The 72089-nt window shown below is 39.2% G+C and overlaps 1 protein-coding gene across 2 annotated transcripts; it reads right to left on the reverse strand.

The window, feature by feature from the left end:
• Nucleotides 1-399: 399 nt before the first annotated feature.
• Nucleotides 400-35722, reverse strand: LOC149178741 (uncharacterized). Of its 2 annotated transcripts, none has more exons than XM_089420418.1 (6): nt 35372-35722; nt 35205-35244; nt 34809-34889; nt 3350-3542; nt 1069-1336; nt 400-911 (listed from the first exon to the last, which is right to left on the reverse strand). In XM_089420418.1, the coding sequence occupies exons 1-6, from the start codon at nt 35426-35428 to the stop codon at nt 696-698; spliced, it is 855 nt and encodes a 284-aa protein (XP_089276544.1). In that variant the 5' UTR covers nt 35429-35722; the 3' UTR covers nt 400-695. The 2 variants fall into 2 exon arrangements, with proteins under 2 accessions (XP_089276544.1, XP_089276545.1); XM_089420419.1 differs by having other exon boundaries at nt 711-911; nt 1046-1336.
• Nucleotides 35723-72089: the final 36367 nt, after the last annotated feature.

The raw sequence follows: 72089 nt of genomic DNA on the forward strand, positions 1-72089 counted from the left end.
CGAGTCAGCTTCCAGATTGGCAGAAAAAGCAGATATTAACAAAATCTACCCCACCCATATGGCATGAGTTCCAAAGGGATAAGGCCACGGGCAAGTCCTGAGCACTTTCGCAGAATAACTACCCCTTGGACCTAACCACTATGCCAAAGCAAGTTGGCTCTTTACAGTGCAACATTTGACAGCATCTTTTTTGAAGCACCTAACAAATAAATAAATAAATACTTTTACCAAGGGAGAAGATCAGGAGGTCAAATCCAAAACCACATTGGAAATCTTATAATCATTATCAATAAGTTCTGGAAAGTGAATAAGAATTATCTAATACACCAAATCTCGCAATCATAAGAGCTAAAACAGATTCTCTCCCTGTAACATCATCATTGAGACATACAAACAATCTATCACATCTTGAAACATGTCACCTTTCTATTAATACAAAACATAAGATGGAAAACGGAGATACTGAACCCTCTGCAATAACAAATTTGTCTGAAGGAGATATTGGAGGTATGATTCGACGAAAAATTATTGTGTTCACTACAAAAATGTGAGCAGCAATTTTACAAATGGCATATTTCACCATATATTGTAATAATTTGCTCTAAACAATAAGAGACTCTCCATCAGGAGCAAATCCAAAACCTCTATCTAGTCTACGAATCTGAATTATGGAAAGCATCAATAACAATGGCTAATCAGTCCTTCCCCAGTACAATAGTGAAGAAATATAGTTTCAATACGACAGCAAGCCCTAGCTGCAACAAAAATATTCCTGCCACTATAAGGAACCATCTTTCACTGGCAGTTTTGATGTGACTTCTGAGATTAATGGCAAGAAAAGTTGCTGACATCAACCCTGCAACACCAACTACTACCCATCTAAATATCTCCAATGGAATAACAGACAAACACTGCAAGCCAAGCCAACATATCCATCAGTAATCCAATATAAATTAACATATAAATATGCCTTCAGAAAGTAATAAATCAAGACAAGCTTGAAAAGTAGATTTACAGCACAATTGTCCAAGGATTCACAACTCGCCTGCAAGGACAAAAAGTACTTACTGATGCAGGGATAAACACAAAGAGAGAATAGCCATATAAGCACCAAAGGTTTACAAGTCCTGATGGTACTGAGAAATATTTGAGGACAAAGTAGAGCAGGAGAGGTATAACAGAAACATAGCCATAAAATAGCCCAGCCGACCATGTGACCTGATTAATGTCATAATCCCAATGTTTGTGATGTTTCTTGTGAGCTATATAACCTACTAAGTTCCCCAATGCTGCAGCAACAAGTATCAGAGTACTGCAAATCCAGAATGGGCCATATCTGTTCACATCAATAGATCATAGAGATGATATGTCAATGCCCATAGTAAACTTTACATATATTTGGTACAAAATAAATGCAACAAACAAGCCTTGTGACAGTTTCTGACATTTCTGTATAATATTGTAGAGAAAAACATAGTCGACAGCAAAATAAACGTGCAACAGATACTACAGTATGTCGCATCTGTAGAATTTTAAGATAGACGGAAAAAAATACTATACTCCAACATAGATTATAATTTGAAAATTTCTCGAGTGTTTTGAGTAAATATGCATTTGGAAAAATTTTCCTTTAGTGTTTGTGTGTTTGAATTAGTAAACTTATATAATTAATAATATGAAAATTCATTTAGAGTTCTGAATAAATGGGTATTTGAAAGTGTAGAAGAGCAGTATAAGTTGTCTAAAGTGTGTACCAAGCAGCATGTAAGTTGGACAAATAATAAAATGAGATCTTCTTAAGAATAACTTGTACACATAATCTTCAACCTCTTCATGCAAAGGAATTATGAAGTTAGATATGATAGCATAGTTTCCCATATTAGGTTGTTCCATTATAACTTCATTATGGGGGTTCTTGGGGTCTTCAACATGGAATCTTCTTTCAGGCTCTCTGTTAAGTCTAACAAATCCAGTACCTCTAGGAGAAGGAATCGTAGCATATGGCCAATTCATCTGAATACTCTCTCCTAGATCAGAAGCCCACTTTCTTGATAACAACATACCCCAAGCATCTGGTACATCAACTACAACAATGTCCATCACAATCATTATATCAGTGTATACTGGCAAATGCACTTGCAAATCCTTAATTAACCCATGAACCTCAATCTTCTTGGAATCCATGGCACATATGTTGTAATATGGTCTAGATATTTTCAAATTGAGCTGCTCCATGACCCTCTTAGTCATAACATAAGCTCATGCACCAGAGTCTAACATGCATTTATATAATCGAATACCATTAACAAGGTAATGAAGAACGACTGATGATCTTTATTATCCAGATCTGTACTTTGCAAATATACCAGAGCATCCTGATAGACAGTACTAGGGTTCTTTTCATGAGTGTCATGTCCCCAGTAAATAATTTTGCTAAGGAGAATTCACAATTTGCAATTTTGGCAATTAACAAATATTTTGGCATTTAAACTTAGGAGAAGAAGTAAACTTAAAATGTTAGTGGATTGTGGGGGCCACCAAAAAGGGAAAATCGAACCCCTTAGGAGAAATCGAATCACAAGGGAAGGAAGGGAAAATGGGGGTCGAATTAGTGGAGCCCGCAAGGAGGAGAAGAGCAACAATTATGAATAGAAGGGGAGAACTTCATTTGGGGACATTTTGATGGTGCAATTTTCAGAAATAGAGTTTGCTTGAGCTGTTTAGCCAAGTCAACCAGTTCTACTAGGCACAAAGGATTTCCAAGTGGAAAATGCCAACTCTTCTTCGGTGAACCTTCAGTGTCACCCTAGGAGAGCATTGAAAGAAGAATTGAGCATTTGTTGGACAGAATTTCGCAGGCTTCTCTCAGCAGTGCGAGTTCCAGGAGGGTGCAGAAGGAATTTTCGTGGAGCTAAGGGAAGAAGGGAAATAGTGGAGTTCATATTTGTCCAATTGATCTTCTAAACTTTTAGTGCTTTATAATTTACGATTCCGTTTTGATCCTCTCTCCAGTATCCTGCCAAGTCAGTTCCTATGCTGCAAGGTCCATATTTAAAAATGAGAAACGAATACCATTATTAAACAACTCAAAAATTCCAGAATCAACTGGAAAAAAAATAATTTCAGATTATCAGATACAGCAAGACCAGGTTAAATCATATGTCGTAAAGGCTATAATAGTAAATTCACCATGTTTCCGAAGAAAGAAATCCCGTAGATAAGACATAATATTTACACATAAAACTATCCTTAGTAACAGCAAGATTGCATTCCCGACAATGCAGAACAAATTTAATAGAAAGACAGCCTAAAAAAGCCCTATGTCAAACCAGCCAGTAAAAATTCTTACAAATCTGGGTTGTGAACAGTCCTCTCTGAAAAGGTGCCTTTATATGGAAGAAGAGAATCCCGAATCCTCTCCAAGACATCAGAGGTATCTACATTGAAGTAAGGCTGGTAAGGTGCAACACCAAAATATCTCTGCCAGCCACTAGACTGATTGTCATCTTGACCTCCACCAGAACCAGGCTTTGAAAAAGAATCTGCACCAGAGGAAAAAATATCTCAATATGCATGAAGTTCCTTATATAGTAAAGACATAAAGAAATTATACACCAAATCATCATATCTTTCCCTTGGAATGTTGAAAGAAACAAAGAGAAAAACCAAACGTGTTACCTTACTCAGGAAGGCGAGAAATCCAATCTGAGAAAGTTTGAATGTATGGAACCGTATAAAGTAATAGAATTACTTGTCCACCAAGAGATGGAAAACCTGCCATGAGTGAATGGGAAGGAGGATGAGAGGCACCTGCCTCCCTCTCACCCACAAACTATGGTGCAGGAAACACTTAGGGAACAGTCATATCCCATATGTTTCTGTACAGAAATGTGGAAACACGAGTTGTACAGACCAGAAACGTGTTTCACTCAGTACACATGCATCCCACATGTGGGAAATGTGTTTTGTACAACCTGAAATGCATTTCCAGGTCATATGACTGTTGGACACTGTCCATACAGTGCAGCTCCAAAACATTTTCGCTGATATTTTACTTGGTTTTTGAGTGGATTTGACCAAAAATGCTAACAAGTAGAAGCTAACATTTCTTTTATCTTTCCTTTTCTATCCCTTACCTAAATTTTAACATTACCATTAAATGTTTCAGGATGTTTGAGAGTGGTTCCAATATCAACATACTTCATATGGAGAAAGTAGAATTTCATATTGTATCTTCACATGGGTTGAACACCTTAAGAAAAAACACTCACACATATAGATCAAAGATCAATACACTGATGTTTATGTGGTTAAAACAAAGGGGGGTCCAGTTCACTGCCCTAACCAACATGGCCACTTGAAACAATATATTAATGCAAAAAGAGTCGGTATTGCACAGGGACGCCTCCCCCAAGGTGCGGGGCGCACTCCGCACGTTTCCCACACACCTTGCACAAGGGGACACCTGAAAAAATGTTTACCCCCATCCCCCTTTTGGGGAAACTCAGAGATACGCAGGGGAAAATGTTTCCCCAATGTGGGGGATGCGTCTCACAAAAAGGGGTGCTTGTAAGCCTAATATTCAACCCTAGCGCCCTATTAATGCTATGTAATTAATGGTAATGTTTAAAAGTGGCATTCTCCTTTATCTTTCATTTTCATTCTTTTATTTAAATTTTAACATTACCAGTGATTGACACGGGATGTTTGAGAGTGGTTTTGACCTCACTGGATTTCATATGGAGAAAGAAGAATTTTATATCCCACTCAAAATCCAACAGACTTTACAGTTTTCAGGTGTTCAAGATTGGGGGAATTGCAACATTTTCATTGGATTCTACCATGTATGAGAGTATGGAACTAGCATTTAATCAAGAGCACCAAGCACTCTATGTACCTTGATGTTGGTGGCATTGATTATTGAACTCCTCTATCATGACCCTAGTAAAATTGTACCTATCACTCAAACAAAATCTCAACTTGCCATGATAGGCTTTTTCTATCTTATTTTAACACTTAGAGGGTAATATTGATGATGAGGATTTCAATATATGCAATAACTTTGATGATATGTAGGTATTTGTTGTAGCATGAATTTTTTTGGATAATAGAGGCCATCGAGAGCCTCTTTGTTGATGTACTTTGTGTGAAATATGGATTGCACTCAGTGCTTATTTTGTTATATGCACCACCCTTGCTATATATATGAGAAACTTTGCATATTTGTGTATAATGTTTGGATTCATATGGACGGACATGAATATTTACATTTTTTTTTTCAAAATTTGAATATTTATGTACTTTTTGGTTGAATAGTTTTTTGGTCCCGTTTCTTTCCAGTTCCCAATTTTGGGGTCAATCGATTCAATCAATGGTTCAGTTTTGATAACATTGGTTCATTGTCCATTGTTCATTTTTAGTTTTAACTTTTCAGTCTTGACTCTAGATACTGATGACTTTAGAACAAGTCTTTCACTCCTCACTTTTTACCATTTTTCAATTTCAGTAATTTCAATTTACTATTCCAGTCTTCGAACTTTAATATCTACAATTTTGCTTAGTACTAATCAGATTGCAGGATAATAAATGATGAATTTAAATCAATGTACACAACATTTTACTATTTTTATTTCATTGAATCATTTATGATGTATGAATCAATGTATTTCGTTATTGAATTTGAATTTGAATCATGATTATTATACACACACACACACAAACCTGACATCCCCCTTGAGCATCTCCACATTTCCGTGTCCCACTATCCCCAAAACTTGGTGGAACATTGAAAAGAATAGATTACATCAACATCTCTCACAATTGATTGATTACAAATCACCCTCCATGTTATTAAAATAGAGATCATGGACCAATCAAGTTTTAAGCCATGGATTAAGTGTCTTTAATATTGAGAAAGTGTTTAAGCCGTCAAATCACTCATGCCAATAACATGATTGTCACCATTTGATTTAGAAAAGTACAAAAGCACACTTTATTCTAATATTACATTAGACCAGGTTGATATGAACCAAGCCCTAGTGTCTGAATATCATAACATTCCCCCTTAAGAACAACTTGGGATAGGGTTGAAGGATTTACAAAGTGACAAAAGGAGAAGGAAGGAGGTGACAAAATCTATCCCCTCTTAATGACAACTTCTTGAACACCTAACGTAGAACAAAGTTTTGGAAACTTCACAGCTATGAGGGGATTCATAAAAATGTTAGCAACTTGATCATTTGTTCAACAATAGAACAGTTCATTTTTTGAAGAAGAATCTTGATGAAGTGCATGTGTAGCTTGATGTGCTTGTTGCACTAATGTTGAACTGGATCCTTGGCACACTAAATGGCACTTTGATTGTTGCACCAAAGTTTGGTCGGATGCTGCTACTAGAATCCAAGCCACACGGTTTCTTGACTTGTAAGAACTATTTCTCAGTAATTCGCTTTTGTTGAAGAAAGATCAAGGGCACTTTACTTCTTACAAGCCCAAGTGATAGGTCAAGAATCAATGTTGAAAACATATCCTATGGTAGACTTTTGATCATCAAGGTCATTAGCCTAATAGAAATCTGTAAAACCAAGGAATGGCTCCTGAACTAAACTTTATGCCAAACTAAATTGTACCTCGAATGCACTGAAGCATCCATTTTGCTGCTTTCCAATGGTGGGTTTCATGGGGTTCTTCCATGTAGAAACAATGAAGCCTATTACCCCTCTTTCAGCAAGGGTAATATGAATAGATTTATTTTTGGAAGCACCATTGTAAGCCCAAGGAATGCAAGTTTAAAGCCCCTATAAAGTCCTATGGGATGATGATTATGTGAGAGTATGTTTTAGATCCCCAATGGTGGATGGTCATGCCCAATCCTCTTAGCTTCATCTGCATGGTGCTTGGGTTTAAAGCACTGCTAACATTCCCCTGGTGGGCCATAAATCCCTGTGTTGATGGGCATTCTTATGTCTTGAGGTGGAATATGGGCATTATAAAGGTGGAACGTATTAGGAATCATGATTTATGGGAACACTCAATGTCTTGCCTATCGTACTTTTTCCTTCATTTCCACTTAATTTCGACACACCTATTTGTTCCCCACATGGTTGTCTTATTGAGTCTATAGGCATTCCTTGGCCTTGGTGTCTTCATCTTGTCACAGTTCATCGTGGCAATCTCACATTTTCCAACATTTTATGTTTCCGAAAGCAATTTGTGGATCCCAATGCCCAAGTTTTAGGGTCTTTAGTCAACAAAGTCTATGCCACCTGGTATTTTTCATAATGATAATCCAAAAGGAAGTTATGCTCAGTTCAAGGAGGCCATTCTCCTTTTGTGGCATGTGTGGGCTTCTGAGAGGGTTTTGGAGGTCAAATGAGGCAAGTGAGCAGTCAAAACTCATCTACAATTTTGTTGCAAGAGAACCCATGTTCTGGAATCCTCATATCAACAAGGGTGTTGGAGATCTACACTTGGGATCACTTTTCTAGGGATCGACAAAATGTGTGGAGGCCAGGAGAGCCTTCCAAGAGAAGTCAAAGGGAATTTTGGCCAAGTTAAGGTTGGAAAGTCAAGCAAAGTCAATTTATTTAATGTAAAAGGAAAGTTACCAAGGAAAAAGGAAGAAAGCATCTTATTTCAAGCTAAGGGACCAAGTGGAACTTCTAAAGGGAAAAATTAGAGCCTTGTGGAGCAAGTTGTGGAAGGTTTGAAGGCGTGTCAATGGAACGTTGAACCTCTACTAGCCGTTGGAGGGTACTTCAACCTAAAATCACTCAAGAGTCAAGACAACTCATCAATGATCAAGATCAAGCCTTGAAACACACACCAAGCAAGCCTTTGGACCAAAAGAAAGGAGATGTCCACTTCTAGCAGTTGGGAGGATGTCAAGGTCAATTTAGAGGAATGTTGGGCCATTTGAGGGGGGGTCATTGAAGCTTCCAGGCATGCCTAATTACTTCAAATCAAATCAAGCAAGGATCTAAAGGAATGTTGTGGTTTTAGACCAAATGTAGCCCACTTAGTTGGGGCATCTCACCTCTTTAGAGAGTTTTAAGCAATATAAATGACAAAATTAATTTTTGACTTAGTCTCCATGTAATTTGTGGATGACAAGTCACCCATTTTGGGAACAAAAGGAGGATAAACGTTGAATGTCTGATCTATAATTATGGAGCTCTTACTTCTTAGCAAAGTATGTTGTGAAAATGTGAGATCATTAATGCCATAAAAAGAACATCTTTGGTGCAACATCTTATGTACAATGTGTAATTTATTTTTTCAATTCTCTCTTCTTGGCTCTTGTAAAGATTATTGTGCTTTCATAAGATATTTTGTAGGTTTTTCTCTAAATTACACAAAATTATTGGATTGATCCATTGATGGGCTACATAGTCACGTGGAGAAAAAGAGTTAAGACACTAGGCCTCACCTTCTTGTGGACTAGGGTTGTCAAAATCTAATTTTTGGACAAACCTTATCAAGGGTTACTCATTAAAGGATTAAATATCTCCTAACTTCATAGCCAGTCCATTGGCAAGAGGTTTTCCAAAGGGAATCACTCCTAGTTGAATTTGGGCACTAGTAAAAGTCTTAGACAATAATGGTGGTGACTAGTTGTAATTTTAGATAACAATGTTATGTTCTATGCTTGCAACAATTACTTCAATGCCTAGTTGTTAATTTTGGATAACAATGGTATGTTCTATGCTTGCAACAATTACTTCAATGTCCTTTTATTAGCCCAACGATAATCTCCACTTAATTTCCAATAACAATCACGTAAACCGTTGATTCACGTTGACAGTAACTGTAGATAGAACATAAACAATAAACGCGGAAGACAAGAGAACACAAGAATTTGGCTCAATCCAGGGAAAAAACCCCAAAACAAGGAAAACTGTCGATCAATTCTTCTTATTATAAATATCAAATGTTCAGCAGAGAGAGAATCCAATAATGTACAATGATGAAGTCAAAGTGAAAGTAGACTTGACAAATGATGATTCGAAACACTGTCCAAAACAACCCTGTCAAAATAGCAGTATTCCGCTTCCATTCAACAGTAGTCAAACAGCCCTAACCAAAAAGTCAACAGTGGTCAACACAACAGCAAACAGTCCACTTGGAGCTTGGTCAAACCCAATCAAATTCAACCTTCCTTGCTAGTCAAAGTCAACCCAAAATAGTCAACAAATCAACAATCAAACTTCGTCAACATAAAGTCAAAAAAGCATGCGATCAACGCAGGTCAAACAACCTAGAATTCCTCAGTTCATGTGCCAGCCAATGCAGCCTAGTCAAACAAAGTCAAACCATCCAAAATTGTAGTCAAATCTGGTAAAATCACCTTGGTCAACATTGGTCAAAGTTCAATTGAAATAGAAAAATCAACGGCAGTCAAAGTGCCTCTTGAAATCCGCACATGTTCGAGAAATAGGTTGCCTGCAACTTGTATGACCCAATCAGATGAGGAGAGAGAAGATTATGTTGTGTGATGAATGTGCCAAATGAGGTTTTTGAGGTCACTCTTCTTTATATGCTTGGAGGAAGGTCAATTTGTCCAACTTGACCCCAAGCCGACCTTGACAAATCAGTGTTTTAAGAAACGGCCGTTTCGAAACCGAAACGGCCGGGTTGATCCGAGTTAATGGCCCAAGTTATGACCCGGCCATGGAAACGGTTCAGTCGGCCGAGTCACCCATGACTCGGCCGAGTCATTGAATGACTCGGCCGAGTCATGGGTGACTCGGCCGACTCGGCCGTTTCCGATATGACTCGGCCGAGTCACATGAAACCGCCCAGCAACACGTCAAACAGCGGATTTGTAAAACTTTAATGGATTTTTAAATGGTTTTTTGGTTGGTTTGGACTCCAAATAGGTCTATGAATTTGCTAAATGATTTTTGGGGTCCATTTCCCCCCCCCCCAAACCCTATTTAACACACCCAAGTGCTCTCATTCACTCACAGCAATCTTATGCATTTGAGTGAGAGTCTTCTTTGAGAGTTAGTGAGCAGTTCTTGAGCTTGTTTTGGAGCAGCAGTGAGGAGTCTTGGAGGAGCATTGTAGCTGGAGTGAGGAGCTTCTTGGGCAGCCATTTGGAGCAGCATTGAGGAGCTGATTCTTGGAGCAAGCTTGAGGAGGCAGTTTGTGCCTGGAGGTATTTTTTTTCACCTCTATAAATCTGTTTTTGCTTAGTAAATTTTAGGTGCATATCTAGAAATCTTAGAGTGTTTTTTGTCAAATAAATGAACATTGAATCAAGGTTTTTTTTTTCATTTTCAGATTGTTTGCTTTCATTTCCTAGTCAAAAAATGGCACCTAGAGCAAGAGATCCTGCTTGGGCATATGTTGAAATGGTTGATAATCAAATGCAATGCAAATTTTGCCATAGGAAAATTAAGGAAGGTCCTGGGGGCATTAATAGGCTGAAACAACACTTGGCAGGGATTAGAGGCCAAATTACCCCATGTACCTCACCAGAAATTGGGGAGATTAAGAAGAATTTGTTGGCCAGCTTTGAGAAATTTAAAGAAGATAAGGCTAGGCAAAGAGACATACAGGCTGAAATTGGGAGGAAGAGGGAGATACAAAAAATGATCGCTGCCAACCCCCATTATGATTTTGAGGGTTCTTCCTCTATCCCTCAAACTGATCCATCCAACACTTTCCGATATGTTCCTCCATCTTTTGGTTCTATTCAAGATAAGGGAAAGGGTAGAATGTCAATGAAAAAGGGTGATGTGACTATCAAAAGTTATTTCACTCCCTCCTCTCCATCAGATGCACATGGTCCTGAAGTTAGTAAAACTCAAATGCAGCCCACTTTAGATGACCATTGGAAGAAAGAATTGAGGGAGACTGCTTGTGATTACATAGCCAGATGGTGGTATGATGCTGATATCCCCTTTAATGCTGCTCGTTCACCATATTATGAGCCTATGTTTGATGCCATACATGCTGCTGGAAAAGGCTTCAAAGGCCCTACTATGCATGAGCTAAGGGGGGTTCGTTTGTAGAAAGAAATTCAATCCATTAATGAGTATTTGCAAGAGTTCAAGGACTCATGGGCAAGAACAGGGTGTACCATCATGTCAGATGGATGGACTGATCAAAGAAACCGTACCATCATAAACTTTCTTGTCTTCTGCCCACAGGGAACCATGTTTTTAAAATCAGTTGATGCATCTAATAAGATAAAAGATGGCCACTTGTTGTTTCAGCTATTGGATCAGGTTGTTGAGGAGGTGGGGGTGGCTAATGTTGTTCACATCATCACAGATAATGCCTCTAACTATGTTCTTGTTGGTAAACTGTTAGAGGAAAAACACAAGACCATCTTTTGGACCCCATGCGCTACACATTTCATAGACCTCATGCTTGAGGATATTGGAAAATTAGATTGGGTCAAAAACAAAAAAGATCATGCCAAAAGCATAACAAAATTTATCTACAATCATACATTGGTTTTGAGCCTCATGAGGAAACACACTGGGGGCAAGGATATTATTAGGCCTGCCATAACTAGATTTGCTACACATTTTTTGACATTGCAATCTATGCTTTCCCAACATAGAAACTTGCAAAATATGTTTTCCAGTGATGAATGGAATCAAAGAAATTGGTCTAACAAACCAGAAGGCAAAGAATTGAAAAGGAAAGTCCATGAAGAAACTTTTTGGAGAAAGGCAGCAGAGATTGTGAAGCTTGCTGAGCCACTAGTTAAGGTGTTGCGGTTGGTGGATGGGGAAAGGTTGGTTATGGGCTTCATTTATGAGGCTATGGATCAAGCAAAGGAGCAAATAAAGACGGTATACAAGGATAGAGTGGCAAAGTATGGGCCCATTTGGGCAATCATTGATGAAAGATGGAACAATCAACTCCATCGCCCTATACATGCAGCTGGGTATTTTTTGAACCCACGATATCATTATAAAGCTAAGGAGTCAGGAGCTTTGAGGGGGGAGATCAGAGATGGACTGGTTGATTGCATTGAACGCATGATCCCATTGGAGTCTGATCAGCTGGAGATACACCGACAGGCCAATATCTTCAGCAATGCAGCAGGTACCTTTGGGAAGAACCTAGCAAAGATTGCAAGAGAAGCAGATGAGCCAGGTAAACAAAAATTTCAATTTTCAAATTCTTAATAGTTTTACTTTTTTTTAAAGTTTGTTAAATCGTTTATAATTTGAAAGTTAGATATAATTTGTAATTTTGTTGAGCTAACTCATTACACTCCTATGTTTTTTGCAGCACAATGGTGGGAGGCCTTTGGTGGCCATTGTCCTGAATTGCAAAGGTTTGAAATTCGTATTTTGAGTCAAACTTGCAGTGCATTTGGGTGTGAGCACAATTGGGCTGTCTTTGAGAGGATTCACACAAAGAAGAGAAACCGTTTGGATAAAAAACGGTTAAATGATCTAGTTTATGTCCAATACAACCTTTGGCTCAGACGAAACCATTTGCTGAACAAAAGACCTGATTCAGATCCCATTGTGTTGGAAGACATTGATCCAACATCAGATTGGGTAGTGGAGAGTTGTCCAGCAGAGTTTGATCCTGATGAGGATCTTGATATAGATTTAGATATGGAGACATTAGTTGAACTTGAACATGTTGTTCAACTTCAGCCTGTTCAGTTGAATGCAGATCCCAATCCACCAGCCTCAGTCTCACAGCCAGCAAGGACTCCAGTTGTAGGTGCTTCCTCTGCTCAGCCACGATAGAAGCACAGCCGCATATCTACTCTATCTCAGCTTGCATCTGCTGCAGTTGCACAGCGTGCTAGTGGTACCACTTCTACAGTTGCAGTTGGGGATGATGATGATGAGGAGGAGCCATGGGGCCCCTGTCTGACTCTGATGATGATGATCCAGAGATTGATCGACATGATCTTGGCTCCTCTGACAGTAGCTACTAGCCAGTAGTACTGTAGTACTAGTACTGGAGTCTGGTCACCGTCACAGTTTACTTTTGTTGTAGAGGCCATTTCTAGCCTCCTTGGTTATGTGTTTTTTGTTTTGAGTCTTCGATCATGTATGACAGTTGACTATGTATTGCCATTGGGTACCATTTTGATATAATGGATTGGTTCATGAGCCTACTTTGATCATATGTTGTCTTCCATCTATATTATAATGCTGTGTGTTTGGAAACATGAATGAAAATCTTTAAAATTATGTTTAAAATCTTTAAAATTATGTTTTTTTATAAAAAAAAAAAATATTTAATGTATTTTTTACAACGACCGAGTCATTGAAATCGAGCCGGCCGAGTCATTAATGTTTCGGAGTCGGAGTCGGAGTCGATCCTCGGTCGAGTCGGAGTCGGAGTCGAAGTCTTAAAACATTGGCTACACTAGACCATTATTTCAAATAGGGACATCAAGTTCCTTGGCACCTTTTGGTCCAAACATATGGTCTCTCATGCATACCAAGTTGACCCAATCGATTGTCTTTCATCTGCAACCAGATGGAGAAATAGAATGTTAAAATTGGCAACTAGGGCCAAATTCCACCTTGGGACAACTCATTTGATGGAGATGATGATTGCATTAAATTCCTTTTTTCGAGAGGACCAAAATTGATATAAAGATCATCTAATTTGGACAAGCAGAAGTGTGTTTTTGAATTTATGCCCACACGTGCAAATTGTTCAGGTCGGCCACATCATCATGTAGGCTCATGAAGCCCAATGGACATGTCACTTCACCCTTAACGACTTGTATAAATACAGGTGACCTCTCACATCATTTGGCATCATCACTCACACATTCTTCTCTCTCCTTCTCTCATTGGTTCGTACAACTATTGGGCATTCTCTCTCTCTCACACGTGTGGCACAAGGAGATCGAATTTTTGGACAGAATTGTAGGGTCAACAATTTCAAGAGTTGACCAAGTTTGACCAGGGACTCTTTGACCAACTTTGACTACGATTTTTGAAGGATTATTTATGTTTCTCTAGGCCGCATTTCTCGGCACAAAAATCGAGAAAATTTGGGCACTTTGACCAAGGTTGACTGCAACTTTGACCACAGAAAATTATAGCAGACTTTCTCTCTCCTTTGACCAAATTTGATTGGACTTTGAAGGATTGTTTTGGGCTGACTTTGACCAGCAAGGAAGGTTGAATTTGACTGGGTTTGACCAAGCTTCAAGTGGACTGTTTGACTATTGCATTGACCATCTTTGACTTTTTGGTTAGGGTTGAGTTTGACTGCAGATTTCACAAGGTTGTTTTGACTTTGATTTGGCAACTCAATTTTGACTTTTCTACTCTATCTCTTTAATGAACATTTGATATAATAAGAAGAAGAATTGATCAAAGGGTTTTCCCCACATTGGGGATTTTCCCTGGCATCTGCCAAATCTGGTGTCCTCTCGTCTTGGATTGTCTTCTGCATTTTTTTTATGTTCTATCTACAATTACTGTAAATGTGATTTAGGGTTAATGTGATTGCTATTGGAAACTAATTTGGAAATTGTCATTGGGTTGCTTAGAAGTACATTGAAGTAATTGTGCTAAGCATAGAACATACCATTGTTATCTATATTTAAGATGGTATTGGAGCCCAAGTGAAGACAAAGCCCAACAAGAGAGAGAAAAGCAATCACCAAGAAAGGTATATTGGACAAGTTTCAATGGTTTCCTCATCTTACTTCAAGACTGAGAACAAGCTCAATGACAAATCTAACTATCATGCATGGAAAATGACTTTGGACCTGACTTTGGAGGAGCATGAAGTATTGGACTATGTGCAGGGAAAAGTGGTGGAGCCTCCTTCAAATGCACCAGCTGCTGCTAAGACGAAGTATAGAAAAGGTGAGGTCAAAGAAAAGAAAATTTTGGTTGATTCTATTCAAAAGCATTTGGTTGCCTATATTTCTGATTTGGGAACTTCTAAGGAAATATATGATAAGCTGGTTGGGATGTTCAAAGTGAACAATGCAAATCAAATCCTCTTTCTCAAAAACAAGTTGAAGGACATCAAGATGGATAAAGGGGAGTCCATCCAATCCTACTTCATGAGGATCACACAAATCAAGAATGACCTTTTATCTATTGGAGAAGTTATTGCTCACAGGGAGCTCACTCTCATTACACTTGAGGGTCTTTCAAGAGCATGGAATGTGTTTAACACCACCATTCTAAACAATAACAAGATCCTTGTTTCAATGAATTATTGGTTGGTTGCACTCAAGAGGAGACAAGGATGGTGGAGAGAGACAAGCCTTCAAATGGAAATGAACCCACTGCTTACTCCGCTCATGCAAAGAAGAAAAATAATGTTGGTTCAAGGAGACAAGGTCAAGGATTCAAAGAAGGAAGAAAAGGAAGGTGTTTCAATTGTAAAAGGTTCGGCCACTATGCTAGAGAGTGTCCTCACAAGAAGAACTCTCAAAGGGATGACGACAACCGGAGTGGGATACCATCATGATCTTCTGCAACAACCAGAGTGGGATTCGCCCTTCAGAGAAGCCTGTGTTCCATGACCACAGCAAGCATATTGATATCAAATACAACTTTATCCGGGATATGGTACAGCGAGGAGCAATAAGGCTACAACGCATCAGGACTGATGAGCAGGTCACAGACATCCTCACGAAGCCCTTAGGGAAGGTCAAATTCTTAGTCTTCTGAGAGAGACTTGGAGTCGTGGAAAGACACTCCCATGAGGGTCCCGCTTGAGTTCCACATCGAGCTCTGGGAGCTCCTGGGGGCTTGGGGTACTTCTTGGATCTATGAGCGACCATAGGGTGAGTGGTTCACCTTCCCCTATTGGTGAGCTATGTACAGGGTAAGTGGTTCACCTTCCCCTATGATACCCCATGATGGTTGACATGTGTGTAGGGTGAGCGCTTCACCTTCCCCTACGATTGACACATGCATAGGATGAGTGGTTCACCTTCTCCTATGGCATATGAGCAAGATGAGCGGTTCACCTTCTCCTGCTGATGCGCCAACATACATCCTACCCATGTAGTCTAGGACTCATGGGAAGTACATCTCATCTGGCCAATGAGTTGCGAAAAGTGGTTAGGGACCATAGCACTACTGATGGACGCATCATGTACTGTCGTACTCCCTATGACTAGGATGCATGGTGTTCAACAACTTGATCTGGGATCAAGTCTGATTGAGGTTCTACCTCTAGACTGACTTTTGTCAGTGGAGAGTGGTAAGGTCTTGTGACTCACTCTCGATCGATTCTTCTTCATTATTCATATCAGTGTTTAGCAGAGCAGAGATGAGATGAGATACAAAGATGGTACATGACAACAGGATGGCATGATGATCGATGATGATGGATGGATTGGCAGGTGGAATTCTCCCTAGTTGAGAGGGAGTGTTAAAATTGGCAACTAGGGCCAAATTCCACCTTGGGACAACTCATTTGATGGAGATGATGATTGCATTAAATTCCTCTTTTCGAGAGGACCAAAATTGATATAAAGATCATCTAATTTGGACAAGCAGAAGTGTGTTTTTGAATTTATGCCCACACATGTGCAAATTGTTCAGGTCAGCCACATCATCATGTAGGCTCATGAAGCCCAATGGACGTGTCACTTCACCCTCAACGACTTGTATAAATACAAGTGACCTCTCACCTCATTTGGCATCATCACTCACACATTCTTCTCTCTCCTTCTCTCATTGGTTCGTACAGCTATTGGGCATTCTCTCTCTCACACACACATGTGTGGCACAAGGAGGTTGAATTTTTGGACAGAATTACAAGGCCGAAAATTTCAGGAGTTGACCAAGTTTGACTAGCATTGACCAAGGACTCTTTGACCAGCTTTGACTGCGATTTTTGGAGGATTATTTTTGTTTCTCTAGGCCGCATTTCTGGGCACAGAAATCAAGAAAATCTAGGCACTTTGACCAACGTTGACTTCAAGGTTGACTACAACTTTGACCGCAAAAAAATTACAGTAGACTTTCTCTCTCCTTTGACCAAATTTGACTGAACTTTGAAGCACTGTTTTGGGCTGACTTTGACAAACAAGGAAGGTCGAATTTGACTGGGTCTGACCGAGCTTCAAGTGGGCTATTTGACTGTTGTGTTGACCATCTTTGACTTTCTAGTTATGGTTGAGTTTGACTGCAGATTTGACAAGATTGTTTTGACTTTGATTTGGCAAGTCAATTTTGACTTTTGTACTCTCTCTCTTTCTTGAACATTTGATATAGTGATAAGAAGAGTTGATCAAAGGGTTTTCCCCACATTGGGGTTTTCCCCTGGCATCCGGTGTCCTCTCATCTTGGCTTGTCTTCTACATTTTTTTATTTATGTTCTAGCTACAGTTACTGTCAATGTGATTTATGGTTAATGTGATTGCTATTGGAAACTAATTTGGAAATTGTCATTGGGTTGCTTAAAAGTACATTGAAGTAATTGTGCTAAGCATAGAGCATACCATTGTTATCTAAGTTTAACATAGAAGCAACCAACAAGATGATTGTGCATATCTTGCCCATGTACAATTCCAAGCATCCACATAAATGGAACGAAAGCCTTCCATATATTCAGCACAGCTATAACAAAGCCCTCCACAACTCTATTGGCCACAGTCCTTTTCAAATGTGTTTGGGGTTCCAACCCTTGGCCCAATTTGATATAGCCATGCCTATTTCATCCTCACTGGCAGAGTCCTCCCATGCACAAGTCGTGGTAGACAGAGCAGCCAAATCTGTTGAACAAATCCAACACCTCCAACAACAGGTCCATGATATCCTGTAGAAAGCCAATGCAAATTACAAACAGTGACGTGACCAACATAGGGTTCCACATAAGTTTTAGTTTGGTGCTAAGGTGTGGTTACATTTACGGAAAGAGCACCTCACAAACCCCCATAAGAAACTCAAACCACTCCAATATGGGCCTTACACAATCATAAAGGTTGTGGGTGAAAATGTGTTTGAATTGAGCAATCTACCTTTCCTTGGCTTGCAACTAGTATCTAACGTGGATCTGCTTCGACCATATTTTCCACCTTTGTTAGACACCTAAGAGGCGGTTGCACAATTGGCCCCCATAGAACTCAATCCTAATTGCATTGAACATACTACAATGGATCGAATCCTGGACACCAAGACAAGGGATACATGCTAGCAACACATACAACTTTATTGGGTTGTCAAAGCAAGGCAACGTCTTCACCAGGAGCCAAATTCAGCAGAAGTTTCCCCATCTAATTAGAGAACTTGACGCAATGGAGACCATTGCTTCCTAAGGGGGGAGGAATGATCCAAGTGGATATCGGTGGCCACCCACCTCTTCCACTATCTCAACGATTCTTTATCTTCTTGATAGTTTTTCTATGATTTTTGGGTCCCAAACTTATGGGGTTGTTTTGAGGCCCTAAGCAATATTTTTTGGCAATTCAGGGAGGCAAGGGTTGCCATGGCAACCCCTAACCCCAATCAAAAGTTGTATTCCTCAGATAGTTCTTTCCAACGAGTTATCGTGAACCCAAAACAAATATTGTATGCAAAAGTTGTGCCCCCAAGAAGTTGATGTACCAACTAACCACCTCAGGGCCCACAAACCTTTTGGCATTTCATCTTCTAGGGTTAGGTTTTTGGACCCCTAGAGTTTTTTCTTTATGTTAAAAGGCCATTTTTTCAGCCTCTTGTAATAGCTTTTGCAAATGCATGTAGCCATTATCTCTCTCTATTCAGAGATGGCTACCACTATTCTAGCCAATTGTGTTCTACAGTAATCTATTATTTCATTTATGAATAGAACTTGAGTTTTCACCACAATATTGTAATCTCTATTATATTTCTCTGTGTGCTTCATTTACTTTCTCGCATTCATTGTACAAAATGGATCAATGGTATCAAAGCAATCTATTTCTTATTGTTTCTCAGTGCATGTCCCTGACGAGGCCAAGGTACAAAGAGTTGGGTCTCAAGATAGTTTCACATGGCAACGATCTCTCTCACAAACCCAAACTACCTTCCATGGCGAAAGAAAAGAGAGATGATGGAGCAGGACATCCAATCAAATTTTTGCTCGAGGAAGCATTCGCACAACAAAGGAATGAGATGATGGACAATTTCGACTAAATCCTTCGACGACTACCAATAGCAGTCGAGGCACCTTCAACAAGCGACAACTTTGGAGGTGCAACACCTTTCAAGATTCAATCTAACTTTCATATCCCCTTATTCGAAGGCCAAATAGATGCAAATGCTTTAAAGAAATGGTTAAATTTGTTAGAGGGCTATTGCTCTGTCCAAAAAAATTCTGACAATGAGAAGATCAGCTTTGCGCTATTAAAAGCACCCCATGTCAAAGATTGGTGTGGAGGTTACTAGGGGAGAGACAGTGAGGATGAATCTGTGATGTTCAATGCAAGACCAACTTGGGTCACTTTTGTTGATGCCTTTAAGGAGGAATTCTACCCAGTAGGGAATTATGATGACCAGTAGATGAGATGGACAACTCTGCGACAAGAAAGCAACCAAACGGTGCTAGAGTACATCAATAATTTCCATAAGTTGCACTCAAAGTTGGGTACCAAAGACTCCAAGCAACACCTGGTCTTGTAGTACCGCAGTGTCCTATATTGGTACATCCAAATGAAGATGGATTTCCTGGACTTCTCCTCACTAGGCATTGCTTATCAATATGTTGTCGAAATTGAGCAGAAATTGAAGCAGCATAATAAGCAGGAGTTCGGGCCTACAAATCCGTCGCAATAGAATTCTAAAAAAGGCGGCCCTAACTCACAGAATAATGGACAAAACAAAGAGAGCCAACCTCAAGACAACCAACCCCAGTTGCAAGCAAAAAAGCATAATGGGAAGTCAAAAAAGGACACTGGAAAGCAGTGTGAGTTCCACTAAAGCCCCTAGCAGAACTTTGATGAATGTCGCTAGAAATAACCATTGTTAGCGAAGATTAACTATAAAGAAGCAGACTTTGGCTCTAATTCTGATTTAGAATAGGATAAAGGAAACTAGACCATTGATGCATAGCCCAGTGCTACCATCATGACCACAAAGATCCAACCAAAAGAGCCAAAGAAGCTTGACGAGGGGAAGTGCCTCTTCCATTCACAGATGTGGGTAAAGGGGACCCCACTCCATTTCATCGTTAACAACAAGAGCCAAAAGAACCTAATATCCATCGAGGTCATTAAGAGATTGAAGTTGCCAATAGTGTCATACCCCCAACCATACACCATTGATTGGCTAAGCCATGGATGAGACATCCGTGTCAGCTAGCAGTGTCGCGTGTCCTGCAACATCAAACCCTTCAAAGATGAGGTATTGTGTGATCTTGACCCACTTGAATACTGTGATGTTCTTTTAGGACAATATTATATGTGGAAATGACATGTTGTTTATGAGTCTCTTACCTATAGTGTCATTGTTACTCTCATAGGTCAGCTCTACGGGATACCAAAAGTAGTTCCAACTACTACAATCTCATTTATCTTAGCAAAGCAGTGCCAAAAGGCAATCTCTTAGACTACAAGTTTGTTCTCTTCAAGGTTCGGTAAGAAGGTGAAAGGAAGGTCAGTGCAACCACCACAAGCTCCGCACAAGGCCTCTCTACACAACAAAAGCAAGTCGACAAGATTATAGAGACATACAGAGATATCTTCGCTCCACCTATGGGGGTGCCTCTACACTGTCAGGTCAAACACTCAATTGACTTGATACCTAGTGCTCCTTTACCTAATGGCCCAATATATAGATGCTCTCTCTTGGAAAATGAGGAAATAAAATGTTAGATTCATGAGTTCATCCAAAAGGGCCACATTCAACCAAGCTCCTCACCTTGCGGGAGTCCAATTGTGTTGGTGCAAAAGAAGGATGGGACATGTAGACTCTATATTTCTTATAGAGCCTAGAACAAAATCAGTCAAGAATAGATACCTGATCCCCAAGATTGACGAACCTTCTTGACCAGCTTAAGGGTGCCAAGTTCTTTAGTAAGATTGATCTAAAGTCAGGCTACCACTAGGTTCTAATTGAACAAACTAATATATGGAAGACCGCATTCAAATCTAAAGAAGGCCTTTTCGAGTGGTTGGCCATGCCCTTTGGCTTGACTAATGCTCCAACAATGTTCATGAGGATGGTGGATCATATGTTGCGGCGACTTACAAACTATTTTGTGGTTGCGTATTTGGATGACATCCTCATCCTCAGCAGAACCTGGACAGAACATTTGTAGCATATTCAGCAGGTCTTAAGCACCCTGCGGCAACACAAGTTGTATGCCAACCTGGAGAAATGCTCATTTGGGACAGAGAATTCAATACTTGGGATGCATTACGAATGAACATGCAGTGCATGTGGACCCAGCCAAGATCCAAGTCATTTGGGATTAGCCAACACCAACGACAAACGGAGTTTCGTAGCTTCTTGGGCCTTGTTAACTTCCATCGAAGGTTCATGTTGGGGTTCTCTTATATCACTTGGTCGTTAAGTCAAGTGACCAAGGGTGGAGCAAAGGCAAAGTTTTGTTGGTTTGAGTCACAACTGAAAGCATTCGAGGATCTGAAACAACGTCTTTGCTTTGCACCAGTCCTCACCCTGCCAGAATTGCAACAGCCATTGGAGATTGAGACAGATGCCTATGACTATTCTATTGGTGCAGTGCTCGCTCAGCGGGGAAATCTGGTGGCCTATCACAGTGAAACACTCTCTGATATTGTCCAGAGATACCCCACCTATGATAAGGAGATGTACTCCATCGTGCAGGCATACCGACAATGGAAGCATTATGTTCTAAGGAGATGATCATCCAAACTGATCATTGGCGTCTTCAAGGAAAGTTACAAAATGATCGCCATTAAAAATGGTTCACATACTTGCAACAATTCCATTTGAACATCAAATACAAGAAGGGTAACACCAAACATGTCACAGAGTGCCTCAGTCAACCCCCAGTTGTGATGCTAACCACAGTTCTTAACTCTTGTGGACACGAGACCTCTGGGTGGGCACGAGACCTCTGGGTGGCCACAATTATGCAACAATGACTCTGCCTTCGCTGCCACGTATTAGATGTTGATCACAAGCAAGCAAGTTCCAAACTTCCACCTCCAAAATGCACTCTTGTGTTACCTTGGCCACCTTTGTGTTCCTTCATGCCAAGCTAATCTGGAAGGCACATTACAGTGGAGTGACAGGGAACTTGGTGTGGAGAAGGTAGCAATACTTCAGAAGTATTTCTACTAGCCAAAGCTTCAACAAGATGTCCAATGGTGTATTAGATCATGCAATGTCTACGCCATTGCTAAACTAACCATTAAGAAACAGGGGTTTACACTCCTCTAACTACCCCAGACAAGCCCTGGGAGTCAATCTCCATGGATTACATGTCAAGTTTGTCATCCACCAAGAATGGTAATGATTGTGTGTTAATGGTTGTCAATCAATTCTCTAAGATGGCCATTTTGGCACCATGCAAGAAGAGTATCATAGTTGAAGCCATTGCAAAACTCTTCTTTGAGTGTGTTTAAGTTCATTTTGGGCTACTTCTAACCATTATTTCTGATATGGGACAACAAGTTCTTTGCACCTTGTGGTCCAATCTATGGTCTCTAATGGATACCAAGTTGACCAAATAGATTGTGTTTCATCCTCAATCAGGTGGACAAACAAAAGTGGTCAACAGGATAATTGTGCAAATCTTGTGCATGTACAACTGCAAGCATCCACGTCCATGGGATGAAAGTCTTCCACATGTTTAGCATAGCTATAACAAAGCCCTCCACAACTCTATTGACCACAGTCCTTTTTAGGTGTGCTTTGGGTTCCAACCCTTGGCCTAGTTGATGTAGCTATGCCCATTTCATCCTCACCGAGAGAGTTCTCCCATGCTCAAGTCGAGGCAAATGGGGAAGCCAAATTTGTTGAACAAATCCAACACCTCCAACAACAGGTCCATGATATCCTATAGATAGCTAGTGCCAAGTACACGCAGCGATGTGACCAATACAAGGTTCCACATAAGTTTAGGTTGGTGATAAGGTGTGGTTACATTTACAAAAAGAGTGCCTCATAGGCCCCCATAGAAAATTCAGACCACTCTGACATGGGCCTTACACAATCATAAAGGTTGTGGGTGAAAATGCATTTGAATTGAGCATTCCCCCTTTCCTTGGCTTACACCCAATATTTAATGTGGAACTGCTTCGACCATATTTTCCACTGTTGATGGACACCTCAGAGGTAACTAAGCAATTGGCCCCAACAAATCTCAATATTGATTGCATTGAACAGGCTACAGTGGATTAAATCATGGACATCAAGACAAAGGATAACTGCCAGCAACACATACAACTTTATCGGGTTGTCAAAGCAGGGTAGCTTCTTCACTAAGGCAAGTGGCTCACCATGAGCCAAATTCAACAAAAGTTTCCCCATCAGATGAGAGAACTTGAAGCAATGGAAAACATTGCTCCTTGAGGGGGGGAGGACTAATCCAGGTGTATATTCATGGCCACCCACCTCTTCCACTGTTTCAATGGTTCTCTATCTTCTTGGTCATTTTTCTATTATTTTTGGGTCCCAAACTTCCGGGACCATTTAGAGGCCCACAACACGATGTTTTTTGGCAATTAAGGAGGCCAAGGGTTGCCATGGAATTCCTTGGACCTAGTCAAAATTTATAGTCCTCGAATAGTTCTTTTCAACAAGCTATCATGCACCCCAAATGAATATTGTATGCAAAAGTTGCAACCCACAAGAAGTTGATGTACCAAATAACCACCTCAAAGCTCACAAACCTTTTGGTGTTTCATCTTTCAGGGTTAGGATTTTGGACCTTTAGGGTTCTTTATTGATGTTAAAAGGCCATTATTTTGGCTTCTTGTAATAGCTTTGGCGAATGTGCATAGCCACCATCTCTCTCATTCAAAAGATAACTACCACCATGTTAGCCAGTTTGTGTTTTACAGTATTTTGCTATTTCATTAATGAATAGAAGTTGGCTTTTCACCATATTATTGCAATCTATGCTATATTCTTTGTGTGTGTTCCATTTACTTTCCTGCATTCCATTTCATTCCTTGTACAACTTCGATCAACTAGGTTGCAGCCAAGGTTGGTTGGAGAACTACCTCCACGAAGAGTTTATGGACTGATGTTGCATGCAGAAAATATATTTACCCTAGCTCCCTGGAGGAATGGATCAAGACTCCTGATAAAAAGAGGCCTAGAATGTTTAACATTTGGAAAGTTGTCCTCTCGGCTTTCCCGAATATGGAAGAAGGTCTAGCCTGAAAGGTAGATAATAGGGCTAAGGTTCAGCTTGGTAAGGATCTGTCGGTTAGATGTGATGACAATTTTCAGCTCCCCAAGGACATGATTCGTTTTCTTCATCAACAGGGAAAGTACACTCTTAGTCATGTTGCAGATCCAGCTAGATCGTCTATCTAGGCTCAAGGTTGGTGCTCAACATAGCAATTGAATTTACCTCAAAATTTCTAGGGGTATTGGCAAGCCTATACTCTTGCTCTCAATGTGGCTCACGTTCGTATAAACAAGGACGAGGAGGATACTCTTTGTTGGGTTCACTATCCTTGGGGATTCTATTCTCCAAAATTTGGTTATGCTTTTATTATCAGTGCGAGACATCCTGATGCGTTGGCTTGGTGGTGGAAACCTTTATGGAAATTAAAGAGCCCTCCCAAAACCCACCTCTTCATGTGGTGTCTATTGGAAAACAAGGCTCCAACTTGGGATAACCTTCTCAAGCGAGGCCTGTAGGGCCTCGGCTGGTGTGCGCTTTGCAAGAATGAGCAGGAAACTGAATCCCATATTTTCATTAATTGTCCTTTTATGCAGGTTGTCTAGAATTTGACTAAAGCCCATTTGGGAGGTAGCTCTAATTGGGATGGGGTTTCTATACAAGAAGCATGGCAAGCATGGTGGAACCAGATTATCCCTAAGCATTTTAGGAACCTTACCCCCAATGATTTGTTGGGGAATATGGACAGCTCGAAATAGAGCAATTTTCAAAGATCAGTCTTCAGTGCTTTAGCGTGTGATGGCCAAAATTTGTGTTGATTTTGGGCTCATTCTGGTGGAAGAAGATGTTCAGGTCCAGCGAGTCATTACTGAAGAAGTGATTGATCAATATTATCCATGGGTATACTTTGATGGGGCTACTTTTGAGAGTAGTTCTTGTGGTGGAGGGGCAATACTCTATCCGAATGAAAACCATTATTTTATGCTTCAAAGTGGTTCAAGGACGGGTACAAACAATTTTGAGAACTTCTTAGCCTCAAACTTCTTCTGATGTTTGCCATTGAAAAGGATATTCTATCATTGCAGATTTTCGGTGATTCTATGATCATTATCAATTGGTTTAATGATTTGTCACCATATTTACAGGGAACGCAACAGTGAAGCAGAATCTCTCTCTAACACAGGTTCTTCACAGGCTCTAGGAGTTTGGAAAATTAGTGAACAGTTAGATGGCACCTCCACGAGTTTCTATCACAAACCTTTCAATGAAGGGCTACAAGTGGATGATCCAAAGACTGCTCAAGAATCATAGATTTTCTCCAGTTATTATAGTTTTGTCGGGTTTTTTGACATCTATGTGATATGTAAAAATTGAAGTATGTATTGCCTTGTATTTTGGTATATAGCCCCAATGATGCTAGTAACAATAACTTAATTTTTTGTTTCTATTAATGAAATTATAGCTTTTTTCTTCGAAAAAAACTTCGATCAACCTGGTTGTTAAAGTAGGGAAACTTCTTCACTAGGCAACTGGCAAATAGAGATTGTATGCAAAAGTTGCCCCCCAAGAAGTTGATGTAGCAACCAATCACCTTAGAGCCCACAAACCTTTTGGTATTTCATATTCTAGCGTTAGTTTTGGACCTCAAGGGTTCTTTATTTATGTTAGAAGGACATCTTTTTCGCCTCATGTAATAACTCGTTGCAAATACATGTAGCCACCATCTCTCTCTTCAAAGATAGCTACACCACTCTAGTCAATTTGTGCTCTACAGTATTATGTTAGTTTATTTATTAATAGAAGTTGGGTTTTCACTATATTACTATACTCTACTAAATTTTATGTGTGTGTGTTTCATTTCCTTTCCTACCTTTAATTTCATTCCTTGTACAACCTAGATCATGTTTGTACAAAACAAAATGCATTTCTAACTTAATATAATGCTATGGATGTAATGAAGTTATCCTTAGCCCAAAAATGCTCATAAATCACAGAAATCGATTTTTTTTGCCACATGCAATGACACAGGATCCAGATCTAGATCAAAAAGGGAACAAATCTTCAAGAGATCTCCAATACCATGTTAGAAAACTAGGGTATCTTCACACAAGTTGAAAATCTTAAGAAAAATACCCACACACAAATCAAAGATCAATACACTAATGTTTAGATGGTTAAAACCCTCAAAGAGAGAAACAGTCCATGATCCTAACCAATGCGACCACATGAGGCAATATATTAATGCAAAAAGACTAGATTACATTAACATCTCTCCCCCTCAACCGCTAACAAATGACCCTCCATACTCTTTAAATAGAGATCATGGACCAATCATACGTTAAGCCACAGATCAAGTGTTGTTGATACCAAGGGATTTGTTTGAACTATTCTATCACTCGTGTGGGACATGATTCTGACCACCAAATTATAAAAGTACAAAAGCACACTAAAAACACACTATAATCTCATATTACATTAGACCAAGTTGACCTTAACTAACTCCTAGTGTCTAAAATCCGAACACCATTCAAAATTGAGCATACACAATATTTCTCAAGATTTCAAGATTGGCAAGATTGCAGCACTTGCATTGGATTCTATCATGTATAAGGGTACAAGATTGGCATTTAATTAGTGGCACCAAGCCCTTTATGTATCCCAATGTTGATGGCACTAGTTGTTAAACACCTCTATTATGGCCTTGGAAAAATTGTACCATTTGCTCAAGCCAAAATCATTGATTAAGGATGTTAAGCATTTTCTATTGTAGAAAATCCTGTAGATTCACAAGCTCATGCAATGTACTAAAACACAGGATAAGAATCTACTTCTACTTTCAACCAGCGGAAGCCAATAGATCAATGAAAACAATAAGAACAAGAAGAAGATAAATCAATGGCACATAACACAAGATGTATCTGGGGAAAGCCACTACTCAAAACCCCGCTATCTGTATTCATTAAATCAGAAATATGAGTGAATATACAAAGCTTGTTCTCACTAGAACAATTCCACACAAGTATGCTCAACTCTCTCAGCTCACAAGCTAGCTCTTGGCCAACACTTAGCCAATTCTGTAGCTCTCCAAGCCCCTAATCTCTTGCATAATTCCTAGGATGAATAGCCCATATTTAAAGGGAATTCATGCTTCCAAAATTGCGCAATCCAAACATAGGATCAATCTCTGATGCATGCATGATATTTACACTCTAGTAAATAATACAATTAATCGTACATTGTCCCTGCATTGTAGTCTCAACTGAGTCTTTCTCAGAATCAACATGCATGAGTTTCTAATGAGGGAATCTTCAGTTAACTAAAGTGACACTTGTGGATGCACTAGTGCACCAACTAGCTGTTAACGCTTAACTCAGTAAACTGAGTGATCTAATTTCCAACTCAATTTAAACTCATACTGGACCCCTAAAACTTAGGGAGAACATATACATGACTATAGAACAACTTCCAACTCGAAATTCCTAAGCTAATTAATTTAATTAAACTTAATTAACTATTTACAAGTTGCTATGAGAATAGAATTCAATTTTAATTCTCAGTTTAATTCAAGGACAATTTACATCTTAATAATGCCTTTGTCAAAATGTCAACATTTTGCTCCTCCGTGGGAATGTACTCTAACAAAATAATCCGCCTCAATACACAATCTCTAAGATGATGATATCAGATATCAATATGCTTGGACCGATCATGAAAAACTAGATTTTTAGAGAGTTTGATACAACTCTGATTATCGCAATAAATCACAGTTGGATCCATCTACTAACCAAACAAACCAACCAGGATCTTCCTCATCCAGATGGCCTCACATGCTACATGACTCGCATCCATGTACTCTGCCTCTGTCGAATTGAGTGCAACCGATCCCTATTTCCTGTTGTACCAAGAAACTGTCATTGACCCAATAATGAAGATCCCTGACTCCCTACCCAATCTGCATCGGTGAAGCCTTGAAGCTTCACTCCCTCTGTCCGTTTGTACCATAATCCATACTGAGAAGTGCCCCTGAGGTATCTCAACACATGCTTTGTTGCCTTCCAATACAGCTTGGTAGGCCTAACCATTGCTTGACTAAGTTGGTTAACTGCATAGCACATATCCGATCGTGTTTTCACCAAGTACATGAGTGAACCCACAAGCTGCCTATAAACAATAGCTTCCACTACTTCCCCTGAAGTAGCATCCTCCTTCCTCCAGTTACCTGCTAGAGGAGTCTCCATGGGTTTGTTGCTCTCCATGCAGAATCTCTTAAGTATCTCGTTGGCATACTTGCCCTGAGATACAAACAACTCCCCATCTCCCTGCCATACCTCCATGCCAAGAAAGTAATGCATGAGCCCCATGTCCTTCATCTCAAACTCTCTTGCAAGGTCCTCCTTGCAAGACTTGATCAACTGATCATCACCTGTCAGTATGAGATCATCAACATAAAATACAATGATCAACAGTTTACCTTCCACCACTATGTGGTACAGGTTTGCATCTGCTTCACTCTTCATGAAGCCCAACCCGGTGAAGTAGCTATCTATCCTGGTGTACCAAGCACGGGGTGCTTGCTTCAGCCCATACAACGCTCTCTTGAGCCGGCACACATGCGACTCACAATCAAAGGTCTCAAAACCTTCAGGTTGCTCTATGTACACCTCTTCCTCAATCATGCCATTAAGGAAGGTTGTCTTCACATCCATCTGATGTATCTTCCAACCCATCTGTGTTGATAGTGCCAATATAGATCTGATTGACGAGTACCTTGCAACAGGAGCAAAGGTCTCATCATAGTCAATCCCCTCTACCTGTGAAAAGCCACGAGCCACAAATCTAGCCTTATGCTTCTCCACACTACCATCTGCAGCTTGCTTTACCTTGTAAATCCAATGGGAGCTCACCACTGACTTGTCCTCCAGTCTCGGGACCACATCCCAAACATTGTTACGAACTATGGAGTCATACTCCTCCACCATGGCATCAACCCAAATCGACTGTTGCATTGCTTCCTTAAAGGAATATGGCTTTGTCACAACACATTCGCCCATAAGAGCCATGTATCCAATGTACCTCTTAGGTGACCTCCTCTGCCTGTGCTGAGAAGTGGGTGCTCCCACATTCTCCCGTGCATCATCCAACAATTTGTCAGCCTCTCTGGTGTGCTTTCTTCCCTCTCTAGAAGACTCTACCTGAGTGGATGTCTCCACTCCCAGATCCTCTGCATGTGGCTGCTCCACATCAATCTTCACCCGAATCCCTATCTTCTTTACTTGACCCGTGGTTATGTATCGAAGGAACATCTTTCCTTTCGAGAAGATCACATCATAGCCTCTATCCTCAAGCATGGCAACGGATACCAAGTTCTTCTTCAGCCCGGGCACATACATAACATTCTTCAAGGTGAGTGGAACCCCATGCTCCCTCTGAAAAGTAATCGTGCCCAATCCAGTAACATTATACTTCTCGTCGTCACCCATCTCGATATGCATCTGGAGATCTTTCTCCTCCAGGTCACTGAATAACTCTTTGTCGCCAATCATGTGGAATGAAACTCCACTGTCTAAGTACCATACACTTCCCATCATTGATGACACCATGCATGCAATGAGGGAAAAGTCCAATTCGAATTGAGAGGCCAAAGCCTCACTCGTCGCTCCTCCTGAGGACTTCTTCTTGGACTTCTTGAGTGGACAATTTGTAGCAAAATGGCCCAGCTCATGACAATGAAAGCACTTAACTTTCGTCATGTCTTTCTTCTTACCTCCATGATAAGAATCCGATTTAGAATGGGAAGCTTTCCCTTTCCCCTTCTTCACCTTAATTGCTAAGGCACAGTTCTCTTCATCATCAGTCTTTGATGAAGAGCCATCCCTGGTGTTCCTCCTAATCTCCTCCTGCATCAAATCCAACCACAGTCGTTCCCAATCCGACAGCTTCTCCCGACCATTGACAGAGTCCTGATAACTATGCCAACTCTTTGGGAGTCCTAGAAGAGCAAGACTCACCATATCATCCTCAGCAATCGTGATTCCAACACTTCCAATTTCATCACGACACTGAGTGAACTTGGTCAAGTATTTTGGAATCGTCTCGCCTTTCTCCATTTTGATTTTTCGAAGTTTGTCCTTCAGTGCCAATTTCCTTTGGTCACTGTTGTTCTGATACAAGTCCATTAATGTTTTTCGCATAACATACGGAGTTTCCTTGCCATGGAGACTCGAGACAATGTGGTCTCGAACTCCCTCAAGGATTATCCGCCTCACCTTCGCCACACACTTCTTCCATTCGGCCAGATTATGTGCATCTGATGCTGCTGGCTTAGGAATTTCTTGGTCAACGAATTCCTTCAAGCCATTATCCTCTAGCACAACCTCCATTTTGTCCCTCCAAGCTATAAAATTTGCGTTGCCTTCCAAGGTACTCGAGCCGCAAACTATAGAACATCATCTGCCGATCCTGAAGTATGTATTGCAAATTCGAATTTCACCTGTAACCCAAAACTCAAAACTTCGAATTCTCCTCTAGTACATTGTTCTCAACATTGATACCATGTAGAAAATCCTATAGATTCACAAGCTCATGCAATGTACTAAAGCACAGGACAAGAATCTACTTCTACTTTCAACCAGCGGAAGCCAATAGATCGATGAAAACAATAAGAACAAGAAGAAGATAAATCATAAATCAATGGCACATAACATAAGATGTATCTCGGGAAAATCACTGCTCAGAACCCCGCTATTTGTATTGCATTAAATCAAAAATATGAGTGAAAATACAGAGTTTGTTCTCACTAGAACAATTCAGCACAAGTATGCTCAACTCTCTCAGCGCACAAGCTAGCTCTTGGCCAACACTTAGCCAATTCTGCAGCTCTCCAAGCCCCTAATCTCTTGTGTAATTCCTAAGATGAATAGCTCATATTTAAAGGGAATTCATACTTCCAAAACTGCGCAATCCAAACATAGGATCAATCTCTGATGCATGCATGATATTTACACTCCAGTAAATAATACAACTAATAGTACACTGTCCCTACACTCTAGTCTAAACTGGGTCTTTCTCAGAATCGACATGCACAGAAAGAACTCCAACTCGAAATTCCTAAGCTAATTAAGTTAATTAAACTTAATTAACTATTTACAAGTTGCTATGAGAACAGAATTCGATTTTAATTCTCAGTTTAATTCAAGGACAAATTAAATTGAAATTTCGTGTTGTCATTTCTCAACATCTACCATGTTTAAAAGTTTGGATTACGAAGTTTCATCAAAATTGGATGGTATTGACTAATGTCCCTGGAGGATCAAGGTAGAGTCAAAGGCTAGATGAGGAGGCAAAGGGTGATACTAATGATCCCAAATAAGTGATGGTGGTGCATTGCTTATCATTTATGTTTGTCATTTAAATGTTCTTGCTCATGTATTTATAATGCTTTCTGTCAAAATTCCAATCTAATGAGCTATTTATAACAATGTGGAAAAAGTCGAAGTCGGGATTAATTCGGCAAGGGTCCAAAAGTTGAAAAACTCGTCAAAGTCGGGAGTTTTTTGAAAAAGTCGGCAAAAAGTCGGCAAAATTAAAAAAACACAAAATTATTCATTTTTATTTTATTTTTTTTAACATCTAGAGTATCCACAACATCAAATAAATGCATTTCCACATAAACATGTAAAGAAAGCTAATATATAATATGTATATGAAGTCTAATGCTACATCACATATCAAAATAGTGAATCAACTCCAAAGTTTTGGGTCCTGTCTGAATCTCAGCTCTCAAGAGTCAAAATATCAACAAAAAATATAATAAATGTATATCATGAGTCATCTAAAACTCATCAAGTAATCAATCACTGAGATCCTCTTCCCCTTTTAATTTTTGTTTCCGATAATTGTATTAAGAAATAAGTCATGCATTTATTCAGTAGATTGTAATCTACTTGGGTAATAAGGTGTCAGGTGGTAGGTCCAATGAAAATTAACAGCGAGTATCACAGTAGATGTGAAAATTAACGCTTGGTGACTCCAAGCTGCTTATTTTCTGAGAAAACAGTAGATGTCAGATTACTAACTTAGCCTTGGCATCTATTATTCAAAAACTCTTGGAGGTAAAATCCACTTCTGATACATAACCTTTGCCCACATTTACAGGGAGTTCACCACTAAAGAAGATTCCCTTTCAAAACGTGCTCTCATTGCAGGAAGGATCTTTGTTGTCACAAGATTTCATAGGTACTTTGTCCCTGTCTGAAAAATGGGTTCTTTTTTGAGGCACTGGTTTTGTTTTTTTTGGACAGGTTGTTGCTATTTGATCTTCATGACCTTCTCTTTGTTGTTTCTTCTGGAAGCATTCAACAACTGTAACAATGTTTTTGATGGTGTGGGGTTCTTTCTACGGAAGACTGTTGTATGCCTGTCCTTTTGGTACTTTTGTAATCTTTTGAAGGGGCAGTGGTTGTTAGAGTCTGGATCACTGAAAGCCTGGAGGCTTAGCCAATGTATACTTTGTTTTCTAACTAGAAATATGAAGTATAAAGATTTGCTTTCCCTTGGAAAACAAAAACACATCTTAACCTCAAAACTAACAGATTACAAATGAGACTGCTATGCTCACAAGAAGTATGACAAACAATACAATGCAATAACTTGAAAATGCATGGATGGAAGCTTCAATTTACAGTTTTTTCACCTTTGCAGCCTCTTTATCCGCGGCCTGGGAAGGGAGGCAGACTTTTTGGGTCGACTTCTAACTAGAAATATGAAGTATAAAGATTTTCTTTTCCTTGGAAAACAAAAACATATCTTAACCTCAAAACTAACAGATTACAAATGAGACTGCTATGCTCGCAAGAAGTATGACAAACAATAAAATGCAATAACTTGAAAATGCATGGATGGAAGCTTCAATTTACAGTGTTTTCACCTTTGCGGCCTCTTTATCCGCGGTCTGGGAAGGGAGGCAGACTTTTTGGGTCGATTCCCAATTAAATCGGGAGTATAAGGAAAAAATCGGGATTTTTTCCTTTGTGAAAAAGTCGCCAAAAAGTCGGGGGATTAAATCGTTTAGTTCAAAAAATCGCATTTTTAGGATTAAATCGGGATTTTTTCTAGACTTTTTCCACACTGATTTATAAATTAGAACATTATTTTACCCCACACACACATATATATACATTGTAACATTGTATTTCCCTGCCTCCTAATTTCTGACAGGTCACGTTTCCAGTGCATTTCGGTTTTGGAAACTCATACCCATTTCCCTGTATCATGCAACTTGGCCCACACAGTTCTTGCCTAAAACCCTAGTGGGTTTTCATCACCAAGAAGGGAATAGCATGGTGGAGACAAGAAAGATCAAGGAAGACATCATATTCAGGGTGAGGGGTAAGCCCAAGCATCTCAAGTGCATCTAATGGAGAGCTCCTTGAAAAAAAGTGAGTATGGGACAGTAATATGCATGGACAATAATTAGGTTGAGGCAAGAGTGAATCACCTGCATCGGCAAATGTTGTGGTGTGGTACAGCAGCTGCCTTTACTTGCAGGCCATTCCCAGTGGGCTCCCAGCACCACGGGAGGAATAAAGGCTGACAATAGACCTATGGACGATATCTTGCGGTTTGATGATGTCAGGATTGCATTGCCCATTTTCCAGCATAGCATTGAATGTGAGCACAAATATGCCAGGTTAACAATGACGGAAAATTAGTTTTTGGTTGGAAATGCAAAAACTACATGTAGCACAGCTCATAGCTATAAGAGAATTCTTTTACCCAGCACATCTTCCTGGCAGCTTGGATGGGGCAATTTTCTTGTTGCAGGTTTAGTGAGTAGCCACCTATGAAGCAAGCTTTAATATAGGCTTTCCATCTCTTAGCCTTACATTTCCAACTTCGGTAGTGGGGGTCATGCTGTTCCTTTAGACGACACCCTGTGGTTTTGTAAAGAGACCGTTTTATCCAGTCTGTCAGTGATCGTTTTTGAATCCTTGTTTCTTCCCAGCTTGCCATGTACGGGGAAGTTTCGCAGTTTTCTGAATTATTAGTTCCAGACTTTTTGTTTGCAGTGCTTTAGTTTTATGTTTTGGCTTTGTTTCGCAGTTTTCTGAATTATTAGTTCCAGACTTTTTGTTTCGCAGTTTTCTGAATTATTAGTTCCAGACCTTTTGTTTGCAGTGCTTTAGTTTTATGTTTTGACTTTGAATCCATTACGCTATTCAGACGCAACTTGTGCTCCCATTTTATACTCTTGTTATTTGTATTATGCCCCTATATCTGTACCTGTAGCTTATTATTTTATTAGTAGATATAAGAGGTATATTTCAAACAAAATAAAAAGTATATATTAGAATTATCATAAAAATATTGTAGTTACAAATGAATGCTATATACACCATCGGTAAAATCTCATTTAAAAAGTCAACAGCTTTATATTAATCCATACATTTTTTGTGAAAATCGGTTAGACCGTATAAAATGTCAGCCATTATTTAATGAATCTATGTCGATTGGCAAATTTATGAAACTTCTATAAAAGCAAGAGGAAGGAAAAGCAGAGAAAACTAGGGCACACATACCATCAGCGTCAATTGGGGGCTGAAAAGTTCCAGTAATCTTGCCTTGTGTCTGACTGGGAGGGAAAGTTTGCAAATTGTTCTCTGCACAAAAAGTACAACCATGTATAAATCACAAAATCCGGATTGCCAAGATCTGCATACCCACATCCGTAATGCAACACTATTATTCCCCATTTAAACAGAATTTGGGTGCCCTAAAATCCCGCAAAAACTACCAAATCCCATATTCCTAAGCAATACCCAACTCCCATAATTCATCACACTAAGACGAATCCCATAAAATTTGCATATACAGCATAAAATCTGCAGAAAGCCATGATAAAAATAAAAGCAAATTGTATGTTTGTAAACGCTGCCCAAAAGATAAAATTCAGTAGATTTGGGGCTAAAATTTACCTGGAAACTTCAATTCAACGCGATCCGGACTTGAGGCGGCCTACAAAAGATCAAATCACAGGATCCTTTCAGCATACAGGCATAGGATGAAACAATGATTATACCCGACATTTCAAAACCAATTGTAGGGAAATTAAGGATGAAAAATGATGCAAGCGAGTTCTTACAGGAACAGATCCGGAGACATTCTGATTGTCAAGAGTTGTATAACCGCTGCTCATCATCTTTGCGAAACTACTGGATCATTCGACCTTAATCTTTCCAATCAGATCTGTAATTTGGTTTCCTGATGTTCTGAAAAATAGAATGGTGGAGCCTTGCCAATCATATGTAGGAAGCAAGACCTTGATTTATATCTATCCAACTAAGCTTCGAAGTTAAGTAAGCCAATATGTTTCATGTTCGCAATTTCTCACCACGGCCGGTTTGCCGGGTCGCGCGGGGCTGCTTACAGAGCTGATTTGATGTGGTGGATTATATCGTTTCTCGCAGTCTGATGGGAGCTGGGGGTATGAAAGTAACTATTACACATTCATTTCAATTATGAAAGAAACATTTGAACCTGTAAAGATAATGACAGCTGGACTAGCGGTGAAAACGGGTTTGGTTTTTCCTAGAGTGGAATAGCCTATATTATATGCTGCCCATTGCAAGTTAAAGATTGCATTTACAGTTTGAACTTAGTTGCAAGTTAAAAATTAGAAACATATTGAACTAGTTTGCAAGAGCAAAGCATTAAATTATTAAATGTTATGTTATATATATTTTTTTATTTGTTTCTTTTAATGTATGTTCGTTTTATTTATTTTTTATTTAGGTAGTTGGAAAAAATGGTATTAATTTTTTTTATTTACCCATTAATAATATATTTAGTTTAATCTAAAATAACAAAAAAATTAATTTAATTATATATTAATATATAGATATATATTATATAGATTGAAGTAGACCAAATTTGAGATTAAATTAATTATGATATTTATCTTTACTTCTTTATAATAATATTAATAATAATTTAAATAAATATATAATTTTTTTATATGGAAAAAAGTATTTATCAATTTTTCATAAATATTATTATAATGAAAAATAATATTATTTTTAAATATAATTATAACTTAAATATCAATAAAATGTAAGTAAAATATAGTGAATAATAGTGGATTAGAAAAATTAAAAATTATTAGAATAATTTGTTTTCTAATTTATTTCAAATTGTTTAATCAAATGTTAAAATTATAATCTATTAGATTTTGGATAGAGGGTGATGGGTGTGTTGTTAAGGTACTTTTACTTGTTTTATTCGATATTATTTTTGGACATAATCATAATGTAGTCACAACAATGCTAAAAAAAAATATTACAATTATAAATAAATTTAATTTAATTAACAGGAAATCACAAACCTAATTTTAAATGGAAAATTGATCTTATAATATGAGTTTTAAGCAATTAAATTTCATTCAACGAGTGATGTTTAGTTTAGATTGCATCTTCATTCATTAGAATCTAATGTAAAAGATTGTTTGATTTAGATAAGAAAATACTTCCAAATGTAAAGTTAGTTTTATGTTGAGAATTTTAACAAATTAATTTTTAGTTTTATGTTGAGAATTTTAACAACTTAATTTTAAGTAAATGGGTTGACTATTTTTTGGGATATTAGTAAGTTAGACATGTTATTTTACGTTATAAGGAAAGTATTAATTTGTGGAAGTTTTAACAAAATAATTCTTTTTTATTTGTTTCATAAAGGACATGGATAGGTGAGGTCCACAGGGTACAGAATAGATGGTGATAAGGTGTTATGTTAAGGCACTATGTGGTGAAAGTTCATTGGTTCGAAACTCCATGGGCAAAAATCCAACCATGCCAAGGATTGGTGTGGCCCAAGCCGAGTGTGATCCCTGGGTGATTTTAACGGCTTAGATATCCCTGGGTCGCAGTTACTTACGCCATAGGTTAAGCATGTCAATCATCTCAAGACTTACATTACCTAACAAACAAAAATAAATAAAAAGGACATGGGTAGGTGGGTTTTTTTCAATGTACCTAAATCATTAAGCGACATTGATGTGCTTTCATAACACATGTACTAGTGCATTTATAATATAAATGGACTACAAATAACAATTCAAAAATATATTTCTCGTGTTCAATTTTGTAAAATAGAATATTGAAGAAAAAATGTCACATGTTGCATATAAAACATATCGCTACCAAGAAAACATCATTTGGCAGAGGTTTCTTGTTATGATGACAAATCCCTCTTGCGGACAAGAGTGATCTCCCTAGACTTCTAAGAACCCTAGTAACAAACACACAGTAACTGCTACCTTTCTCTAAGTTCTAATCGTTTGAAAGAAATAGAATGAAAGAGGCCTCTTACCGATTTAGCGAACTGATTGATGAAGTCCCTCAAAGCTTTCGATCACTCACTCTTTGATGCTCCAAATGTCCTCTCATCACTCCCAACAGCTTCTCCGCAATGTTCTGAAAGAGATCTATAAAGACAGAGACAAACAAGAGATCAAAGCATAGAGCATATAATCAAAGAGATAAATGAATCAATTAACTAATTATACATGTGAACTGATCAATTATGCAACGAAAACTCATATAGCTTATCAAGGAATCCTACAAATCAAATCAAGAGAGATGTAACTGAGAAAGAACAATTGTTTATATTCATAAAACTGGAGAAAAGCCTTACAACCATGTAGCCTTAATGTAGCAGCCCTTTCTGCAATCTCCAACCCTCTCCCTTGCAAGACAAGCCTTCCAACCTAATCTCAACAACATAAACCTACTTCCAATAGTCCTCCCTCGATGAGAAGTTATGGATCCATTCTCTAAGGGATGAGATCCATTATTAGTGGGATAGAGGTTCCACAAAAGAAGGGGAGTTACTCCATGATGGGAGGGAACAACATTGAATGTGCACTCATTCGAAGCTTGTTGGTTAGGATAGATGCTACCAACAATGCTTATAGACTTTACTTTTTATTTTTACGTACTCCAAGTCATGTTTGCAAGTCATAGTGGAAGACAGTGCGTACTTATGCGCGGATAATAATGGTTTTCCCTGTGTGCATATGCGCATGAATCAACTAGGTAATTACGAACATAGCCAAAATCAAGGCTTTGTACCATAGGATCTAGAAATTCCACCTTCTCTGGGATAATTTTGTTTCAAACTCTATAGGGTAATGCTCTCGAACACATGTGCGGACAGCAAAAGATCCAAACCGATGGTCATTTTCCTAATGCGACAAAATGACATGTAACAGATTGCCCCCTAAAGCGCAAAGTCAGAGTATATATTTTGATGACAGAAGTGCTTTATCATGTGAAGGTTTGGGTTAGAGATTGCAGTTGGAGACCTGAAACAATCAAACAAATGTTACAATGCAATATATAATATCGTCACTAAGGTAGGCATTCCCATACTCGGAACATAAATGTCTCAGAGCACAGTACGGAAATACATCTGAAGATCCATGTCAAACGATGACATAGTATGGACGCAGCCATCAATGGATCTATGTTTACAATCATGAATATTTAATAACTCCACATAGCCTTGATGGATGAAACTAGATCCAGGGTCTTGATCTCCATCTCTCGATCTGTAGTACAAATCTAGCCATGCGAGTGAATGTCTCAAAGTCAAACATGGTCGAAACCACTTAATTACCAGTCAATGATGAGAACTGTTAACAAGCGCAAGAGAAACCGCTAATAATGACAATGGCTCTCAAGGTACTTCCAGTACAATCTATGAAGTGTGAATAGATGATTTGATGTCAAACACTCTTCGATCGAAGGCCAATGATGAGAACCTGTAGTCGAAGGCAAGAAACCTACCATTAAGGCATGCAGGCCCCAAGGTACTGAAAGTTTCTAAATCAACTTCCTAGATAATGAGTTGAAGTCGATAGGAAGTGATCCGTCGCAGGAGGGCTTACGACATGAAACTCGTGTCAAGTTTGAAGAACGGAAGTTTAGAGTAATCTGGGACTGACTTAAGGATGGTCGATGCAACTTAAGGCGAAGACTAGCAAAGTAATTTTGACTGAGGTTGAACTTCTCTTGAACATATCAAAGACACGACACGATGACTTTGCAACATTTGACTCAAAAAGTAAAACCCAACCCAACTGAAGACTTTCAATGAGGTATGGTCAACTGAGTAACAAATGGATTTCCTAGCCCTGACATGAAAGTGACAGTGTCTTGTTCAAGAGTGACACACTGCCTTTTACAAATGCAAAACAAAGATTCTTTCTCACTTTTCCCCCCACCATTATTCGCATGTACCTCTTTATTTTTTACAAGCTTGAGGAGGATGACATATGCTTGTCCTATAAGCTCATCCTTCGAACGAGTCCTCCAAAGTATTTTTAACAAACCCTAAGAAGGAGTGGTTTGGTCTCGTCATGCTTAACAAGTCCTATACTGTTTAATTTTTACAAGTCTAGTAAAGGGGTAACTTGATGTCATTTTCATGTTTAAAGAGTTTTAAAAGACACAAAAAGAAAACTCATTCAGTTCTTTTAACATAAAATTTTAACGAGCCCGGAGAAAGTAAAGCTCGGTGTTTTTCAGTTTTAGGGAGTCAAAAGAAAAACGTAAGTAAACTCCAAAATGTTCTTTTTCGTAAATTTAGTCCCTCGAGCCTGAAAAGGATAAAATAATGCAAGAGAGAACTCTATTGACCATGATTATTCAATGTATACCTTTTTCGTAAATAATTTGGTTCAATCCTTAAAAGGGGTAAACTTATACTGAAAGTATGGTTGTTCATTTACTTTTACGAATTCGAACAATCAAGTACTCGACGATCTTTTCATTTTTAAGGAGTCTGAAAATGGGCGTAAAGAGAACTCCATGGTTTCAATTTTTCACAAGTTTTAATGAGTTTGAAAAAGTGATAAACAGTACTCAGTACCAAAATTATTTGTTTCCGTAATTATCCCATAACCTACACACTTAAACTCGAAATAATTATAAAATGAAAACATTTATAATTGGACTTTAAAAAGCTAATAGGTTCAAAATAATATTTAATTAGCCCTAAAAACCTATAAAAAGTCCAAAAAAATAAAAAGTTTTCACCATTTGCATTTTTACCCTTTTGAGAGAGATAGAAGCCATTTTTTACCAGAAACTTCTGAAGTTGATTCCGGGCAAACCGTTGGATGAAATCGCGAGCCGCTTTCACCAAGTAAATGGTATATCTAAGCTCTTCATTTTCATGTCAATTTTTTAACTTTTCACCGCAGATTTTGGATTTTTGGGGAGGGTTTTAAAAAATTCTCCCTTGATTTGCGTAGGTACCCTTCATTGGGCCTGTGCACACCGACATAATTTTTAACACTATGTGAGCAGTTTTAAGGAAAGAAGCTGCTCACATGCATACTGTCTATTAAAGCTGGTTGTGCGCAGCACTGAGGGAAAAGAAAAAACAAATGAAAACGCCCCAACTTTGTTAAATATCTCCTTATTTGTTTCTAATGATCTTTAATGTTTAATTGCAAGCTTTTGATCCATAAACATGGAATGGAGAGAGCGTGAGCACAAAGACCAAGATATCCTTGCTCTCAATAATCCAACAACCATACAAACCCTGAAAAGTTGTGGATTATACAAGTTTTTCACCATTTCGGGCATGAGGGCCCAGTTAGACTTGCTTGAATGGATGGTAGGCAAGTGGAATGTTCAAGAAGAATGTTTCATAGTTGGAGACCACAGACTTGTCATTGATGCTGATGACATTTACTTCCTGAGTGGACTTCCACGCCATGGCGAGGAAATCATCTTGTATGGCTATAGGCGCGGTGGTGAGACCAATGCTACCTATTTGATACAATGTTGCACTGATGGGGCTGCTCTAAAAGATGGCCGAATTGATATTAAGCCCGTATCTCAGATTCCCTTGAAATCCATTGGGTTTACTGTTGCATTGTTGTGTGGTAGTGCAGCTTTACATTTGCTCATTAAGGCTCAGATGCAGACTTTTGTGGATTGCTTTAATGGTACCATATTTAACTGGTGTGAGGTTGTAGTTGCCAACTTGAAGGGGCAACTAAAAAGGGTCAGAATGAGTAGACTCAAAATCTTTGGGTATGGTGTCTTCGTTAATTCGTTTTCTCTGGAGCGGATTCCTCTTTTAGCTCCACAGGTATCTATAGAGAGAGGAGGGTCTTGTGACCCTCGCATGCTAAAATCGAGTACACTTATGGCACGCCATGGAGGTGGCAAAGGACCAACTATCAAGTTTACTATTGACTTCTTCGAGTGGCTAGAAAGCCAAATCACCATGATTGAGGACTTTCTATATGCAGGGATGGACTACACAAGAGATCCAGACATGCCATTGCCTCCTGGGATGTAGTGGGGTGCTATAGGTAAAACTTCACATTTTGGTTGATTTTAATATTTTCATTTTTTTGTTATTTTTGGCATCCAACTAATTATCCGAAATGATCATGCACATGTAGCCAATGAGACAAACTAGATTACGCAGATATGACCGACATGATGAGTAGCCAGTTATCCCCCTAGTATGGAACCCCGATGCGGTAGAGACACTGAAAAAGATAGAGCACAACCTTAATTGGTTGACTCTGGACATTCCAGATGTTGCTATAGATGATCTGCCTCTCCGCTACCAGAGGCATACTGTAGGAGTTCCCAATCCTATTAGCCATTTCCTAGGACGAGTATCACGTGCTATTGTATGCTACCATGATCACCATCATGCGTAGTGACTAGCCTGATGGCTACATTTTTTTATTTTTTATGATGAATCGACATGTTTGAAAAATAAAGGCCACGGGGCCTCATGTCATTGGATGACATTTTTTTTAAAGCTACACTTATTTACATAATTTTATCTAAAGAAAAACCTACTACTTCTATTTATGATTGTCTTGTATAATATGTGAATGAATATTTCATTGATTTCTTTGCAAATGTTTTACAAGTGTCAAATTAACACATAATTAGCTAATGCATCTGTTAATGTGTTTAAATTTCCCAGAATATGTCGATACTCAATTGAATCAAATTCTCGTTCCAAGAGACGAACTCGCAAAATCATCCTTAACATGGAAGCACTTCTAACTGAATAAACACCATTCAAATGTAATACCACGAGTTGTGAATCTAACCTAACGATCAATCGACGAATGCAAAATGTAATGGCATCAAATAATAGCTCAATCACTATGTTATATTCTGCAATATTGTTTGTTATTCAACCGAGGCATATCCCATGAATAGAAACTAACTCGTCTATGGGTGAATAGATGACCCAGGTTGCGGAAGACAAGTTCTGAGTACTATGACTAGTGCCATCAACAAAGCCAATATAAGTTTGGGGGGATGTTGACATCTGAAAATCAGGTGTAACACAAGATAAGCCGAAGAAGTAGCAAAAAATCGCAAAACCACTAAAAGTTGTCATATGAAAAATTATGGTACAATAATATACAAATGTTTCACCAAACAATTTAAGCATAGTATTTCTTTAGGTAAAGACCATTTATGGGCTTTCCCAAAGGAATTATGTCATAATCTACTAGTTGATAGGCCCCTTTTACGAGTTCATGTTTTACAATATAAGGCCCATGCCACATAGGCTCGAATTTTCCAGCACCTAACTTATTGTGCTCTTGATCATAGACTAAGACTAAATCACCTTTTGCATACGAACAAGGTTTGACATTTTGATCATATTGTGCTTTAACTCGTTTCTTTTGGGCCTCGCTAGCTAATGCAGCATCATGACGAGTCTCATCGAGACGTGTTAAGTACAGAAAGTGTTCCTCTTCAGCAGAAGTAGCTAGTAATAATTCAATTTCCAGTTTCAAAGACGATATCTCGCATTCAATCGGTAGAACTGCTTCCATGTCGTAGACAAGCTGGAAAGGAGTAAAATTAGTTGAAATTTTTGTTGTATTGTGGTATGCCCACGAGGTTGGATGTAGCATTAGATGCCATTGTCGTTTATGAGTCCTAATAATCCGTTTAATCAGGGTTGATCTAGGTGGATATTTGTGGTCACCCGCCTATTCCACCTAGACCTCTAGTTGGTTTTATCTGTTTCCTTATTTATTTCAGAGTTTACTATTTTTAGCAGTTTTTCGGGTCCTGAACTTCCAGAGCAATTTTGACCCCCTAAATGGCGTTTTTTTGAGGTTTTCCATAGGTTTTAGCTTGCCGCAAATCATGTAGTAATAAGAGAGACCTTTCCAATAAGGTATTGTACGTGTCAAACAAAGATCATATGACCAAGTTATGACCCCGGGAAGTTGGCTGCCTAACTAACCCCAACGGGGCCCAAAAACTCTTGGTGTTACATGCCTTGGGGTTAGGGTTTTGGTTGTTTAGGGTTTTCTCTTATTGTTCAATAATAAATAGGCCCTTGAGTCTCAATGTAACACAGTTCAGAGACATGTAGCCATCACATCTCTTCTCAGAGATAAGCTAATATCGCCTGAGCTAGTTTATTTCCATTATTTTTGTAAGCATATTTCATTATTTTTATATTAATGAAATTAAGTGTTATTTCTGTTGCATCTTTGTATTTATGGTTATTTCTATAACTTCTTGTGTTACTATTTAAGTTCAGATCAATGGTATCTAAGCGGTCTGCTCTTTCTCTGTTTTTCTTTGCATGTCCCCAACGAGGTCATGGTATAAAGAGTTAGGGCTCGAACTGGTTGAACCTTTGCAAGACCAGTCTCACAAACCCCAATGGCCTCCCATGGCAGAAGAAAAGAAAGACGAGGGGGCAGGAGGTCCTCTCAAATACTGCTCGAGGAAGCCCTCAAGCGATAAAGGAACGCGACAATGGATAAATTTGTCCATATCCTTTGACGGCTACCCATAGGCGACACATAATCATCCAGCAGCCACACTAGAAGCGCCACACCTTTTAAGGTACAAGTTAACTTTGATATTCCCATATTTGAGGGTCATATAGATGTAAACACCATAGAGATATGGTTGAATTTGTTGGAAGAATATTTTTCAGTTCATGACTTTTCCAATCAGGAAAATATTACTTCTGCACTTCTTAAAACCGCCCCACACATCAAGGACTGGTGGGAAACTTACTGTGAACAAAAGGACTAGAGGGAATCCTCACTGTTTTTAGCCACACCCACTTGGGATTCCTTCCGAGATGCCATCAAGGAACAATATTACCCTATCGAGAGCTATGAAGATAAATACATAAAGTGGACCACACTACAACAAGGAAGCGACCAAGATGTGCTGGAGTTCAAAAATATTTTCCATACCCTTAGCACAAATTTGGGTATCAAGGATTCTGAGCTGCGTTTGGTACTCAAGTAACGTGACGGTCTACACAAGTACATCCAGGACGAGATGGAGTTCCTGGACATCTCCTCGCTCGACACGGAATATCGATATGCTGTCAAGATTGAGCAGAAGTTTAAACAGAAGAAGTGAGACTTTGGATATATGAATCTGAAGCAAGGAAAAGGCGCCCCCAAACCACAGAGCAAAGGCCAAAGCTAAGGCAGGGTGACCCAGGACAACCCATCGAAGCTGCAAGCAAATAACAACACCATGAAGATAAAGAAGGACACGGGAAAATGGTGTGAGTTCCATAAGAGCCCCACTCACAACACAAGTGAGTGTCGGGCCAAGCAGTCACTAGTGGCCGAACTGAAGGCTTCCAATTCAGATGCATGTTCTAACTCTGAGTCAGAACCCGACAAGGGGAATGACAAAGGGAAGCAGATCATTGACGTGGATCCCAGTGCCACTGTAGCCACCACCAAGATCCAGAAGAATGAGCCTGAAGATCCAGAGGAGGGGGAACGCCTCTTCCACTCATAGATGTGGGTGAAGGATTCTCCGCTGCAGTTCATTGTCAACAACGAGAGCCAAAATAACCTCATTTCAGCAGAGGTCGTGAAGAAGTTGGGCCTACCGACAAAAACACATCCGCAGTCGAACAACATCGAGTGGCTTCACCAAGGATGAGATCTTTGCGTCAGCCAACAATGTTGCCTTCCCTACATCATCAAGCTCTTCACGGATGAGGTACTATGTGATGTTGCTCCTCTTGAAGTTTGTGATGTATTATTAGGACAACCATACCTGTGGAAGCGACATGTTGTATATGAGTCTAGACCTCGCTATATTATTATTACTTTGGGAAATAAGTTGTACAGGATACCGAAGGTAGCCCCGCCTACTGCCATCTCTTTGATCACTGCAAAGCAATGCAGTAAGATCATTTCCCAAACTAGGAAATTTGTTTTCCTTGTGATTCGCCCTTTGGGAAAGAAGAAGGTTGTGGCCACGGCTTCCAGACAAGTCTCCTCCACACAGCAACAGCAGATGTACAAGGTCATGGAGGAGTACAGGGACTTTTTCACCTCACTTATGGGGGTACCTCTGCACTATCAAGTTAAGCACTCCATTGATCTGACCTTGGGCGCGCAACTACCCAATGGACCGATCTATCAATGCTCTATTTTGGATAACGATGAGATCAAGAGGCAGATTCAAGAGTTGTTGCAGAAATGGCACATTAGGCCAAGCTCATCACCCTGCGGGAGCCCTATTGTATTGGTATAGAAGAAGGACAGGACCTAGAGACTCTGTGTTGACTATCGGGCACTGAACAAGATCACTGTCCGGAATAGGTACCCAATCCACAGATTGATGACCTTCTAAACCATATCAAGGGGGCCAAATATTTCAGCAAGATTGACTTGAAGTTCAGGTATCACCAAGTTCTTATCGAACCCTCCGATGTGTGGAAGACTACCTTCAAATCTAAGGAGGGCCTTTCGAATGGTTGGTCATGCCTTTCGGGTTGACAAATTCCCCCACAACCTTCATGATATTGATGGACAACATCTTGCAACCCTTCACTAATACATTCATGGTGGTGTATTTAGATGACATCTTGATCTTTAGCCAGAGTTGGGAAGAGAACCTCCACCATATTCGACAGGTCCTTCAAACCCTGTGAGAACACAAGTTGTGTGCCAATCTGGAGAAATGCACTTTTGGCATGACCCAGGTTCAATATCTGGGGTACATCATTGATGAGTAGGGTGTGCATGTGGACCCAACCAAGATACAAGTCATTCAGGATTGGCCAGCCCCAACCACTCTAACAGAGCTCCACAGCTTTATGGGTCATGCAATTTCTACTGCAGGTTTGTGTTGGGGTTCTCTCATATCACTTAACCTTTAAGTAAAGTCACCAAGGGCACAACGAAAGCAAAGTTTTTTTGGTCTGAAACCCAACATAAGGTGTTTTCTAAGTTGAAGCATCGCCTATATTCTGCACCAGTGCTCACATTACCAAACCTACAACAATCATTTGAGATTAAGACAAATGCCTCTGACTATGTTATTGGTGCAGTTCTTACTCAACAGGGGTATCCAGTGGCTTATCATAGTGAGACACTTTCAGACACAGTCTAAAAGTATCCCACTTACAACAAATAAATGTATTCCATTGTGCAGGCCTGGCGTCAATGAAAGCATTACATTATGGGGAAGGAAATGATCATCCACACTGACCATTGATCCTTACAATTCATACAGATACAAGGGAAGCTACAGAATGATCGCCATCAGAAATGGTCCACCTACATTCAATAATTCCATTTGAACATTAAGTACAAGAAGGGAAACACCAATAATGTCGCAGACTGCCTCAACCGACCACTAGTCATGGCGTTGATCACTGTGCTCGACTCCTATGGGCAGGAGACTTCCAGGTGGCTGCATCTTTACCAAAGCGATCCAAAATTTAGCAACACATAACAGAAACTCCTGGAAGGGAAGAAAGTTTCAAATGTTCACCTTCATGATGCATTGTTATGCCACCTAGGACACATATGTGTTCTTGCAAGTGAGCATGCCAAGATGATTTGGGATGTGCACTATAGTCGAGTTATTGGACATTTCAGAGTAGAGAAAATAGTGGCAGTATTGCAAAAGTATTTTTATTGGCTGAAACTTCGTCGAGATGTTGGGAAGTAGATTAGATCCTTCACCACTTGTGCCATTGCCCAACCATCAAGAAGCAAGGTCTATATACTCCTCTACCTAATTCTAGTTGACCTTAGGAATCTATCTCCATGGATTACATGTCAGGCCTTCCTTCTACTAAGCATGACAACGACTGTGTTTTCGAGGTCGTTGACAGATTCTCTAAGATGGGCATCATGGTGGCATGCAAGAAGAGTATCACAGCAGAGGCCACTGTTAAGCTCTTCTTTAAGCGAGTTTGGGTACACTTTGGGATCCCACAGTCCATTGTCTCAGATCGAGACAACAGATTCCTGAGTGCATTTTGGTCAAGTCTCTAGTGATGCTGGATACAAAACTTACTAAGTCCACGACTTTCCATCCCCAAACTAATGGCCAAATAGAGGTTGTCAACAGGATGATCATACACATTCTGCACATGTACAACTTGAAGCATCCATGCACATGGGATGAAAGTCTCCCCTATTTCCAGCACAACTACAACAAATCTCTCCACGACTCAGCATGCCATAACTCCTTTCAGGTAAGGCTGGGATTTCATCTATTATGTCCCATTGATGTGACATTACCATTTGCAGCCACTCAGGCAGGGCTCACGTCCAATCCGAAGTCGTTAGGGTTAACAACCTCATTAAGCGCATCCAACACATCGGTCGACAGGTCTATGATATATTGGATAGAGTCAATGTTAAGTACAAGCAGCGCCATGATCAACATCTTATGTCGCACAAGTTCTAGGTGGGTGACAAAGTTTGGCTACATTTGTAGAAGGAGCGCCTCGCTAGACCCCACCGCGAACTTTGACCACTCCTATATGGGCCATACACCATCACCAAGACTATTAGTGACAATGCCTTTGAGCTCAACATCCCACCGTTCCTTGTTCTGCACCTAGTGTTCAATGTAGACCGCCTTCGGCCATACTTTCCACCATTGTTGGACACATCCGACATTGCAGAACAACTCACACCAATATAGCTCAACCTGAACTACATGGAACAAGCCACAACTGATCAAATCATGGACACACAGATCAAGAACACTCGCCAATAGAGGATCCATCTATATCGAGTTGTCAAAGCAGGTCAACTCCTTCACCAGGGACTAGGTTCAACAGAAATTTCCTCACCTCATGGAGGCTCTGCACGCAATGGGGACCATTGCTTCCTAAGGGTGGAGAAATGATCTAGGTGGATATTTTTTTCCACCTACCTATTCCACTTAGACCTCTATTCAGTTTCATTTGTTTCCTTGTTTATTTTAGCGTTTACTATTTTTAGCAATTTTTCGGGTCCTGAACTTCTGGAGCAGTTTTGACCCCCTAAATGATGTTTTTTGAGGTCCGTTGCATGCCTAGTTGTGCCCGCGCTTACCAAAAATCTTGCAGTACTCAAAGAGACCTTTCCAACAAGGTATCATACACGCCAAACAAAGGTAATATGACCAAGTTACGACCCAGGGAAGTTAGCTGCCCAACTAACCCTAATGGGGCCCACAAAATCTTGGTATTACATCTCCTGAGGTTAGGGTTTTGGTTGTTTAGGGTTTTCTCTTGTTGTTCAATAATAAATAGGCCCTTGAGCCTCATTGTAACATAGTTTAGAGGCATGTAGCCGTCACATTTCTTCTCAGATATAAGCTACCATCATCCGAGTTAGTTTATTTCCATTATGTTTATAAGCATATTTCAGTATTTTGATATTAATGAAATGAAGTGTTATTTTTGTTGCACCTCTATATTTGTGGTTATTTCTTTAACTTGTTGTGTTCCTGTTTAAGTTCGGATCAATGGTGGTTAAAACCTTGTTAACAACTTCCACTTGGCCATTTGTCTGTGGGTAATATGGGGTAGAACTGTCATGATGCAGGGCTAGCTTGGTGGTAAGATCGATCATCATATGGTTTCGGAATGGCTACCATGTTTCGTAAAGATAGCTTGTGGTACTCTGAACCGAGAAATTACATGATTGAACACGAAAATAGATGTTGTTTCGCTGTCATCCTTGTATGTAGGCATCGCCTTGTCCCATTTTGTAAAATAATCTATCACAAGGATAATATACCCATGCCCTCCAGTTGAGTGAGGGTTACATGTAGGAAAGTCAATGCCCCATTTAGTGAAAGGACTGACAACAATGATTGGGTGAAGGGGAGTTTGATGTGCATGCATTTTTTTATCATAAACTTGACAATTATCGCATTTTCGGACAACAGTTATATAGTCTTTAAACATAGAAAGCCATAAATGCATGCAGGATATTTTGAGCAGTGGCAAACCCTGACATATGACCTCCACAAGCTCCAAAATGGCAGTCAATTAATGTCTTTTCAGCTTCTACATGATTTAAACATCATCGGAAAATAGAATTGGCACCATGATGATAAAGCGTGTCACCAACAATATTGTATTGGTGGGATTGAAACTAGATTCGGCGATAAATGATGAAATCTTCGTACCAGGGACCTAAAGTATTGATTAGAAAGAGAGATTCATCATGAATAGAATCCTCTGCCACGTGTTCAGTTTCAGTATGGGGAAAGTCACACAATAAATTAGCAAAAACTAATGATTTCTTAGATTTGGATTTAATGAATTCCAAATCGAATTCCTGTAGGATGACTATCCATTTGGAATACTTGCCCCCCAACAATTGTCTAGTAAGAATGTAAATTATGGGATGCAATAAGAAATTACAGTAGTTTTGCGCAATAAAATGTAGTGATGGAATCATTGGACAACTTGAACAGTTGCCATGGCCAATTTTTCCACATGCATATTTTGTTTAGTTTTCATCAAATTACAACTTAAGTAATATATCACATGTCGTTCGTTCGACTCGTCTTCCTGAAATAGGACCATATCAATGGTAGCATCGGATGCTACTAAGTATAAAAAGTAATCTCGGTGATAATCGGGAGGATGCAACAACAATGTATGGGTCGACGCATATTTAAGTGCATCCAAAGCTTTTTGAGCCACTTCATCCCAAATAAATGGGATGCCCTCAAAAGTCGAGTAAAACCCTCACCCAACTCGGTATAGTTCTGTATAAACCGACGTAAAAAGTTTGATTTCCCTTGCAAACTTTGGAGTTGGCGTAGATTGGAAGGAGGAGGTAAATTCAAGATAGCCTCAACCTTTAATGGATTGACATGAATGCCTTCCTTTGAAACAAGAAACCCTAGCAATTGACCAGATTGCACACAAAAAACACACTTATGTGGATTCAAGCAAATATTGTAATAATGACATTTGATGAAAATTTCTCTCAAATGTATTGGATGGTCTTCCTGTCTCAGCGAATGAGCTAGCAAGTCATCCAAATACGGTTGCACAATAAGCTTGATATCATGAAATGCATAAGACATAGCTCGTTGAAAAGTTGCACTTGCATTCTTTAGACCGAATGGGAGTTTTCGAAGGCAAAAGTCCCCCATGGGCAAATGAATGCAGTTTTATTTTGATCAGCTAGGAGTATGTTGATTTGATTATAGCCGAAAAGTCCGTCCATAAATGAAAATATTTAATTTCCAGCACATTCGTCGATGATTTGATCGAAATAAGGAGTAGGATAATTGTCTTTTCGACAAGCCTTATTGATCTCCATATAGTCGACACATACTCTATTGGTTACCTGTTTCTTGTTAACAGGCACGATATTTGATCCCCAATCAGTAAAGAGAACCAGGTAGATGAAACTTGCTTTAAGAAGTTTCTCAACCTCAACTTTAATCGCAACAACTTTTCTTAGATGCATCAAACATAATCATTGTTTGACAAGGCTGGTATCCCGGTAATTCTTGATTTCATGTATTACAATGCTTGGATCAATTCCTGGCATTTCCTCATAGGACCAGGCAAAAATGTCGTGGAATTCTTGAAATAGGGCCTTATATGTTCGAATTTCTTCGATTGAGCACGAGGCACCTATGTGAATATTTTCAACAATCCCTATTTTAACTGAGATGTCAATGGAAATGGTCGCAGATATATTCCCCAAATTTCTTTCGGATTCAGATTGAAATACTAAAATGGGTGATTCTGGACTATTTACTATCTCAGGTGAAAACATATTCGAAAAATCATTCTTGATTTTACCAGGCTAGGTAGAAACGATGAACGATGATGGTGATCGTTCCATGGAATTTCATCTGAAGTCATGACTTCCATGATACTTTCATCAGTTGGAAACATATGATTGAAAGGATCAGAGAATGAAACTAGTTCTAACCAAGGCAAAGGAGAATAATCTTCATTGATCGTATCCACTTGATCAATATTTGTAGATGTTGGGTTAGAAAAATATTGTATTGTCTGATAAGCCAATTCAAAAGGACTCAAAGGCATCTCACTACCATAGGAGGATAACTCAGACTCTAAAGGCATCATCCGTGGATAGGGAGATTGCATAGTTCTTGATGTAATCATGTTTACCTGGGCAAAAGTAGAAGGAAAATTTAGTGGAGGCATCGCAAAGGTTACCATCAATGATGAGCTTTTGAGTAAACCAATAGCAATATCTTCACGGGAGAATTAATTTTTCCAACAAAAGGTATGTTACTCGAAGAGTTAGGGTCTGAAGTGTAGTAAGACAACTAGTCTACTTTGACAATTTTTCCCTTATGAGGAAATTGCATCATTCGAAACAGTGACAAGACCACCGCTGACCTAGCATAGGTCCACCTTCAACCAAGCAAAATGTTGTAATCTAGCTGAGCATCCACAATTTCAACTTTGATTGTAATCGTTTTTCCCTCTAGCTCTATGGGAAAATCGTTCAGGATCCCATATGGACGAAAACCTCTTCCATCAAAGGCTTTCAGAGTGGTAGGCGATTGATTAATGGTTGGAGAACCTAAATATTTCCAACAATAAATCGACATAATGCACGTAGAAGCTCCTTCATCAACAACTATACGAAATACTCATCTAGTTTTAACAAAAACTGGAATCTGGATTTCTAGTTGATGAGGGAGTCTCGGGATATGACTCTCAAGATCAAATATAATTAAGTTAGAATCCTGCAGATCAATAGCTCCTATGGTTGACAATAAAATCTTTCGTTGTGTCATACATTTTTGCGATACTTCCAGAGCTGACATTGCGAAAGGAGACATAGCCAGGTCTTCTACAATGTTGTAATTTTGCGAACCTCTAGCATGTGGGTTGAAAGTTAATTTCCGAAGCACACCTTTGGGAGGCATTTAGATCATCATATTAGGATTTGGCTTCTTGATATGTAATGGTTCATAAGGAGAAGGACGAATTGAATTGGAAGGTTGGCCAGATGAACTAGCTTCATTTCCATTTTTGACGAGATGCTTAGACCTGTAATCTTTGGATCTCGTAGCTACCAAAATTCTTGCAAAGACATCATTAGGATATCTTGCGACGTGGAAGAGGAAGATGTGTTATGAGAGACCATTTTGTTGTCTTGAGAAGGAAATGTATCCTTCAAAACATCAGGAGTTGGAGAACCTTTAATGAATTTAGAAACCTCTTTCTGATGCGAGCTTTCCTTCATATAGTGATCCTCATTGCAAATAAGGCAAGGATAGCGAGGTTTTCGTTTTTCGTCAGTAGGCTCAACTTTAGCAGGTTTCTCCTTTGAAGTAGCATTTTGTTTCGATTTACCTTTCCCCTTCTTCTTATTTTCGTGTTGATTTTGTCTCGCCAGTAGATGCTTTGTTAGGATATTCCGACACATAGGAAATAGTTAAGTAAAACTTGGTCTAGTATAGAGTTAGGTAAAGTGTGTTTCTTTACTATGTACATTTTGTAACTTACAATCCGACGGTCACGATATGTAGTGATCTGACGGTTCATTCTCTCCTCGGTATTATCGACACTTGATCCATGGCTTAACACCTGATTGGTCCATGATCTCTATTTAAAGAGCATGGAGGGTCATTTGTAGGTTAATTGTTCATGAGAGAAGCTTTTGTAAATTTTCATTCTTTTATTAATAAATTGCCTGAAGTGGCCGCATTGGCTCAGGCCGTGGACTGTTTCCCTCTTTGAGGGTTTTAACCACGTCAAAAGTACTGGTGTATTGATATGTGATCTGTTTGTGAGCAGTGTCCTTTGGTGTTCTGTCTGAGGAACTTACCCTGTAAAGTCCTACATGGTATCAGAGCTATTTGAGGGCCGCGTCCGTTGGTGATCCAAATATGAAGCCGGTAGAACTGCATCCGACTATCGTTTCCTAGATCTATTGTTTCTGACTGCTTTCGGGCCGAGAGGACTGCTCTATTGTGTTGGGAGCATTTGTTCCAGTGAGGAACCCCTTTCATTTCATGCGAAAAGGTTTCCGGTAACCCTAGCTACGTCATTTTTAAGATCTGGAGGTATACAGTGTTTATTTGCAGTTTACAGTTATTTTCTCTCTGTTTATTTCAGTTTCGGTTTATTTAGCCTTTTTTATTACCGGATCTATACCTTTCATTTCTGCGTATACTCTTTGCCCCGCGACTCTGTGCGATCTGGGCAAATCAGAAACAGAAAGGAAGGATTTTTCTCATGCGTATGCTCTTTTTCGCTGCGCCTTAGTGTGATCTCGGAAAATCAGAAACATTGAGGAAAATATTTAGTTTCCAGCTAAAGCTAACCTCGAACCGCAAGGTTCGTTTTTTTTGTATGTCCTTGTTGGGTTTTGTGTTTTTTGTTTTGTAGGGAAAAAGAGCTTTCTCAAAGAGCAAGCACGCAACCCAAAGCTTCAAACCCCCCCCCCCCCTCTCTCTCTCTCAAACTTTTTGTATAGCTCACTTGGTCCAAAGCTAATTTATGAGAGTAGAGGTCTTGAGTTCAAGTCTCCTTGTTGTGGGGGAAAATTTTTCACTTCCACACATTCCCGCACTTCGTCGGCATCTTCATCAAATTTTCTTCAAAAATCCATAACTTCTTCATCCGGAAGCCGTTTTCAGAACCGTTTTTTTTAAACCGCCTAATTTTTCGATATCTTTCCATTGGAACACTTAGTTTCAGCATCTATAGCTTCAGTTTCTGTTAAAATGGAAAGTCCATGCCAAGTTATTCTCAACAGCACCAACTACTTCCAATGGTGGTCCTACATTGTGGATTTACTTAGAAGTAAAGGTCTCTACAGAATAGCCTCAGGCCAAGAAACCAAACCGAAAGATGAAGATAAGGCAGCTAAATGGGAAAATAGGCAATATCAAGCACGTGGGTTGATAGGGATGTCTATTTCTCCAGATCTTAGATTCCATATTGCAGAACTTGATACTCCTGATGAAGCATTGAAACAGATTACTAAAGTTTTTGGAATAAAAAATGAACTTAGAGCCCATCAAATTGAAAATGAGTTGCTTACATTGGACCCCAATAATTTTTCTTGCATTGAATATTTTTTGTCCAAGTTCAAGACCCTTAAACTTCTCTTGGAAGGTGTTAAGGTTAAGAAAGAAGATAGTAACCTTATCTATTCCATTCTTACTAAGTTGGGACTAGCCTACTCTGTGTTTGTTTCCACCTTCCATTCTACAAGAGAAGCCTTCATTTCTCAAGGACAAGACTACAAGTCCCCTTCCTTTGATTCTTTTTGTGATTCTTTAATAAGAGAACAAGAAAAACTCTTACACCTTGGTCTTCTTAATCTTGGAAACTCTTCTAAGAAAGCGTTAGCCGCCCAGCAGCAACCAAATCCAAAGAATCCTAAGAAGTTGTATCCTAAAAGGAATGGTCCTAAACCAAACAAGGGTCCTAAGCAATTTCAGCCTCAAAATGAAAAATCATTTTAGCAAAATGATAAGACAAATAAAAACAAAGGGAAGAAGATTAATAGACATTGCAACTTTTGTAATCGAGATGGCCACTTAGAATCCAAATGCTTTAAGAAGATGGAAGCCTTGGAAGCAGCAATGAAGAAGCATAACATCCATTTGGAGCACTCTTCAACTTCAACTTCATCTTCAGGAATGGAACTTTCTGCATGTGGTTGTCAAGCATCTCAGTCTGGCTATGCACTAAATGTATCTTCTTCTTCTCATTCTCATGAGTGGCTCATTGATTCTGGAGCTTCTTATCACATGGCCAAAAACAAAGCCATGTTTTCTTCTTTAAATGATTGTAACACCAAAAATATATATGTTGGTGATGATAGATCTCTTAGTGTTGTAGGGACTGGAACTGTTCATATAGACAATGGTCAGTTTAATGATGTATTATGTGTTCCAACGTTATCCTACAACCTTCTATCTGTATATCAGATAACTCATTCAGGTGAAGGTAAAATCATTGAATTTTCACCTCATGATGTTGTAATTAAGGACCTAAGAGATCCTAGACAGATTTTAGCTACTGGCATTGCTGATGATTCTACAAGGTTGTATAAGTTTCACAACTTTGGGTCATCAAATCTTCCCTCGGTATTTGTTGCTCATATTGATGAAGTGAGCAAACTTTGGCATGAGCGATTTGGTCACTTAAACTATCGCTCTCTTCAGAATCTATGTAAAGAAAATATGGTGACAGGTCTTCCAATGGTATCTTGCAGAGATGGTGTTTGTTCCGAATGTGTACTCGGAAAACATCATCGGGACAATTTTGAAAAACGTGCCTCTTGGCACGCCTCAGCCCCTTTACAGCTCGTGCATAGTGATTTATGTGGTCCACTTGTAGTTGTTTCATTCTTTGGCTACAAGTATTTCTTAACTTTCATTGATGATTTCTCCAGACGCACTTGGGTATACTTCTTAAAACTCAAGAGTGAAGTATTTAACATGTTCTTGGCCTTTAAGGCCTTTGTTGAAAAACAATCTGGACATCAAATTCTTAAGCTAAGATCTGATAATGGCGGAGAATATGTTAACAACAAATTCATCAACTTTTGCACTGAGAATGGAATTCAAATGCAACATATTGTTCCATATACTCCACAACAAAATGGTGTAGCTGAAAGGAAGAATCGCACCTTAAAGGAAATGGCTAATTGTATGCTTCAATCTAAAGGACTTAGTCTTAATTATTGGGTAGAAGCAATTAACTGTGCAAATTACATAATAAATCGCACTCCTACTAAGGTTTTAAAGAATATCACTCCAGAAGAAGCATGGAGCTCAATCAAACTAGATGTAAGTCACTTTCGTGTTTTTGGAAGTGAAGCATGGGCCCATATTCCAGATGAGAAACATAAAGCTTTAGAACCTAAGAGTGAAAAATGTATTTTTGTTGGATATTCTGAAGATGTCTAAGGATATAGACTTATTCCACTTAAGTCCAAAAATGTTATCATTAGAAGAGATGTAAAGTTTGCTGAAAATATATCGGCCTACGAGCCTAGTTCGGCAGATGTGCCACCTCTCCCTATCTCTTCTACTTTTGAAAATATTTCTTCTTCAGATGATGAAAGTGAGGATGAAAATCCTCCCCCACCTTCTCAGGATCCTCCTTCAGCTCCTCAGCTTCCAAAATGGGTCCGTGCTACTCGGGATGCAGCAGGTGATCTTGCCGGTGATCCTACAGATCAGCGACGTACACGTTCTCAGTTTGATAGAGCCTCTTCTTTACTGGCTCAAGCTTCAGTGAATTATGATCCTGACACCTTTGCAGAAGCTTCAGGCCATCCAGATTGGGAAGCAGCTACGAATGAAGAATATCATTCATTATTGGCAAATGATACATGGGATCTTGTTCCTCTACCAAAGGGACGAAAACTTGTTAGATGCAAATGGGTTTACAGAACCAAGTATGGACCAGATGGGAAAGTTGATAAACATAAAGCTCGTCTTATTGCTAAGGGTTTTTCACAAGTTGAAGGCATTGACTACATTGAAACCTTCTCCCCTATTGCCAAAATGAACTCTATCCACCTTGTTCTTTCCCTTGTTGCCTCTTTCAAATGGGAAGTCCATCAGATGGATGTTAAATCTGCCTTCTTGCATGAAGAAATCTATATGGAACAACCTATTGGCTTTATACAAACAGACTCCAGCCTTGTATGTCGGCTTAAGAAATCCCTTTATGGTCTCAAGCAAGCTCCTCGAGCTTGGTATGCCAAAATGTATAACTTTCTTTTAGAATCTGGCTTTTCTAGGTGTCATTCTGACAATACTGTCTACACTAAGAAAGTGGGCAAGTCCCTTATCATTCTTGTTCTTTATGTTGATGATCTTATCCTCATTGGTAGTGATCCCAACCTTATCAACCATGTGAAGTCCAGCCTTAAAAAGAAGTTTGAAATGATAGACTTAGGACACTTACATTATTTTCTTAGTCTTCAAGTCTTGCAATCCAAAGAAGGTATTTCCCTTTCCTAGTCCAAGTATGCCTGTGATATTCTACGCCATTTTCACATGGAAGACTGTAAGCTAGCCCCTTCTCCCTTTCAGTCTGGAGTCAAACTTTCAGTCACTTGTACTTCTCCCGAAGTTGATGCTACCTTATATCATCAACTTGTAGGAAAACTTTTGTATCTCACCCATACTTGTCCTGACCTTTCCTTTGTTGTTGGCCTTGTTGCTCGGTTTATGCAAAACCCACGTGAAATTCATTGGAAAGCAGCTAAAAGAATACTTCGTTATGTTCGAGGTACAATTCAGTTTGGGATTCATTACAGTGCCGAAGCATCTCCTCTATTGGTTGGTTTCACTGATTCCGATTGGGCTAGTGACCTTGATGATTGGAAGTCTACTGCAGGGTATGTGTTCACTCTTGGTTCAGGACCTATTACATGGGCTTGCAAGAAACAAGGTGCCATTTCTCTTTCTTCAACAGAAGCAGAGTATCATGGTGCCATCGAAGCTAGTAAGGAAGCCTTGTGGCTTCGTCAGCTCCTGTTAGAGTTTGGCTTTCAGCAGCAGCATCCGACTACACTTTGGTGTGATAATCAAAGTGCCATTCAACTATGCAAAGATCCAGTCCAACATCAGTGCAGCAAACACATTGAACTGCACATGCACTTCATCAGAAAGCTCATTCATGACCATGTTCTTGAAGTGCAATATTGTTCAACAAATGATCAAGTTGCAGACATCTTTACAAAGGCTTTCACAGAGGCGAAGTTCACTAAACTTCGATTTATGGTTGGAGTTCAGGAAGTTGTCACTAAGGGGGGATAGGCTCTAGTGCCTCCTTGCTTCTCCTATTGTGCCATATTTGTAAATCCTTCAATCCTATCCCAAGTTGTTCTTAAGGGGGGATGTTAGGATATTCCGACACATAGGAAATAGTTAAGTATAACTTGGTCTAGTATAGAGTTAGGTAAAGTGTGTTTCTTTACTATGTACATTTTGTAACTTACAATCCGACGGTCACGATATGTAGTGATTTGACGGTTCATTCTCTCCTTGGTATTACCGACACTTGATCCGTGGCTTAACACCTGATTGGTCCATGATCTCTATTTAAAGAGCATGGAGGGTCATTTGTAGGTTAACTGTTCATGAGAGAAGCTTATGTAAATTTTCATTCTTTTATTAATAAATTGCCTGAAGTGGCCGCGTTGGCTCAGGCCGTGGACTGTTTCCCTCTTTGAGGGTTTTAACCACGTCAAAAGTACTGGTGTATTGATCTGTGATCTGTTTGTGAGCGGTGTCCTTTGGTGTTCTGTCTGAGGAACTTACCCTGTAAATTCCTACATGCTTCTACAACGTTGATCTCATAAATAGTTTATGGAGGAAGGCTTTCAAATGGTGTATCTTGTATGGCCAAAGTCTAAGTATTTTTAGAATTCCTTTATTCCTTTAGATTGTTGGCTCACAGAATCTATAATGCCATCAACAACATTAGATCCTGAGATTGTAGAGATGTGATAATAGGTTCATTCATAAGGCGAGGTAAATTCCAGATTTTTTTCGTACAAAGTGACAGATTGAGTGTAGACTAAGTCTAAGTACTGGGCACAAGCAATTACTTGCTCTTTCTTGATGACACCTCCCTTGGCAACATCTTCCGTGATAATGGGAAGAAGAGACTTTGTAAACCATTCAGCTAAAATTTGATCTGGAATGAAAACTTTGACTAAGCGACGTCTACACCTCCATTCATGGATATGATCAGAGATGTGAGTCAACTTCGATTGTTTTAAAGAAGTCAATAGTTCAGTACCAATATCATAACAAATTGGTAGCTGAAAGTGGGTTAAAAATGTTGTTGCAAGGGAGTTAAAGTTATGGAAAGAGGCATGAGGTATGTCAATGTACTATTTAGCTGCCGAACTAGCTAAAGTTCGTGGGAAAAAGGTGTAGACGGATGGAATCATCGATTAAAAAATTCAACGCACACCAAAGATGATATGTCATCACATGATTGGATGGATCCTCTCCTGACTTTCCTTCGAATTTTGGTATGTCACTTGGAAACTTGGTAGGAATCGTTGGCCAAAAATGATAATAATAAAAAAGGATCGTTAGTTAACCGGGATAAATCTGGTAGATCTAGCGTTGCAATGAATGGTAATTGTCGGCTAGGATCTTGCGGTAAAGTTTGATAACTTTAAGGGTTAAGAACAACCCTTGGAGGTAGATATCCAAGATATCCTGGAATAGCCTGAGCAGTAAGAATTGGAATTACACCAGGGTAACCGAGGCGAAGCATACCGAGTTGAGGTTAAACAAGGACTTGATAAGTATGACCGGGGTACGGTTGACTTTGGAAAGGTTGAGATTGACCCATTTGACCAAAGTAATATTGCCCCTGCACAGGTTCCACTTGCAAAGGTTTGCCCTGAACAAATTGACTTTGAACAGGTTGACTTTGAATGAATTGATCTTGAAAATGTGGGTTTTGGAAAGTATGGCCTTGATAAGGCAGACTTTGAAAAACTTGTCCTTGGAAAGATCGAACCTGGTAGGCTTGACCTTGAAAAGATGGGCTTTGGAAAGCGTGACCTTGAAAAGGTGTTTGCCCTGTTCCAACAATAGGTTGTCCGATAAGAATCTGTGGTATAGACTAGATCGTAGGAATAGTTTGATAAGAAGAATCCTGTGGGATTGTCTGAGTAGTCTGAGGAACATATATTTGAGGGGTTGCTAGAACGGTCGTTTGTGATACTCCTAGAATAGGTGGTTGAGGAGAACTTGGGATCGGTTGTGAAACAATTGTTTGAACAGGGGTCTGTGGTGAACTCTAAACAGATCGTTGAATCGATTGTTGAACAGGTGTTTGAGGAATTCCTTGAATAGGTTGTTGGACAATTGTTTGAGGAATTCCCTGAACAGACTGCTGGATAGGTACAACAATACCTGGAACAGGTATCTGAGGTATAACTTGTCCAGTAGGCTGAACAGGTTGATAAAGTGGCACTTGTGGAGCACTTGGACCATACTGTTGATTAAAGGCAAGATTCCAAATTATGTTCATCCCAGGATAAGGAGTACCAATTAAAGGTTGATTTACAACAGGTTAACCAAGGTCAGGCTGAGGTATCTGACCATAGGTTCTGGTAAAAGATTGACCCCCAGAAATAGGTTGTCCTCCAGGTGGAGGATAAGGTGGTTTCCCCCCAGGTTGGTAATAAACACTAGTCGGGGTTACTTGAGGGTTACTTGAATTACTAGACACCATGTGAATATGTTGATTTGATGTCGTAAATGCTTCAGGCATGGAAGTCATGCTTTGATCAGTAGACGTAGATAAACCAGATGACCAAGTAGAAGGTTGAGGAGAAGAAGCAGCTCCTAAAAAAGTTCCAGTAAGTGACTGGTACCCAGGAGGAATTGATGGACCACCATACAATAGTGATTTTGGGAGCTGGTAAACATGGATGAATCAATAGGTTCACTCCCAATAGGAATTTCTGACATAGTTACTTGTGGTGAATAAAAAGGAATGCGCGGTGGTGACAAATTCTGACCTAAAAAACTCAAAGTTGTAGAATACCAAGGGTCAGGTCAGAAAGGAGAGAAAGGAACTCTTGGGTCAAAAGTTTCAGTACTAGTAAATGGAGAATGAGGTGTCTTTGTTTCTTTGGTAACATCTTCAATGCTAATTAACCTAGGAGATAATTCAGTCGTTACTATCAGCTTCCTTTGAGGTGAAGGTGGCTCAGGAGTAGGAGCTAAAATAGCCGAAGGTGATTCAGGTTGAGAAAGTTCAGATTCAGGATGTTCTACGTTTGGTTCAGTAAGTTCAGTGTCTGAAACTTCACTAGTGTCAGATTCTGTGTGAACTACTTTGGTAATCTCTGGACCAAAGTGAACTAAGCCTAATTCTACTTCCTGTGTTGGATTCAATTCGGTTTCTACTGTCTCAAATTGTAAAATTGTTGATGTTTCAGGTTCATATGAGGCTTTTGATCCTGTTGACTTTGACCTTTCCGTTTTTATCTTTTCCAACTGACTTGGTGTATATTCAGGAGGTTGACCTCGCATTCTACGTGATTGTCTTGGTGATTCAGCTAGGATTAAAAATTATCACAAAATTAGACCAGAATTCACAATCCAATCTTAAGGTCTCTTAAAAAGTAAAAATAAACAATTAACACATGCTAACAAATCTAAGGATTCAAACCATGAAAACAAGTTTTTCACAGTGAAATCACTAGTTGGTAATGAAATCCAACGTTGCAGAAATTAAAGTGAAAAGTGACTATAGATATGAGCGAGTGGAACCAGTTACCCTGATAACCTTCTTAATGAAATGATCTAGTGCAAGTAACTTCACTTATGCCATCTCGAGTGAAGATTATCCTCCAAAAAGTCCAAGTGAGTCTAGTCAATGTCTGTTCCAGGTACAACATGACCTTCTCTCTACCGTCACCTTGTGTAAATAGCCCTAGGATTATGGTCACTAAGGTTACCAACTACAACAATTCTACCTAGGGGGACAGTCATAAATCAGACGTACACGCAAGGGCATAGTAACAAAGTTCAATCCCCTTGAAAGCTCCTCAACATGGTTAATTAGAGGTTTACTTTCAAGTGACCCCAAGTACCTTTCAGTACCGTTGTAATATGTATAAATCACTCTACCATAGCCAATGAAGTGAGTACAATCACTTCACCAGGTCTAATATGATATCTTGCTTGAGTCCTTTGTAAGGGGAGCTTCCCAGAGAAAAACTGAAATAACTGGATTTATCTCCCTATCACAAGATTCTAGTGTTTGTCTGCAGCTTTGGAAAGTTTACTCACTTCCCTATTCTAAAGCCCTACAATTAATCTACTATAGGTGGAAAATAGCCCTAAGAATAAAACTTTCTAAATTTATTTTAATTAGCGTTGATTTGAATAATTGTTGTTATGGAAAGGTAATGGATGTGAAACTTTGTCTAATCCCTTTGGCTCCCTTGCGGACCCTGATCTCCCCTCCCCTCCCCTCCCGCTCCTCCACCCCTCTTCTACCCTTCCCCTCTAACCCCTCCCTTCATCGCCCGTCCCCTCCTAAAGCCCTCTCCCCTCCTCCTTCGACCGAATAATCACTCGTACCCTCTCCAAAGAGATCCTCTCCTATCTCGACCAACCTAAAAAGGTTGGCAGAAAAACTAATAGAGAAATTAGAGATGAAACTGCGGCAAAGGAAATGGCATTGGGCACCCAACAACCTCTAGAGACTTTCATGGAAAAAAATAAGGAGAAAATTGCCCACCCTAACAGAGGGAAAGGTCCCTCTACCCATAACATCAAGTGAAAATGAATATAGTCACCTGGAATTGTAGAGGAATGGGAAGTATGCCAAAAATTAAGGCAATAAAATATTTAATAAGTACAGAGAAACCATATATCTTTTTTTTACAGGAGACAAAGACAAATGAAAAGGAAATGGAAACAATGATACAAAAAACAAAAAATTATCAAGGAACCTCAATTCCAGTGACTAGAGCCTCAGGAGGAATATGCACACTATGGAAAACCGAAAATTGGGAACTCATTCAACAAAAAAAGAGAGTTGCACCAAATAAAAACATACTTGGAAAACAAAAAAATAAAAGAGAAATATGGTTTTATAAATATATATGCCCCAAACCATTATAGGGATAAGGAAGTCTATTGGTCTACCTTAAAAAATTATCTTATGCAGGACCAAAACAGAGACATTATCATAGGAGGAGATCTCAATTTGATTTTGAGTGCAGAGGAGAAATTCGGGGGAATATACAATGCTGATCCATATAGGGAAATGTTATAATCTATTATGGAAGCATGCAAATTAATGGACATGCCTCCTAGCAATAGAAAGTATACATGGAGCAACAAAAGAATTGAGAAAAATAACATAAAGGAAAGGTTGGACATATTTCTAATTCAAGACAAAGTTGCTAATTCATTCAGCGACGATATAAAATCCAGAATCATCCACAATATAGCATTAGATCACAAACCAGTGGCTATTACCCTTGGGAAGTTGGAAAATCTTGGCCCAGTTCCTTTCAGATTCAACTCCACTTGGAACGACAGTGAAGAAGTTAAAAAAATCATTGTTGAAGTATGGGAAAATTCAATTTCTAGCTCTCCTAGCTATGTTTGGGAAACCAAATTAAAAGCCCTGAGGAGAGAGCTAAAACATTGGGCGAGGATTAACCAACCAAAAACTCAAAAAAGAAAGCTAGAAATAACAAAAAAAATTGATAGAATCCAAGTTGAAAAAGAGCAGCAAGAGGAATCGCAGGAGAGCATTTGGCAGGAAAAGCAAGCATATTAGGAGATGTATAGGCAAAATAGAAAGGAAGAAGAAGAGTGGCGGCTAAAATCGCAAAGTCTTTGGCTCAAAGTAGGAGACAAGAACACCACATTTTTCCATAATGCGGCTAGGATAAGAAGAAACCAAAACCAAATAGACAACATAAAAGTTAGCAAAGGAAAAGAAGTTAGAGGTCAAGAGGAAATAAAGAACGAGGCTTACAGATACTATAAAAATCTATTATCATCCCCAGCTTCAAATAACGAGTATGAAGATTATCTTCAACATATTCCCAGGAAAATCAGTGAATCAGAAAACAATGATCTCACAAGAGCAGTTGAAGAAAAGGAAGTTGTAGTTTTTGTCTGGGATTTGCATCCGGATAAGGCCCCAGGCCCAGATGGGTTCCCTATATCATTCTATAAAAACAATTGGATCATTATCAAAAAAGATTTGATAAGAATGATCATAAATGTTTTCGGGAAATTCAAGGTTGGAGGATCCACAAACTCTTCCTTCCTTTCCCTTATTCCAAAAGATTCAAATGCTAACTCCTTTAGTAGATTCAGGCCCATTTCTCTGTGTAACTCCTCCTACAAAATCACAGCAAAAATTCTGGCAAACAGAATAAAAGTATTGCTTTGAGGAATAATATCAAAAAACCAAGTAGGATTTGTCCCAAAAAGTCAAATCCTTGACAACACTCTAATAGTGTAGGAAGATTTGCACTCAAGCCTTATGAAAAAAGAAAAAGGAATGATTGTCAAGCTTGACATGGCTAATGCATTTGATAGGGTCAACTTGGGTTTTCTTGTTGTTGTTCTACAGAGATTTGGTTTCTCAAAAAAGGAAATAGATATAATAAAAGCTTGTATTGTGGGCCCTTGGATTGCACCTTTGGTCAATGGAAGACCAAGTGAATATTTTCAGAGCTCAAGGGGGCTTCGCTAAGAATGTCCTCTCTCTCCTTTCTTACTCCTTTCTTATATATAATGATCGCGGACTCTCTGAGCAGAAGTCTTGAGAATTGTAGACAAGACAGGACTATTATAAGACTCTCAATCTCTCCTGAAGTCAAAAGCATAAACCACTCCCTATTTGCAGATGACACCTTGGTCATGGGAGGGGCCTCTTGCATACTGACAAGAAGAATAAAAAGGGTACTAAGCAGTTTTTGGAAGCCTCTGGCTAAATAATCATAAATGCAGAATCTATGGATGGAACACTCCCTCTCGCACTCTTAAAAAAATATCAGAAATTCTAGAAATGCCATTTCAAGAAAAATGGAGCCATTTCCCATATCTTGGACTCCCGATCTCAAAATAAAATTTGAAGACCAAAATATGGAATAAGTACATTGAGAAAATGAAACAAAAAGTGTAGAATTGGGGTATGATCTGGCTCAATATGGCAGGCATGGTTGTACTAATAAAGGCCCTACTCACATCTCTCCAAATTTACCAGTACACAACAATTCTAGCCTCGACAAGTATACAGAAACAAATTGAGCTAGTAATCAAGGGATTCCTATGGAAAGGAGCTAAGGTGGAGACAAAGAAGCATAGCCTTGTAAAATGGGATGAAGTAACCCTGTCGTATGGGAAAGGAGGGTTGGCAATAAGACTCCCAGGGATAATGAACTTGGCTCTAGGAGAAAAAATAACATGAATATTTATAACAGGAGAGAGCAATTGGTGGAAACAAATCCTGGAAGAAAAATACATGAACCACAATAGAACCCTCCTATTGAAGAAAGGTTATCCAATCAGGCCCTGCTCCCAGCTCTCGTGTCTGATTAAAAAAATTCTTTCCCTCATCAAAGAAAAATCTTCTAAGATCCCTAGAAATGGTAAACTCATAAAAATATGGAAGGATAAAATAATGGGAATTCAGCCTATAGCCTGCCAAGAAAGTCTTCAGGATCTGAGAAGATGGATGAAATCAAAAGGAATCATTACTCTGGATGACATATCTCTTTGGAGAGAAGGAGAATGGGGAGATTGGCGGATTCTCAACCTCCCTCTCGGCCTTGTCTCTCAGTGGAAGTCCCTAATCACACATCTTAAGGGGGCCGCTCCACTAAGTCTAGACTCAAAATATTCTCTTCGATGGGATCCTGATGGAGGGGATTACTCAGTCAAATCTGGATATGCTACTTTACATCAGCATGGAAATAGAGACTGGGATTTCTGGAGGGAGGCATGGAAAATTGAAACATTTCCAAAAATTAAAGTTTTCATGTGGACGCTGCTCAAAGGTAAAATACTGACCGCTGATAATCTTAAAAAGAAAGGATATGAAGGCCCATCTCATTGTGCAATGTGTCAAGGAAGTGAAGAAAATATTCAACATCTTTTTGTGGGATGCCCCTTTGCTAGGGCCTGCTGGAAAGGGCTTGTTAGCCCCTTGGAGGTTGGTATCCTTCATTCGCTGCCTTTACATGAACTTTTATCAACCTGCAAGAAAAAATATCCATATTCCTTCAATAAAAAGATATTGGTTGAGTTTTCCCTCATTTATGTGTTGGCAAATCTGGTTAGCAAGAAACTAGAGGATCTTTAAAGATCGCACCCCAAATTCCAGAACAGTCCTGGCTAAAACTTGGAGCATGTCATCAGAATTCATCAACTCTAAAGGAGTTAAAGCAATAGATGTCAAACACATGCAGCATGAGGAAAGAGTCTAGGTTGAATTCGCGATGAGCAAGCAACAAAAAATTCACTTCAGCAAATCTCCTAATAGCATGCAGAATTGGAAAATCAGAATTAAAAAAGAGGAGTTCAAAACATGGACAAAAAATTTAAATAGGCCCTGCTTACTGTTTGATGGTGCTTCTAAGTCCAACCCAGGCAAGGCTGGAGTGGGAGGTATACTTTTTGACCCAGGAGGGAAAAATCCTATCACTTATGAATGGGGATTAGGAGAACTATCCAACAACAGGGCAAAAGCATATGGCCTCCTCTTGGGAATGAAAATCTTAAGGCAAAGAGGTATGAAGAATTCAGTTATAATGGGGGACTCTTCAATAATAATCCAATTGATGGTGGAAAGCAGAAGCCCTTAGAACACAGTCCTGAGACAAATAACAAAAAGGGTGGGAAAAAATTTGCAGTTTCTAGGTGAAGTCACCTTCAAGCATATTCTTAGAGAAAATAATCATACCGCCGACATGCAGGCGAATTTGGCTGTCAACCGTCCTATGGGAGAATCTAGAATTGATAATGCGATTGCTCAGAAATCGATCCCATAGGATTTCTCGCCTCAATGTGCAGAGAATTGCAACCAAAGAGAGAACATCAAGGTGGGCAACAGTCACTTCAGATCGAATGGTTAGATCTCAAAAGATCAGGAAATCCAAGGAAATCCCCAAGAACAAACAGGATAGTCAGTCTACGGCTATCAAGCGAATTGCAGCTACTCAAGCTTCCCGTGAAAAGTTAATGTTCTCTTCCCAGATGTGGCAAGTTGCGCAGCAATATATACTTCCCCTCCGCCTGTCTTATTTTATATATGCCATCTTCGCCTTCCCTTTCCTCCCCCTCTATCTCAGAAGTTGTAATTATTTTCCCTGTATTCGTCGATGTGCCCCTTTGGGGATCGTGCTTACCTTCTCTGTTTTAGCCTTGCCCCTCTCCTTCGCACAACCCTAGTGCTTGTTTTCCAATTCCTATTGCCTCCGCGTAGCTTTAGGGACCCCTGTCCTCCCACATATCTGGAGGTGGCTCCGAATCTTTTGCCTTCGCGTAGCTCTGGTGGCCTCCGCCTCCCAGATTCTTTAGCTTTCACGTAGATTGTGTGGTTTCTGTTTTTGGAGCCCGGTTTCCCCCTCCCTGGCAACTATGGGTCTTTGAAGGTCTTTCTAGAGGTTGCTTTTGTTACTTCACCCTGTGTCTCATTTCCCCTTCTATTCTCTGCTGGATTGGTTGTCTTCTCCCTAAAGGAAAAATGGATTAGAACCTGCTTGTAGATATCCCAAAGTGCGAAAACTACGCAATCTGTTGAGCTAACAAATTCATGATTGAGCAGGTTAGAGATACAATCAAAGACTACAAATTTGAAGCAAAATCTGAGAATTCCTTCCTAAAGAGACAAATGGGAGAGCAGCGGAAAGAAATTTTTGCGCTAAAACAGAAGTGCAAGCATTTGGAGGAAAAGATCAATTATCTAAAGACTTTACTTATTAATCAGACATGAGAAAACTCTAATGCTCAAAGCAACAAGAATTGGACTCTGCCCCATTAGGATCCCTTAGTAAAAAAACATTAATTGTAATCGCCTCATTCTTCTCTTTTTTGCAAAGTCTTACCACTACTAGTATTTTATGTTACGTAGGTGTGAATTGTTGTTGAATCAATATGTAAGTATTTTTAAGGATAGTGCAATTAGTAACCTCAGTAACAAAAGGGGAAGAGATTGGAAGATAGGGATTGTTTGCCCTCTATTTCTCTTCCAGGATGCCTTCTCCCATTTTGGATTGATGTAATGGGAGCATGTCTCCCTCCTTTTTCATTTTTTTGGAATAGTAATCGAGTAACCGACTTTGTTAAAAATAAATGGATGTGAAACTTTGATGAAATTTTGACTTGACGCAATCCTAATGCAATCGAAAATGATGATATGATCTTTTTGTTTCAATGAAAATATATCTATGGTAGGGAAAGAGTTTTTCACTTTTTCAACTGAAATATAAACAGAAACTCAAAATCCCATTATAAAATTTTCCCTAAAATGCAACTAACCAATTTTATCTCACCTGAATATTGAAAACAATTTCAAATCTTCACTTTGCCTAATAAAAGTAAAAAAAAAAATCTCTCTTTTCATACAAGCACTCAAAAATTTGAACAATGCAACAAGAAACCAAAGATGAATAAAAATGAACTTTTCCCTAATTGAATGCTACACTTTGCTTGCAGTAACAAATAGACGAAAAATGATTTTTCATTGCAAAATTACCATATGAAGTATTTTCATAAACTAAACCTAATCTTGTAAATCGCTCACTTTGACATTCAAAATAAACTTTTGCAAAAGAGAAATCTGAACCTAAAACTTGATTTAATTGACAGAAGAAAGATAGGCAATCAATTCAATATGACCAACAAATCTCTCTCCTTAGAGGTCAACCATTCATAAGGCAAGACTCAACCCTAATTTGCAAAACAAGAGTAATCACAAGCAAAAGACCAAAATAACATTCAATCAAACTAACAAATACCCACATAAGGTTCTAATAGGTGTAAAACAACAACAAAAAACAAAAAATTGGGATTTGAAGAGGAAACAATTGAGTTTTAAAAAAATTCTAGGCATGTGCGCAGGCTCTAGAGTAAACCAGTGCGCATGTGCTATGTTGCTAAAGGATAAGTGTGCAAATCTATGCACTGTGCCTAAATTAAAAGTGAGCACTGTGGGGAAATTCAAGAAAAAATAAAACTAAAGCAAATCCAACCCAAAATCCAAATTTTTTAACTTTCTGGATAATCAAGTAAGGCTTGTGTAGCAGGTTGAAAAGATCAAACAAGGAAAAAAATGGAAATTGAAACGATTCCCCAGTGGAGTCGTCAATTTGTTATGAGGACAAATCCCTCTTGCGGACAAGAGCGATCTCCCTAGACTTCTAAGAACCCTAGTAACAAACACACAATAACTGCTACCTTTCTCTAAGTTCTGATTACTTGAAAGCAATAGAATGAAAGAGGCCTCTTACTGGTTTAGCGAATTGATTGATGAAGTCCCTCGAAGCTTTTGATCACTCACTCTTTGATGCTCCAAATGTCCTCTCGTCACTCCTAATATCTTCTCCGCAATGTTCTGAAATAGATCTGCAAAGACAGAGACAAACAAGAGATCAAAGCATAGAGCATATAATAAAAAAGATAAATGAATCAATTAACCAATTATACATGTGAACTGATCTATTATGTAACCAAAACTCATGTAGGTGATCAAGGAGTCCTACAAATCAAATCAATAGAGATGTAACTGAGAAATAACAATTGCTTATATTCATAAAACTAGAGAAAAGCCTTACAACCATGTAGCCTTGATGTAGCAAGCCCTTTATGCAATCTCCAACCCTCTCCCTCGCAAGACAAGCCTTCCAACCTAATCTCAATAGCATAAACCTACTTCCAACAGTTCTTTCACAAACCTCAAACATGTAATGGCTTTATAGGGCAAGGATGAGAAGTTACGGATCCATTCTCCAAGCGATGAGATCCACTATTAGTGATACAGAGGTTCCATAAAGGAAGGGGAGTTACTCCATGATGGGAGGGATCATCACTGAATAAGAACTCATTCAAAGCTTGTTGGTTGGGATAGATGCTACCAACATTGCTTTTAGACTTTACTTTTTATTTTCACATACTTCAAGTCATGTTCGCAGGTCATAGTTGAAGACAATGCGTACTTATGCGCAAATAATAATGGTCTTCCTTGCATATGCGCAGGAATCAACTAGGTAATTGCAAACATAGCCAAAATCATGGTTTTGAACCTAGGATCTAAAAATTCCACCTTCTTTGGGATAATTTAGTTTCAAACTCTGCAGGGTAATGCTCTGGAACACATGTCTGGATAGAAAAAGATCCAAACCGATGGTCATTTGCCTAATGTGACAAAATGACATGTAACATTTATGCAAACCTACCAAAAAACATTTCTCTATTTTTTTATTATCTATAACAAATGTTTCTAATGGAGGCAAGTAATATGAGGTCTTAATGAATATCTTTTATCTAAAGTGTTTTATTCATCTTTTCACATCAATGCACTCACCATTTAATACTAGCATCAATGGTGATCCCACCACAAGCACAAGGATACATTAAATTAGTTGGTTATAAAATATTGTTTTTTAAAGAGTTATATTTTTGGTGTTGGAAGCAAATGGGAGGATCTTCCAAGTTGTGTCATCTGGTAGGGTTTCCTACATCTATGAGAGTCATTTTGATGCACTTGTAATCATCCCTACTTGCTCTCCTTGATTTTCTTATGCCTTCATTATGTTGGTGGGGTGGGTCTGCTTTTTACCCCTAGTGTTTGTCTCAAGGTTAAAGCGGTCAATTTTCTAGGGCTCTTGGGGCCCTCTTACCTCCTTGTTTGGTGCCTCTATGACGGTTCCTAATCCTCTATCTCAGGATATCCTATGCCTTTCTGTCGTTTAATCCTAGAATATCATTGGATTCTTGGGATGTTTTTTAGGCGGGCCAGATGGCAGAACTATGTGGACAACTAAGCCTGAGGAGTACCACGTCTCGGGATTTCCTTTTGCTCCTATTCATTGGGATGGGTTCACTCAACCTTCCATTTCTCACAACCAAATAGTGTTGTCTCCTAGTTATAAGAAGACTTTGCTCTCTCTTGGAAGTAATTTAGAAACCAATCAGGTAATGAGCCTTTCTGTGTGTGCCTTAATGGGGAAGTTCCATTATATATCTCTCTGAAAGCACTAGATTTTGACATGGGTTAACATTCATTGGAAGTCGTTGTTGGGATATTATCCTACCTTCAGCCTTCAAATGAACAATTGGATTCATTTTAATGTTATGGATGAAGACGACCTGCTTACTATTTTGCATCATGCTTGGGTCATTGGGTGAGGGTTTTTATGGTTGCAGCGTTGGCAGATAGGGTTCAATCCTCTTACTGCAAAACCCAAGTCTCACTACCTATGGGTAAAGCTGGTAGGGTTTCCTCTAAATCTTTAGACGAGACAAATAGTCATCAAGGTTCCTAATAGTATTAGGAAATTCATTTTCTTCGAGGATAAGCCTTTGGTAGCCTTTAATAAATAGATTATATGTGTACTTATGGAGATGGACCTCGAAAAGGGTCTTCCATCGGAATTGGATATCATTTTGGGTGATGTATCCTTCACATTGTGTCTAGACTATTGGAAAGTCTCGTTCAGATGGTCAGTATGTCATCAAATAGGCCACCTCAAGGTGGCTTGTCGTGTTTTAAATTAAAACGGTTCTCAAAACCCTAGCGAGGGTGCTTAAGCTTCAGTCTCGTCTCAACATGTTCTTGAAGTTTCTAATGAGGCCATTTAGGGAAAAGACGTGGGTAAATTGAGGTTGTCAAGCTATAGATGGACTCTCCTTCTAGTATTAAAACTAGGATATCGAACTTTCCTTGCGGTGAGGATGTGTCTAACTGGGAATCTTTTGGAATCAAACACTTCCAATGGGCTTCTTATGTGGTAGATGTTTCTGGTGCGGTGGAGGTTAGACCATCAACGCACA

This window comes from Pinus tabuliformis, chromosome 4_1 (genome assembly GCF_031772625.1).
Source record: "Pinus tabuliformis cultivar Carrire ecotype Pingquan chromosome 4_1, CPIR1, whole genome shotgun sequence".
Taxonomy (NCBI): Eukaryota; Viridiplantae; Streptophyta; class Pinopsida; order Pinales; family Pinaceae; genus Pinus; species Pinus tabuliformis.

Coding starts and splice junctions, on each gene's coding strand:
- LOC149178741 (XM_089420418.1), bottom strand. CDS start 35,428: ATGATGAGCAGCGGTTATACAACTCTTGACAATCAGAATGTCTCCGGA. Junction 34,890..35,204: donor CGTTGAATTGAAGTTTCCAG/GTAAATTTTAGC, acceptor CTTTTTGTGCAG/AGAACAATTTGCAAACTTTC. Junction 3,543..34,808: donor GCCCCCAATTGACGCTGATG/GTATGTGTGCCC, acceptor CCTCTGGTGCAG/ATTCTTTTTCAAAGCCTGGT.